Source organism: Triticum aestivum, chromosome 3A, assembly GCF_018294505.1.
Source record: "Triticum aestivum cultivar Chinese Spring chromosome 3A, IWGSC CS RefSeq v2.1, whole genome shotgun sequence".
Lineage (NCBI taxonomy): Eukaryota > Viridiplantae > Streptophyta > Magnoliopsida > Poales > Poaceae > Triticum > Triticum aestivum.
Genome location: NC_057800.1, coordinates 47,074,770 through 47,146,858, shown reverse-complemented (window position 1 = coordinate 47,146,858; position 72,089 = coordinate 47,074,770). Strand labels below are relative to the sequence as shown.

Here is a 72,089-nt window from a genome sequence, read left to right as displayed (position 1 = left end):
CGGCAAGCAAATTGAACAAATCATCGCCCACAACTACTTTGTGTTCTACTCGTGCATAGAATCTACGCATAGACCTAGCTCATGATCCCACAATGTAGCAATAATTCAAAATTTTCCTACGTGTCACCAAGATCAATCTAGGAGATACTAGCAACGAGAGAGAGGGATTACATCTTCATACCCTTGAAGATCGCTAAGCGGAATCGTTCAAGAGAATGGGGTTGATGGAGCCGTACTCGTCGTGATCCAAATCACCGATGATCCTAGCGCCGAACAGACGGCACCTCCGCGTTCAACACACGTACAGAACGGAGACGTCTCCCGCGCCTTGATCCAGCAAGGAGGAGGGAGAGGTTGAGGAAGAGAGTCCAACAACAGCAGGACGGCGTGGTGGTGATGGAGTGGCAGTTCTCCGGCAGGGCTTCGCCAAGCTCACATGGAGGAGGAGAGGTATTGGAGGGGAGGGGCTGTGCCAGGTGCAAGCGTATGGCCGCCCTCCCACCCCTCCACTATTTATAGGTGGGGAAAGAGGGGGTCGGCCCCCTAGATCCCATCTAGGGTTGGGGGTGGCGGCCAAGGGGGGGAGGAGTGCCTCCCAAGTCAAGTGGAGGCCCTCCCCCTCAGGGTTTCCCCTCTCCCATGCGCATGGGCCTTGGGGGGCTGGTGCCCCTGGCCCATTAAGGCTAGGGAGCCCCCTTATAGCCCATGCTGCTGTATTGGACGTGGTGGAACATTTTCCGGACCTCCGGACCCCTCCAGAATCCTCCAGAACCTTCCGGAAGCTTCCCGGTACAATACCGGAAAAAAAAACGAACTTTTCCTGGAACCCGAACAACAACTTTACATATATAAATCTTTACCTCTGGACCATTCAAGAACTCCTCGTGACGTCCGGGATCTCATCCGGGACTCCGAACAACATTCGGTAATCACATACAAGTCTTCCTAATAACCCTAGCGTCACCGAACCTTAAGTGTGTAGACCCTATGGGTTCGGGAACCATGCAGACATGACCGAGACAACTCTCCGGCCAATAACCAACAGCGGGATCTGGATACCCATGTTGGCTCCCACATGTTCCACGATGATCTCATCGGATGAACCACGATGTCGGGGATTCAATCTATCCCGTATACAATTCCCTTTGTCAATCGGTACGTTACTTGCCCGAGATTCGATCATCGGTATCCCCATGCCTCGTTCAATCTCGTTACTGGCAAGTCTCTTTACTCTTTCTGTAACGCATGATCCCGTGGCTAACTCATTAGTCACATTGAGCTCATTATGATGATGCATTACCGAGTGGGCCCAGAGATACCTCTCCGTCACACGGAGTGACAAATCCCAGTCTCGATTCGTGCCAACTCAATAGACACTTTTGGAGATACCCGTAGTGTGTCTTTATAGCCACCCAGTTACGTTGTGACGTTTGGTACACCCAAAGCATTCCTACGGTATCCGGGAGTTGCACAATCTCATGGTCTAAGGAAACGATACTTGACATTAGAAAAGCTCTAGCAAAATGAACTACACAATCTTGTGCTATGCTTATGATTGGGTCTTGTCCATCACATCATTCTCCTAATGATGTGATCCCGTTATCAATGACATCTAATGTCCATGGTCAGGAAACCATAACCATCTATTGATCAACGAGCTAGTCAACTAGAGGCTTACTAGGGACAAGTTGTGGTCTATGTATTCACACATGTATTACGGTTTCCAGTTAATACAATTATAGCATGAACAATAGACAATTATCATGAATCAGGAAATACAATGATAACCATTTTATTATTGCCTCTAGGGCATATTTCCAACACCCAGTCACCCCGTCGCAGATAAGTTGGATGACCCGCTCGACCAACGCCTTGACTTGCGCCTTCTCTTCTGGGATCACCCTCAAGGAGGAGGGCTTCTCCACTCGAGCCAGGGAAAAGGGGGAAGTCCAGTCGACTGGCCTGGGGTCGGCTGGTCCTTACAGTAAAACCAGGTCGACTGCCAGCCCCGGACCGAGTCAGGAAGGATCATCGCTGGGAAGGTACTCTTCTTCCTCATTTGGATTCCAAGGCCCCTGCACATCTGTATCACATGCGTTCTCTCATCACTCGGGTTGGCTTTCTTGACCGACTGGGAGCGGCAGGTGAATACGTGTTTGAAGAGACCCCAGTCCGGTCGACAACCCAAGAATTTTTTGCACATTGACACAAAGGCAGCTAGATACACTATGGTGTTTGGAGTAAAGTGGTGGAGTTAAGCCCCGAAGAAGTTCAAAAAGCCATGAAAGAAAGGGTGGGGAGGCAAAGAGAATCCACGGTCGACATGAGTGGCGAGGAGAACGCACTCACCCTCCAGAGGCCGCTACTCGGTCTCGTTCCCCGGGAGCCGCGCTGATTCGTGGGGGATCAGTCCCCCCTCCACCAAGTCGTCGAGGTCGTGCTAGCTGATCATTGAGCGGATCCAGTCGCCCTGGATCCAGCCGGCGGCAGGCCGGATCTCGACGAGGATCCACCCCGGCTGGTCCTCTTGCCTTTCGCCTTCGCAGTCGCCTTCTTCGCGCGCTCCAACGCCACCGTCTTCTCCTTTCCCATGGCGGCGGATCAAGTCCGAGCGAGGCTACAACGCCGAGAGCGGAAGCGGGCGCATCGGAGAAGTCTGAGGAAGAAGAAAGAGAATGAGGGCGCACTGTTCAAAAGCCCGGTCCGGTGCCTTTTATAAGGTCACTTCCGAGTGACTGACTAGTAGGCCCGGACGATCTAAACAGATCACGCAACAGTCGCGCGCGCGATACGTGGCAAAAAAGGTGGCACGGGAATCGAGGCGACCTGCCTAATCCGTCCCGATTACCACGACCTCGCCCGTCCAGCGCGCTTCCCGAAATTCGAATCCTGTGAAATCCACGGTTAGCAGAACAACTTGTCAGACGGAAAACATCCTCCGCATCGTCATTCGGAACTCTACCGTAAAAGTTCACTCGACAAAAACTAAGAATGGACCAAGGCGAGTGAAAAAGAAGTTGGTGTCATCCCCTCAGTTCATTGATCCAGAGCAAGATATACTCATAGCACAAAAAATGAGTCAGGAGTGTTCTCAACTCCTTCCTCACTCAAACCCTGATCCATCCGGGGGCTAATGATGAAGCTATGTACCTAGGGTAGGGTCATGGATCTGTTCAAGATACCCTCCCCAAGGACATCCCTAAAAGAACCAGAAGCAGTTGAAGAAAAATCATCATCCACTCGACCATGAAGCCGTGTTCCACTTGACAGTCTTGAAGACACTCGACCGTACGGACAACCACTCGACTACGAGAAGATCTAGAGCCACTCCACTCTGCAACGATCGGGAGATGATGGAGACGATGGCTCTCCACCCACCCACCCCTCCCACCTCCGGCCTAGGTTTTCCGGCGATCTCCTCTTCTAGCCAGTGAATTTTGCTTCTGATCCACCCATCTTCTCCAGTGGCATCTGATCTACACGTCTATACCCATTTCATATGGGTCCTTCTGGTGGATCGACGTTGGATCTGGCTTTCTCGGTGGGCGCCATCTTTGAGGACAAGGTTTTCAAGCATTGTGGGAGATCTATTCATTCCATGGATGGCACGGGCCATTTCATTATGGTCGTGTCTTTCAGCAGACATATATTCCATCTTAATGATGATTCTGTGGCGGCGGCTTTGGAATCAGCGATTGGGGGTTCGGCAATTGAATTTTCGGTACAACTCATCCGAGACAAGATAATGCTGCTGAATTTAATGATCTCATTGATGATATGGTTTTCAAGGTTTGGAAATGCCAGAATTGTTTATCTATGCTGCATTACTCCAATTCGTGCACCAGTCCAATTCGTTGCCGTAGATGCTTTCGGCTGGGACATCGAGCCAAGGGATGCTCCGACGCTGCGCATTCCCCGACCTACAAGTTGGTCCCGTGGGTCAATCCTACTTCCTCGGGCCGGTCAGCTGAGATTTTCTCGCCCGACGCCTCAGTTTCCCATGCAGCTAGCCAAGTTGGGGCTTTGCCCAGTCCCATCGCGCCTGCAACATCATCACTTCCGCCATTGCCTGCCGAGCCACCGCCCATCACACCATCGCCACCCACCTCGCCACCATCGCCCATCCTAGCCGCGCCATTATCCATCGTGCTGCCATCAGCTTCTCCTCTTTAGACAACAATGGCTAACTTCGCCCTTGACCCTGCGCCTTTCGTCCCGCCGGGCTTCGAGATCATCGACGGCGGACCACGGCGGCTTCTGCGAACCTTCTACTCTCCTGCAGTGGCTCCTGACCGTCAGCATGAGGAGTACGCCATTGCCATCGTCGAGCCCGCACCCCTGCCTGAAGAAGTTGCAATCTTCAGAAATATGGTCAGTGATTTCATTGTCAACGATCTTGGTCGTGTTGTTCTCGATGCCCAGCCTTGGATCCAAGGAGTTGGACTTTTCTGCTTTCGTAGTCCAGTTGCTAGGCAGGCGCTGGTAGATCATCCTCCGTTTCAGTTGGATATTGATTGATTTGTTAGATTCGTGCCACATGATGAGGGTATCAACTTCAGAGCTATTTAGGGTTTTCGCAGGGGTTGGGTTATGATAGTTGGCATAACCCTGGACTATAGGCGTACGCAGTACATTGGAGATGTAATCAGTACCTTTGGCTGCTTCCACCACCGGCACCAGGATGATCCGATGCTCGTGCGTACATTGGCGTATGTCTATTTCCCGGTAACCACTCTTGTGCCGCGTGATGTCGTTTATCGGGAGTTTGCGGACTTTGGAGGTTCACACATTTCTTGGTCTGCTCCCATCTACATTTTCTCTGCGGATTTTGCTGATATACTGCCACCTGATGAAGATCCGATGCCCTTCGACGGCAATCCTCACCCACTCCCCGGACATCTGCAGTTTAATAACCACAATTGGGTTATGCTTGAGTTCCCCGAAATTGGTTGGGATGAGCTGCCACCTCCAGCGCAGGAGAATGGTCCAAATTTCCAAGAGGCTCCTCAGGATGATCTGAATATTCAGCATGAGGTTGTGGAGAAAAACCAGGTTGATGTGAACCTCTCCCAGGAATCTATCATCTTGCAGGTTTTAGATGACTTTGTTAATGCTCAGCCAGTTGAAGACTTAGCGATCTTGCAACAACCAGCAGTTCAGTTACACCCTCCTCTTCATGTTGGTAGAGTTCTCACAGTTTTTGGCCCTATCTTGCCACTTGTGATGCAATGGCAGAGAGCATTCCAGAAGTTAATGCTGACTTTTTTCTCAGCTGACATCCCAAAGTGTGTGTTCAGGGTTGATTTTGGCAATCTGCTGCTGTCTAAGAGCTCTTAGGATATTTGTTTTCAGGGGGCAGATGGTCTCTCTTTACAGCCTCTGACAGAGCCCTCATCATGCATTCCTCACCAGGCTTCTCCAGCTAAGAGGCCAGTTGTAAGGGCACTCTGTTTTGATGATATCTTTGAACCTGTCAGTGAGTCATTTGAGTTCTCTGCTATACCTGAAGCTACTACCAAGCGTGGCCGCAAACCTAGAGCTGTTAAGGTTGTGGTTGATACAGAGGTGCGTCGCAGCGCACGCTTAAGTGCGCTACGTGATGGCTATCATAGATCTCCAAGCGGAGTTTCTCAGCAAGCTAAAACCCAGAGCTCCTTCAAGAGGCGTCGAACCATATCATCTCAGCCGGAGGAGAATCAGTCAGTGCCTCCGCCACTAGTAGAAAAAGGGTCAAATGTGAAGCACATTAGTGCCGGTTTGTATTTGAGCCGGCACTAATGTATACATTAGTGCCGGTTCCAATGGCTAGCCGGGCCGCTTTCATTAGTACCGGTTCGTGGCGAACCTTTAGCACCGGTTCGTGCCACGAACCAGTACTAATGAGAGTGGTGGCAGGATGTTGTCAGCCTGGGCCCCCTCCAGCACCTTTAGTACTGGTTCTTGGCACGAACCGGTACTAAAGGTCGTCCTACATAAACCCTTCGTCCACCCGAGCTCGCTCTGTTCTTCCCCTTTCCCCTCTCCTCTCTGTTCTTCCCCTCTTCCTCTCGAGCTCACCACACATTTTGCCCAAATTTTGTCAAGATTTGAAGGCCCCCATCCATTGAAATCATCACAAAGGTTAGCAACTTTGTCCTTTCATCTCTCATTGCTAGATTTACTCTTGCAATGCTTTATATAGTGATTAATTTGTGAGTTTAGTAATTTGGGAGGAAATATATATATGTGCTAGTATTTGATTTATATGCAATTTATATGCTAGTATTTGATTTACTCTTATTATGATTCGGATGTGGTATATATATTCTCTTTTAAAACTAGTTGCATTTCGTGTTTATGACAAATTATGCCCATCAAGTTGACATAGAAATTTTTTCTAGGAGGTATGTGAACTGGAAATTCCAACCGACCCTATTGTCGAGAGGTTAAATTTAGTTGAAAGAGAAAACGAGTACTTGAAAGAAAAATTGAAAAGAAGTGAGGGGGAGAAGATGGAATTGGAGTTGCATGTTGCCGATGTCGTCGATGATCACAAGATCAAGATGGAGAAAATGCACTTGAAGATTAGAAAGATTAGAAAATATGCCATCGATAGTGAGGCTTGGTATCATTATGCTGTTGGATCCATTGTTACCTTAGTTGCGATCTTGATCGCATTTGTTGTTGCATTTAAATGCTTTAGCTAGAGAGTTATTTGTTTGTTGCATTTAAGTGTTGTATGAACTTTATGTATGAACTTGTATTAATTTGGTCTATTCGGTGTTGTGTAATGAAGATGAGCCGGCAATGGATGTACGATGACCGATGCTCTCCCCAGTTCGTTGAGGGCGTGCATACTTTTCTGATTGCGGCTGAGGCAAACAAGCGGGCGGATGGTTTTATGCCTTGTCCATGTGCTGGCTGTAAGAATGGTCACAATTACTCTACGTCAAGAACCATTCACGTCCACCTGTTTGAGTCCGGTTTCATGCCCCACTATAATGTTTGGACCAAGCACGGAGAAAGAGGGGTTATGATGGAAGACAATGAAGAAGAAGAGGACGACGACAGCTATCCTGGCCATGGGTTCCCTGAATACGATGATACAACAATGGGGGAAGAAGCTGAGCCGGTAATGCGGGAAGAAGCTGAGCCGGCAATGCGGGAAGAAGCTGAAGAAGAGGCATCAGATGAGCCCGTTGATGATCTAGGTCGGGCCATTGCCGATGCAAAGAGAAACTGCGCAAGTGATTTGGAGAAGAAGAAGTTGCAGCGCATGTTAGAGGATCACAAAAAATTGTTGTACCCGAATTGCGTAGGTGACAAGAAAAAGCTGGGCACCACACTGGAATTGCTGCAATGGAAGGCAGAGAATGGTGTATCTGACAAGGGATTTGGAAAGTTGCTGGTAATGATAAAGGATATGCTTCCAAAGGACAACGAATTGCCCGAGAGTACGTACGAAGCAAAGAAGGTTGTCTGCCCTCTAGGGTTAGAGGTGCAGAAGATACATGCATGCCCTAATGATTGCATCCTCTACCGCGGTGAGTACGAGGATTTGAACGCTTGCCCGGTATGTGGTGCATTGCGCTATAAGATCAGCCGCGATGACCCTGGTGATGTCGAGGGCCGGCGCCCCAGGAAGAAGATTCCTGCCAAGGTGATGTGGTATGCTCCTATAATACCACGGTTGAAACGTTTGTTCCAAAACAAAGAGCATGCCAAGGCGATGCGATGGCACAGAGAAGACCGTAAGAAAGACGGAAAGTTGAGAGTACCCGCTGACGGGTCGCAGTGGAGAAAAATCGAAAGAAAGTACGGGAAGGAGTTTGCAGATGACGCAAGGAGCGTATGGTTTGGTCTAAGCGCAGATGGCATTAATCCTTTTGGGGAGCAGAGCAGCAACCATAGCACCTGGCCTGTGACTCTATGTTTGTATAACCTTCCTCCTTGGTTGTGCATGAAGCGGAAGTTCATTATGATGCCAGTGCTCATCCAAGGCCCTAAGCAACCCGGCAACGACATTGATGTGTACCTAAGGCCATTAGTTGAAGAACTCTTACAACTGTGGAATGGAACAGGTGTACGTGCGTGGGATGAGCACATGGGGGAAGAATTTGACCTAAAGGCGTTGCTGTTCGTGACCATCAATGATTGGCCTGCTCTCAGTAACCTTTCAGGACAGACAAACAAGGGATACCGCGCATGCACGCACTGTTTGGACGATACCGACAGTATATATTTGGCTAATAAGAATGTGTACCTGGGACATCGTCGATTTCTTCCGAGCAGGCATCCCGTAAGAAAGAAAGGCAAGCATTTCAAAGGTGAGGCGGATCACCGGACGAAGCCTCGCCACCGTACTGGTGCTGATGTACATGATATGGTCAAGGATTTGAAGGTGGTCTTTGGAAAGGGTCCTGGTGGACAACCTGTTCCGAATGACGCTGACGGACGCGCACCCATGTGGAAGAAGAAATCTATATTTTGGGACCTGCCCTATTGGAAAGACCTCGAGGTCCGCTCCGCAATCGACGTGATGCACGTGACGAAGAATCTTTGTGTGACCCTGCTTGGCTTCTTGGGCGTGTATGGGAAGACAAAAGATACACCTGAGGCACGGGAGGACCAGCAACGTATGCACGGAAAAGACGGCATACATCAGGGTCATGCAAGCTACGCTCTTACCAAAGAAGAGAAGGAAATCTTCTTTGAATGCCTGCTCAGTATTAAGGTACCGTCTGGCTTCTCGTCGAATATAAAGGGAATAATAAACATGGCAGAGAAAAAGTTCCAGAACCTAAAGTCTCATGACTGCCACGTGATTATGACGCAACTGCTTCCGGTTGCATTGAGGGGGCTTCTACCGGAAAACGTTCGATTAGCCATTGTGAAGCTATGTGCATTTCTCAATGCAATCTCTCAGAAGGTAATCGATCCAGAAATCATACCAAGGTTACAGAATGATTTGGTGCAATGTCTTGTCAGTTTCGAGTTGGTGTTCCCACCATCCTTCTTCAACATCATGACGCACGTCCTAGTTCACCTATGCGAAGAGATTAACGTTTTGGGTCCTGTATTTCTACACAATATGTTCCCCTTTGAGAGGTTCATGGGAGTCTTAAAGAAATATGTTCATAACCGTGCTAGGCCAGAAGGAAGCATCTCCAAGGGCCGTCAAAATGAGGAGGTCATTGAGTTTTGTATTGACTTTATTCCTGACCTTAAGCCGATTGGTGTTCCTGAATCGCGGCATAAGGGCAGACTGGATGGAAAAGGCACGCTAGGAGGGGAACAAATAATATGTATGGACGGACATTCTCTCACTGAAGCACACTACACAGTTCTACAGAATTCCGCCTTGGTGGCTCCGTATATGGATGAACACAAGAATTTGCTACGCTCCAAACACCCGGAGCGGTCTGATGACTGGATTACACGTGAACAAACCAGGAGTTTCGCCAGCTGGTTGCAAGCACGTACCATGCATGACACCTCTATTGAAGATGACCTGTACTTGTTGTCCCAGTTACCATCTTCGAATATAATGACTTTCAAAGGGTACGAGATAAATGGTAATACATTTTACACGATCGCCCAAGATAAGAAGAGCACCAACCAAAACAGTGGTGTCCGCTTTGATGCAGAAACCAAGACGGGAAAGGAAACATATTATGGTTATATACAGGACATATGGGAACTTGACTATCGACGTGGTTTGAAGGTCCCTTTGTTTCGGTGCAAATGGGTCAATATGACACGAGGCGGGGTAACGGAAGACCCGCAGTACGGAATGACAACAGTGGATCTCAACAATCTTGCGTATGCAGACGAACCATTCGTCCTAGCCAATGATGTGGCACAGGTTTTCTATGTGAAGGACATGTCTACCAAGCCAAGAAAAATAAAAGATAAGGAAGCGAATGCATCGTACGATGAGCCAAAGCGGCACATAGTTCTTTCTGGGAAGAGAAACATTGTGGGAGTGGATGACAAGACAGACAAGTCAGAAGATTATGAAAAGTTTGATGAAATTGCTCCATTCACAATGAATATTGACCCGAGCATCCCGTTAAATGATGAAGATTTTCCATGGCTACGACGCAAAGGGACACACGCAAAGAAAAAGTTTCACACCCAAAGATCTAGGATGTGATCGGCTTCACTATCATCACTTTCTTCTGTGTTTCACACCCAGGAGGGAATCTCTGTAATAGTTAGAGTAGCTAGTTATGTGTTTTGGCATTTGAAACGCGAAGAAATTTTATGTGCAAGCAAATTCTTTCATGCATTTACTGATTTTTTCAGCTAAATGACCCTGAAATTGAAAAGCATTTCAAATGAACTCAGAAAAGGTTGAAAGTTGGCATGGTATCATAATTTCACCCACATAGCATGTGCAAAAAAGTAGAGAGGGTTACCGCAAAAACTAGATGCACTTCGTGTACAAAATGGACAATCTGTTTCGAAGTATCAGGGTTTCGGACGAAAACTCATCCGTTACAAAGGCATTTCATTTTTTAAATAACCTAAGCATTACCAAATTGAATATAATGATAAAACACACTAATATTAAACATAAGAAAAAAGTATCATTGAAAAATCTATTTTCAAAGTTAAGTTATTCACAAAAATAAATAAAGCAAAAAAATAAGAAAAAAAAGCCCACCTACTGGGCCACAGCGGCCTGCATACGACTAGAAACCCAAATTCAAGTTGGGCCAGGATGCAGGCCCGCTAGCCCAGTAGGCCCAACAGGGCATCGCGGAAGAGGTAGGCCCAGAAGGCCTGCTTAAGAGAGGAGCTCGAGACAGCAGCGACGGGAGGGCTTATAAGCAGGTGCGAGTGCCCCTCGGCTAGCGAGGTGGGACTAAACTTTTGTGCCCCTCGCCTGGCAGCGCACACCCTTTAGTACCGGGTCGTGGCACCAACCGGTACTAAAGGGGGGGCCTTTAGTACCGGTTGGAGCCACCAACCGGTACTAAAGGGGGTCGCTTCCCGCCGCTTGGGCTAGCCAAAACAGACCTTTAGTACCGGTTGATGGCTCCAACCGGTACTAAAGGTGGGTTCTATATAAGAAAACACTTCAAAATTTCGTCAGTTTCTCATCTCTCCCTCTGCTTCTTCTCCTCTGCACCGTCGCCCGCCGCCCCCGCCGTCTCCATATCCCTCGTCGCCGTCCCGGCCCGTCTCCGCCCCCGTCGCCGCCCCGTCGCCGTCATCACCGCCCCGTCGTCCCGTCCCCGTCGTCCCCGTCGTCACTGCCGCCCCGTCCCGGTCGCGTCGTCACCGTCCCCGTCGTCGTCGTCGCCCCGGCCCGTACGTCCCCGTCCCCGTCGTCGCCGCCCCGTCGTCGCCGCGCCCGTCGCCGTTCCTGTCGCCACGCGCCCCCTGTCGCCGCCCCCCGTCGCCTCTCGCCTCGCCGGCCGGTGAGCGTGCACACACACACACATACATTTTTAGTTATAGATTTTTCTGTTTTTTAGAAATTGTTAGACATTTTTCTGTTTTTGAGAAATAGTTAGAAATGTTAGAATTGTTAGAAATGTTAGAATTGTTAGAAATTTTTCTGTTTTTTAGTTTTAGAAATAGTTATAAAAAAGTTAGAAATGTTAGAAATTTTTCTGTTTTTTAGTTATAGAAATAGTTATAAAAACTTAGAATTGTTAGAAATTTTTCTTTTTTTAGTTATAGAAATATTAGAAATGTTATAGGAATGTTAGTTATATATAGCATTGTAAGAAATGTTATAGAAATATTAGAAATTTTAGTTATCAAAATCCAATCATTAAAAAAATGTTACTTTTTGCGGGCATATAGCTAGTATTTGTTGTCGACGATGCCCGGCCCGCATCCTCGCCGTTGACACGTCCGCGACGACGTCCAGCTGACCCCTGTCCAGGACTGGGCTCCGCCGGGCTAGCACTAGGAGGTGCTGCTTGGAGGGGCGCGCCGCTTGATGAGGAACCCGGCCCCGGGTCCCGTCGTCGACCCTGATCTCGTTTGGTGGCGTTCGCGTGGGCCAGTTTCGATGCGGAGGGAGCCGGCCCCGCCGGAGGTGGTACGTCGTCGTGTCAGGGAGGAGGACAAGCACGTCCATCGCTACATGGTTGCGTTAGAGGGCGGCAGGTTCTTCAATACCTGGCAGTTTCTTCAGGGATCTCACTTCAGCTATGATCCTGTGAGGGTTCCTTCTCTTTGGGTGTCCACCACCCGCGCCGCATGATCCGACGATGTATTCGAGATTCTTCTGTAGTATTCGATCTTTAATTAGCTACCTAGCCAGTGATGTACTATTCAATATTATATATTATTCGAGACGATGTATTCGAGATTAAATCTATTATTCAAGACGATGTATTCGAGATTAAATCTATTATTCGAGACGATGTATTCGAGATTATATCTATTATTCGAGACGATGTATTCGAGATTATATCTATTATTCGAGATTATACTAAATTGTTTTATATTTCTTTTGGCATAGTTAAATAAAAGCTATGGAAGACAATACCGACAGAGAGAGAGAACAGACCATGTTCGATATGATACGCGGGCCAGATGATGATCAGAATGAAGAGGATTATGACGGCTCCGAATTTCTAAACAACACCGGAGAGGGTGATATGATATTCGATCGCGACGACCGAATTGATGAAGTCATGAACTACGATCCTGAAACAACAAACACCGGCGAGGTATATATATTTATATAAGCAGGAATCTAGTGATCATCGCATGTTTTAAATGAGTTGAAGATATATTAACGAATCGATCTTTCTTCTTTCAGCCATCCGGATCGAGCAAATCTTCAGGCAAAAGGACGAAACGAGGCTCGAACAAAAAGTTGAAGGAGGGCGTAAAGTACAATATCGAGGCATTCAAACCTAATGGCGAACCATTAGCGCCTAAGAAGATTGCGGACAAGTTCGTTCGTCAGTGTGGAGTTCTTGTGAAGGACCAACTCCCGATCTCCCTTCAAGAATGGAGAAAGCCAGCAAAGCCACGTCCAAATGTTACTTTTGTCGACGAGAATAAAAAAACTGCTTTGGGATACTCTCATGGAACATTTCACCCTACCAGATCATTTCACAGAAGCAGATGTGCATAAAGTCAAGGACGCTGCTTTTAGGAAGATGGCGGTTGCATTCAAGAACCACAAGAGATGTGAATGGGAGAAGTACGTCAAGGGAGGAAGGAAGACTCCAGTATTCGAGGGGATACTAGAGAATCAAAGTGCTCATTGGGACGATTTCGTGAAATTCAAGGATTCAGAATTAGCTAAGGAACGGTCGAGAATAAACAAGAAGAATGCCGAAAAAAGGATAAGTTCCATAAGCTGGGGCCAGGTGGCTACGCGGTGGCAATGCCTAAGTGGGATAAGTCTGAGAAAGAGATGGAGGATGCAGGTGTCACTCCGGTTACTAAGAGCTGCCCCCCCCAGGCGCAGGACTTGGTTCTATGCGCATGGAGGGAGTTGGACCCGAAGAGAGGCAATGTTTCGACGAAGGCATGTCTGAATGGAGCCGACGATGCGATACTTGTTGCAATAGAAGAGGCTCGATCGGGGGTGTTCCAGCCCAACAGAGAGAACGACGAGCTTACGCGTGCCCTGGGAAATCCTGAACACCCGGGAAGAACACGAGGCAAGGGCACTATTCCGTGGTATGAGGGGTTTTCGGACTGGAACGCCGACTACAGAACCCGTGCGAGAAAGAAGATTGCGGAGGAGAAGAAGAGGAAGATGGAGGAGGAGCAGAGGAAGCGGGACTATGAACGCCTTCAAGGCCTAGAAGCAAGTCAAGCGGAATTGGCAGTTAAATTCCAGCAGCAGCAGGAGCAGATCGACTCACTTAGCCAGCAAAGGGGGTCTCAGCAGCTGCAACAGCTAGCGGATGATCCAGCATTGGATAGCACCGCCCCATCCATGCCGAGAAGCAGTGTGGGTTCCGCCCCGGGCGACGCAGTGCTGGATAGATACCCCGTGGATGACATCACAGAGAACACTAACTGCGAGCTACACTTCAAAATGAAGAACATATCCATGAAGGTGGCGGACGTCGTTGCTTTTTCAAATTCCCCCGAGGCAACCTTCCATTGCAACCCGATTCCAGCGGGCTATGCTCGTGTCTTGGTTGATGAGGTGGTGGACCCATATTCGGAGCTACAGCTTGACATTCCTGGAGGTGACGATGAGCACACATTGGGAGAGGCCATACATCATGTCATCCTATGGAGAAAGGATTGCATCATCTTTCGAAGGCCACCGACACCGCGTCACCCGACTCCTCGTCGAAGTCCGCCACCGAGTCAGCAGACTCCCGCTCCAAGTCCACCAACGCATGAGGCCACTCCTCAGGCCACTCCTCCTCCAAGTCCGACACAGCGTCAGACGTCCACTCCTCCTCCAAGTTCGGCAAAGTGTCAGGCCACTCCTCCTCCAAGTCCGGCACAGCTTCAGGCCACTCCTCCTCGTCCAACTCAGCCCCGTCAGCCGTCTCCACCACCTCAGCAATCGCAGAAGAGACACCCTGCAGCTATGGTGCGTAGCGGTACCAGTCGAGGTCATAGTACCGGAAGTACAGGCGGAGGCAAGCGATATAAATATGGTCCAAACCTCAGTACTCCTCTTCCTGAGAGGGCTTACGACATGACCAAGGAGCAAACCAATGCCATAGTTCGGGCAGAAGTCGACGCCCATTTTGGATCGAAACCGCCACCGCCGCCAAGGGAGAAAGTGCCTGTGGAAGTTATTGACCACTTCATTCGTATGGCTGAACCACCAGCTCCTAAGCATGTTGACACAGACTATGAGCGCCACATCAAGAAGTTACATCGACAACGTCTACAGAAGGAGGCGAGCTCGAGCTCGAGCAAACAACAAGCAGCTGTCAAAAAATGTGGGAGAACCGTTGCCCAGCTGGGAGAACAGTGGGCGCAACCGATCCCCCCGCTTGTTGTGCTGCCAACAACACGTGACAGTACGCGCGGCCAATATTATTGTGGGCAAATAGTTTACGTTCCCCAGGTGGGCGATGTTGTAATAACGCAGCAGCATATAACGCAGGCTGAAGAACTCAATATCACTGTTGGACAACTCCTCGAGATCGAGGACATGCCTGTGCTTACAGAGGAGGAAATAAAATGGAAATATGTCCGGGGCCAACCTTTGGTCAAGCCAGAAGATGTCAAGAAGCTCCCAACGAGAATGTATGAATTGCATCAATGGTACATGGACATTACCAAGAGATCCAATCGACAGTCCCTCATGGTGCAAGTCAACAAGGATCATTACTAACATGAGAAACCTGGGACCGTTGAGTTTTCTGAACTGTTTCAGTTATACAATCAAGACGCACTCGACAAATCTATCGTCAGTTGCTATTGTCTGTAAGTGATTTATTTCTGTAATTTAAGTCTCAAGCTAGCTGTATTGATCCTTTTGATCAATCATTACCTGTAATTATCCTCACTATATTCTTTTCTGTGGTATTATGCAGGATGAAGATGTATGAAATGAAAAAAGGTGGACGCTATGGCATTGGGTTCATTGACCCAAACACCGTTAATGAATACACATGGAATATAAGCAACCATTATAAAAAGCAGGTAGAGGACAACATGTTCGAGTTCTTGAAGCGCCTCAAATACAATGAAGATATACTACTTCCTTACAACTTCCAGTGAGTCACACTTTCTTGTACTACAAATTCTCTGTTTTTGCCTACTAGCTAGCTAGCTACATGTTTTTGCTTACATATGCCCGCTTAATTAAGACATGCAAACGTGTGTGCATGCAGATTTCACTGGATCTTGTGTATCATTAAAGTTGACGAAGGAACAGTTGAAATACTAGACTCACTACTCAAAGAAAATAGTGACTATAACGTCTTGTTTGGGATAGTCAACAGGTAATTTCAATCATTATTAACTATATATCTCGGCCTATTTAGTTCATCATTTCATGATATGAACTATTTAATAACCCCTTTATTCATTTTCTTTGTCGGCGGGCAGGGCTTGGGCAAGGTTCATCAGCAAAATGGAAGGCGAATGGAAACGACAGCTGAGATGGTTTCGACCCAGGGTAAGTAATTAAGTAGTGGTAGCTAGCTGCCATCTTTTTAATATTATCATGCTTGATTAATTATTATCTGATCAAATTAAATTCCATTCTCGTAAAGGCCATAAAGCAGGCGCAGGGGACTGATCTGTGTGCATACTGCGTTTGCGAGAACATTCGCATGATAGCGTCCGAGAGGAGCAGATCTCAAAGACAGGAATGGGTATGCTTGTCAGAACACTATTCATAATTTGTGCACCATTATCGATATCTAGTCACACAACTAATACATATGCATATTGATCTCCTTCTTAACAGTTCACAGAGGTGCGGGACAAGCTCCTAGATACGGAGCGCGTACAAGCACTTCAAGAGGAAATAGCGGGATTTTTGCTCGACCAGGTCATAAATCCGAAGGGAGAATACTATTACCCGCTACCGCCCCCATCGACCAGGTCATGAACCACTTCCAATTTGTCATCGTGCTCCGAAGGCACCAATTAGGCTAATGCAACTGGCTCCGAAGGCAACATGCATATGTACGAGAAATTGTATATAGCTATACATGTGTGTATGTGTGAATTAATATGGTGGTTTGTGAGACATTGATGATCTATATATATGATTGGTTCTACTAGCTACCATATATATGCATAACGTGTACAATGTGTAGTATCGTAAAATACCAGCAAACGAAAAAGAATTAAAATGGAAAACACAAAATTAAATGAAAAGAAATCATAAAACCAAAAGCCCCCCAAATATTTTAGTACCGGTTGGTGTTACCAACCGGTACTAAAGGGCTCCCGGCCCCCGGAGCTGGCTCGTGCCACATGGTTGCCCTTTAGCACCGGTTCATGCTGGACCGGTACTAAAGGGGGGGGGGCTTTAGTGCCCACACCTTAGTGTCGGTTATGGAACCGGCACTAAAGGGCCTTACGAACCGGTGCTATTGCCCAGTTCTGCACTAGTGCGCCAACGCCTATTTCTGATCTTCAACGCATTGGGGCACGTTTGCGCATTGCTCCCGAGTTGATCTACAAGGAAAAGCTTGAGGCCGATCCTTCTACCTCCACCAGCAGCAAGGGTTCTGATGAATAGTTGCACCGGATGGCTTTATGGTCCATGGCGTACCATTTCAAACGCCATTTATCTGCTCTTATGTTTTCTGTTGGGGTCCTATCCAAACTGTTTAGTTCATCAGTGTAGGTCATTACATGATCTACTTTTGTTGCTTTCTATTATGGTTTGTAATGAATCAGTCCGGGTTTAGAGACTGGAAGGTATTATGTTGGAACGTGCGTGGCCTTAATTCTGAAGCACGGCAGTTAGCGGTAAAACAAAAGATTGATGAAAGTGGTTGTTCAGTCGTTTGTTTGCAAGAAACTAAGTGCATGAATATTGATCATAGGTTTATTAGGAAATTCTGTCCTCGGCGCTTTGATAATTTCTCCTATGTGCCTTCGGTAGGGGCCTCGGCTGGTATGATCATCATTTGGAATTCTTCTTTCTTTGAAGGAAAATTAATTAAGGCAAGACATTATGGTATTATTATGGAATTCCATTCTAAACATACTTCTGAAGTTTGGAACCTAGTGTCAGTATATGGTCCGTGCCAGGGACCAGCCAGGGATGATTTTGTCCAATGGTTATATAACCTAAATATCAACTCTGATGATAATTGGCTGCTTTTAGGGGACTTCAATTTTATGCGGTCGTTGGAAAATCGAAACCTGCTATGGGGTAATGTTAACGATATCTTTCTGTTTAAAGAAGACAATTCACTTGGTCGAATATGCAAATTGAGCCTCTACTTGAACAGATCGATTGGTTCTTTACTTCAGTTGCATGGACAGCGGACCATCCAAACACGCTGGTCTTGCCCCTTGCACGCACAACTTCCGATCATGTTTCGTGTGTGGTCTTGATTGCTACTGCTATCCCAAACGCTAGAATCTTCCGTTTTGAAAACTATTGGGTTGACTTGCCTGGCTTTTATGATTGTGTGGCACAGGTTTGGAACAAATCTATGGACAGACTATCGGCTGCCCTAACCATTTCCTCTAAATTCAAGGCATTACGTTATGCACTCAAGAAATGGCACATGAATTTGTCCACAATTAAAGCGCTCATTTCTGATTGCAACAAAGTAGTTCTCTTCTTCGATGGTCTAGGAGAGATTAGACCTTTGTCTAAGCCGGAATTTAATTTCAGGCGAATTGTGAAATTGCATCTGGAGGGTATTTTGCACTGGCAATTTGTATATTGGAAGCAGCGTTGTACTATATGCAGCATTAAAGTTGGTGAGGAAAATTCGAAGTTTTTCCATGCAATGGCCACGGAGAGGTATAGGAGAAACACAATTTCATCAATTAAAAATGCTGATGGTGAAGTTGTCTCGGATCACCAACAACTTGCGAGCATGTTTTGGTCTGATTTTAATCAATGAATGGGCAATGCAAAAGGAATTCGCATGGGTTTTGACTTGGACACATTAATTCCGAGAGTTGATGGCCTTGAGGAGTTGTCCCAACCTTTTACAGATTCCGAGGTTGATGCTGTCATTAAGCACATGCCGCCGGACCGGGCCCCTGGTCCCGATGGTTTCTCTGGTCTATTCTTAAAGAGGTGCTGGCCAATCCTAAAGCAGGATTTCATGCAACTGGTGAAGGAGTTTTATGAAGGAAGGTGCAGCCTGGAATGTCTTAATACTTCCTTAATTACCCTTATACCGAAAAAACCGAGCCCTGAAGTTGTTGGAGATTTTCGGCCAATCTCACTGACCAACACGTTCTTGAAATTTTTAACTAAGTTGCTCGCTGACCGTCTCGAGGACGTGATCCTAAGATGCATCCACCGCAATCAGTATGGTTTTCTTCGGTCTCGTTCGATCCAAGACTGTCTAGCGTGGTGTTTTGAGTATATACACCAATGCAAGGCCTCGAAGCGCTCCATTGTCCTCTTAAAGCTGGATTTCACTAAAGCCTTCGACACAATTGAACATGACCTCATCCTCAGAATTCTGCATTGTAAGGGTTTTGACTCCCGGTGGACTGGTTGGATCAAATCTATCTTGTCTACTGGATCTTCTTCTGTGCTTCTCAATGGTGTGCCAGGAAAACACTTTGTCTGCAAAACGGGTGTGCGTCAGGGGGATCCTCTCTCACCGTTGCTTTTTGTGATCGCGGTGGATTTATTACAATCTGTTGTCAATGAGATGTGCTCTAGGAATATTCTAACTCTGCCAATCCCAACCAACTCCAATGATTATCCGATAGTACAATATGCTGACGACACATTAATTGTTCTGCCTGCGATCGATGAACAACTCATTGCCTTCGAGGAAATGCTGGTCACTTTTGCTGAGTCCACTGGTTTGTGGGTCAACTTTAGTAAATCCTCTCTCATTTCTATAAACATGTCTCATGAGGAAGGTGCTAGAGTGGCCTCTCTGCTTGGATGCGACGTCGGGACGATGCCGTTCACGTACCTAGGTTTGCCAATGGGAACTTCTAGGCCTACAATCTATGATCTTCTGCCTCTGGTCGATCGAGTTGAGCGCCGTTTATCTGCTCATCATGCTTACTAAACCAAGGGAGCCGACTGCAGCTTCTATAGTCAGTGTTATGCTCCATGCCAATTTATTTTTTGTGCACATTATCTCTCCCGAAGGGCATTTTGCAACAGTTAGAACGAATCATGAGACAGTGTGTGTGGAGAGGCAACACAGATAATCCACGTCAATCATTGGCTGCTTGGGATTTAGTCTGTCGCCCTAAGAATTTTGGGGGTTTGGGCGTTCTTAACTTGGCCATCCAAAATGAGGCCCTACTACTAAAGCATCTATTCAAGTTCTTCAATAAAATGGATGTGCCTTGGGTATCTTTAATTTGGGACACTTATTACGCAGCATCACCGCCCCAAAGCACACAGTGTTGTGGTTCATTTTGGTGGCGTGATATCATGCGCTTATATCCCAAGTTCTGCAAGCTTGCTGTTCCGCAAGTTCTTGCTGGTGACACAGTGCTTTTTAGGCTTGACCGTTGGTAGCTGGGAAATCGTGTGTTTCTCTTGCAGGACTGTTTCCCGAGGCTACATTCATTTGTGGTGGATGATGCAATCACAGTCAAGGACTTTATGGCGCAGACCGATATCTTGGATCATTTCCATTTGCCTCTATCGCAGGAGGCCTTCTCTGAACTCACACAATTAGAGGCCCTCCTGCCTTTGATCAATATGGATGCTGAGCGCAAGGATATTTGGAAGTGGCCCTCAAAGTCTGGAGTCTTTATGTCAAAGATATATTATGACTCTTGCTTCACACACCTAGTGGTTGATCCAATACTACGCTGGATTTGGAAGTGTGCATGCACGCTAAAGCTCAAAGTTTTTGGTTGGCTCCTGTTAATGGATCACTTGAATACTAGGGATATGATGCAACATCGACATTGGATCATCCAGGATAACACATGCGTGCTATGCAACCTTGCACAACATGAGGATCGGGCTCATCTTTTCTTTGCTTGCAACTATAGCCAAAGGGTTTGGAACTATCTTGGGATTTCTTGGACAGTTCAACCGAACCAAACCACATATGAAATGGCACAAGCAGTTAGGAAGGATTTTGGTCTCCCTTTTTTCTCTGAGGTTGTATTCACTGCTACCTGGAATATTTGGATACAACGGAATGGGAAGATTTTCAGAAATGAACAACCATCATTTAGAGCTTGGAGAAGAAACTTTATTCATGACATCACCCTCCTATCTCATAGGATTAAATGTAAATATAGAGATAGTTTTTTGTCTTGGATAACTAACCTTTCTTAGCTTTTTCTTGTAAGTATCTTTCTCTCCTTTGTAAATTCTTAACTTGTAACCTATTCCCTTTTTATCTTTTAATAAAGGACTGTGAGGCTGTTGCCTTGCAGTAAATAGTCAAAAAAACGGTCGGGATTCCAGTCATAGCCTTAATGGTCATTATGTACTTTTATTACAGGCGTTACCAGTAATGTCTCCATCTTTATGTACCTTAAACCCTTTGTAACTGAGGGCGGGAGGGGTCTGGCGAACTCTATATAAGCCACCCCCTCCTCAGGGACAAGGGTTCACACTTTCTATAACACACACGCATACAATCCAGTCGACTGCCTCCAGGCTCCGAGACGTAGGGTTGTTACTTCCTCCGAGAAGGGCCTGAACTCGTAAAACTCCCGAGTACAACTCCTCCATAGCTAAGATCTCGCCTCTACATTCCTACCCCCCCATTCTACTGTCAGACTTAGAACCACGACAGGCCCAGCCAGACGAGCTCTTGCTGCCCGTAGCTTGGTGGTAGGGTAGGCATCGGGCCTGCGAGGTCCGGCTCTCCAGCGGGCAAGGAAGAGAGAGAGGAGATGGGTCTTGTGCTTAGACTGGATGACATGTGGGGCAAGGATGGGCTGGTCTGACGTGGAACGAGTGCCTGGACAGCCCACACATTCCCGCATCTTCCCCATATATGGGTTGGATATATTGAGATATGTGGACTGCTCGACACGCCCGGACAGAGTGGGGGTTATGGTTGGGTGGCATTTTCTCTCTCTCCTATCCGGACAGTGTTCGGGACGTTTGAGGGGTCCGGCTATAGATGCTCTTAGCGACTACGAGAGGAGTGCCCCCTTCTTCTTCTTGGTGACGTCTATAGTAAGAACACCTTCTTGAACAAGGGTTAGCGAGCGCATCCACATGTTTTCTGCTCAGTGCGAAGCCTTTGATTCCCATGTGATTCTTCTTCTTCGGCACCGCCCGATCTCGCCATCCATCATTTTCTCCCTCCCAACAACAGTAGCCATAGACGCACCTCCCTAATCCTTACGCTCTTTTCACCAACTTGGTGGTTGCTCCCCAAGTAAATGTGGGGGAGAGGAGTGCCTCCCCATGGCCGATGGCCGATGTTGCAAGGGGTGGTTTTTAGCCCGACGAGCCGGGTCGTAGGCGCTGCGAGTGGCCTACCACCACACCTTAAATAAGGAGCACAACATGAGCCATGTTGCAAATCGCAAACCTTGGAGCGCATTCAAGCAAGCGAAACATGGCTCGTGTTGCAAACCTTCAAACACAAGATGGCTTATATTGCAAAAACTTGCTAGTGATGCGGCCCAAATCGAACGACCGTCGCACGGTTCATCCAAGGGCTTTGGAGACGACCGATCCAATCTACTTGTCAACCGACCGACAAATAGCAGTCACGAGATCATTTTCGCCTATTTCGTACAAGCTTGGTTCCAGTAACGTAGAGGATCTGGGTGGGCGATGTGATAGATCTCAGCTTAGCTTACCCGGTCAAGCTCTCGGAGGACGGGGAGGCCGGCAACGACGAAGTATGCGAAAGTGAGGTGGTTTCCCTCCAGCGTGGTGTATCCTAGGGAACTCAAACGACATTAGCTCTAGGAACGCTGCATGGCGCGCGCACGCGAACCCGACCGGCTCCTCCTGGCCCTCATCTTCGGCGGTCGACACCGTGAAGTGTGATGGCTTGCTCTGTCGATTCATCTTCCCTGTGTGGGACCAGGAATGATACGCTCGGAGGGAGATGACGGTCCACTGTTGCCCGGTTTTTGACCAAGGTTTTCGACCAAGACGTACTATGTTATGCTTTTGTTTTCCGAGTGGTTATCGTATTCTTTGTTATCACTTCTCCATAGCCAACTTTAGGACAATGATGTGGTAGAAGGTTTCCATAAGGGAATTAGCAGTGAAGAAAGAAATCCTCTAAGATAGTGTGAACACGATAAATAATTTACAAGAGTATTATGGAAAATGCTCTTCCTCACTGCCAGTGTCTAAGAACCGGACATTGTGTTGTTAGCTACAACACTTTGAAAGTTCGGTCATGGATTAAACACGTCTAGTTTCATAAGTCATGACCGAGTGAAGGAGGAAGAACACACGGGGGAAGTACCCAGGTTCAGGCCACCGTGTTGGTGTAACACCCTACTCCTGCATTTGCTCTTTTATTTCATATGATAGTTGGCTACAATGTGTGAGTTGTGTTGTCCAGGAATCCCCCCCCCCTCCTCGGAGGTCACAACCTTTGCCTATTTATACCGCCTTGCCGGGCCCCTCACAGAGGTCCTCATTGGCTCAATATATTACATTGAATAGGCCAGCTCTAGCTTGTACCGAAGAGGTAAGGTCGATTGTGTCATGCGCGTACGTGCTTGTGATAATGGATGCCGGGGTAGCGCATTGCATCGTGGATATTTGCCCGCTTCTTTCCCCGCACAATGTGGTAGTGCCATAGTACCGGCCCTGTAGCAACGTACAAGGGCAAGGAACCGTCGTGGCCATTGTGGATGACCGCGGGCGGGGGAAGGCTTTGCTTGCGCCCATCCCAGAGCGATTCCCGCTGTATTGTCCTCTGATTGTCATTGCATGTAGCAGAAGGAAGAGGAGGGACTACGAGCGACGCCCCCGGGACTCACGATTCTCGAGTGGTCCTTCTCGACATAGTGGAGAGGCTTCCCAGGACCTCATGGGCAAGTGTTTTTTAGACCATCCTGGGTGGGTCAACCCCGGGGGCCGCTACGCCACAGGGGGCACAGTCAAGCCCAAGGACGCAGGCCCGTGGTACCCTAGTTTCCATGGGGCCAACACTCACCCCATTGATCTTTCATCCTACTCGACCGCCTCCCGCTTTTGCCGTGTGTCCTCGTGGGCCTATTCATCACTTTCCCTTTCTCCTCATGCGACGAGCGCACCACATGCTATCTTCTTAGTGTGAGCCCTTCAATTCCTTGTGATTCTTCTCCTTCGACACCTTCTGATCTCGTTGGTGTTCGTTTATCCATTTCCCTCAACATCCGCCATGGATGTGCCTCCCTAAGCTTTGTTGAGCCACTCGGTCTCTCCCTCCCCCCCTCCCCACCGCGCCCAAGCGAACGTGAGGAAGAGAAGTGCCTCCCCATGGCCGATGGTTGTTGTTGTAAGGGATGGTGGCCGGTCTATACGCACTGCGAGCAAACAATGCTATGGCCAATCACCACGCTTAAATCGGGAGCACAACATGAGTCACGTTGCAAAGACCTGTCTTGCAAACCTTCGAGCGAGCACAACATTGATCATGTTGCAAATAGTCGCCGGTTGCCGACGCGGTCCATATCGAATGGCATTTTTCAAAACTACGATTTCTTCGGGAATGCACACAAACTTTCCACCACATTCAATCGTCACGTCTATAACGATACATACGTGCAGGTGGGCGGCTGTGCGTTGGTCGTCGGTGTTGGTAAACGTGGTACAGCGGGGCATGTGACGGACGGCGTGCAAGTGCATCATGCGATGCGATGCGATGCGATGGAATGGGAGCACGGGAAGATGGTGTGCGAGGAATTACGGCCGGCCGCCGCGTTCAGTCGTTCGGGGCCGTTGGGCCGCCCGGCCTACTCCCCACCCAACCAACTGAGACCCTCTCTCTAATCCCGTCGTGCTGAACCCGGTCCATACACCATCTCTGTTGTCTGTAGTCGGCTGAAACTCTCTACACAACACAATGGTGTTCTTGTGTGTGCACGAAGGATCACATCCGCGGATACAAAGTTTGCACGTTATTCTGAAAGTGATAAACACGTTTTTTTTTGCGGAGCTTACGCATGCAAGATCATCATACTAGAAGTTCCTTTTTTGTACAGGAAGATCACACTGCAAGTGAGTACTCCATCAGTTAATAAATATAAGATGTTTTAACTTATCTCTAGATCAAATGTATATGTTCACGTTTTAGTATGAATGTTCACTCAGTTCGGCCCTGTTTGTTTCAGCTTTGCTTGGATTTTATTCACATGTGGATATTCGCTTCAGTGGCGAAGCTGATTCGCGCTGATTCTGTGAATCAGTTTCGCCACCCAAATACACTTTAAGGTGCTTCAGAAAATTGCACTAAAAATGGCCCAATCCAGATTTAGGTTCACTAACAAAGCTGATTCTAAATAGCCGTTCGTTTAAGATTCTAGGTTCGGGCCTGATCAGTCTGTAAGTACGTAGTCCACATTAAAATAGCTGAAACATTTTATATTTATGAACGGTGGGAGCACCAATAGTTTTTTAGAAGAGTGCAAGCGTATAGATAGACTAAAAAAAGAGTACAAGCGTATTTCATTAGAAAAAAAATAGTGCGGGACTAATTTCGTTCAACATCATATGGCTTCATCTTTGGTGAGCCATCTTGGAGGTCCGCAAAACTGCATATCAGTGATGGAACGGCGTCGAGCTCGGGGTGAGAAGGTGATCCGTCATTTTTTTTTCCTTCGGTGGCTGTTGTGGGCGACGGGCACTGGTGTCAAGCTCGGGGTGAGAAGGTGATCCGTCATTTTTTTTTCCTTCGGTGGCTGTTGTGGGCGACGGGCACTGGTGTCAAGCTCGGAGACATCATGTTGTCTTTTCAGTTTTGTCATGTCGATCTTTACGTTACTCGTATTTCGATATTTATGATATGAATTGACACGTATTACCATGCAAAAAAGAACAGTTATTTTTTTAACACCTGGGTTGTGTAAGTTTTACTAGTTTTTCGTGTAGGCAGTTTATAGTCGTAGGTCGCGAATCAACCTACGGTTGAGTTGGTTAGGTGGACAGTGGTATCCCCAACCCACCAGGGTTCAAATCCTGCTGCTCGCATTATTTCTGGATTTATTTCAGAATTTTCGGCGATGCGCTTTCAGTGGAAGGAGACGTTCCCGTCGACGACGAGACGCTTACGGTGACTTCGTAAATCTCAAGATGATATGCCGGCTCAGTCTCTCGGAGGTGCTCATAGGGGTAGGGTGTGCGTGTGTGTTTTCATAGGAATGAGTGTATACGCGTGTATATGAGCGCTCGTGTCTGTACTGATGCTTAAAAAAAAAGTTTGTAGTCGTAGGTAGCACCGGTTAACGACTCGGCTGGTACACAAGGAGTCCTGGGCCGTGACCACGGAGACCCGGTCCGCGTCAAGACGCTGCATCCTCCTCCTTAACGCCCGCATAACTCCGGTGGGCCCCTCCCGTCCGCCCAACGCCCCACCGGCCCGCACCCGCCCGTCCCCTTCCCACCGCCGCGGGATCTCACTCAAATACGCCTCCCCCTCCGACCCCTTCTCCCCCACCCAGCCTTCCTCCTCTCCACACCGCAGGCTCCAGGGAAAGGGAAGACCTCGCCTCGCCTTGCTGCCGCCGAAGCCACCAGCGGAGGGAGCATGAAGGTCTCCGTCGTGTCCCGGAGCGGCCGCGAGGTCGTCAAGGGCGGCATCGAGCTCAAGGACTCGGTACGCGCCTCTCTGCCAGCTCCGTCCCTCGACAATTCTGGCCCTCGTTTTGAGGGTTTATTATAAGATCTCGTGGACACCGCTGGAGCGGCTCGAGCTTGGACTGACTCGTGGGCGCGATTTCGCAGGCCAAGGTCGCGGATCTGCAGGAGGCCATCCACGCCAAGAGTACGTCTAATCACCTCTTTCCTCTCACCAATGCCTTCTAACTTCTAGATTTGGGTTCAAATCTGAAAAAAATACTAGCACCGTCAACCGCAATTCAGTCTGTGTGGTGACCAGATGAGTTCACTGGGGATGCTGCTTTGGTTGAACCAAGTACCAAATTCGTCAGTGAACAAGTAGATGAGCTGAATTTTTGTACTGTGTTTGGGTCATATCTAGTACTGCTTGACAATCACATCAGTGCAGTGAATGTGCTGTAGCCAGTGTTTTGCCCTCCTCGCTTGCTTTTGCTTGCCCTCATCTGGTACTGGTAGGGTCCTTTCGGTCGCTACAGGTTGTTGGGATCTTGTCTCGGCAGGAGGGAGTTAGCCGTCCACATCTATGCACTCACAAGCTTCGTCAGAGCTTTTTATTTAATTTAAGCACAAAATTACACTTTCATATGAGTGTTTCAGTTAATTACAGTCATATGCTTTGTGGTTCTGGAGAGGGAGAATTGTAAAAGGATAATTGAATTCACAGCATGGCCGGTAGGCGTCCTTTGGAGATTGGTTTGGGTTTGTGTTTCACAATTTCAACTGTGTGTTACAGAAAAAGCACTCATCACCCACAGTGAAAAACATTCTGTGGCTCCCTTCGAAAAGAAATTAAGTTGCTGCGGCAAGCTAGTAATGTTTATCGATGTTCTATTGGAAGCTACTTAGTCTGAAACTGCAACCATGGTTACTTTTCATATGAAAAGTACATAATATTCAGCAACTCTCTCTGTTTGTAGGTGTTTATGACGCTTGTTGTTGGGTGAAACAGCAAGTTTTTTTTTAATGTTGTGCATTTATTTTCTATGTGATCTCCACCTTTTCCTTTGGTCAAGCTTGTTCGAGATGGTCTCATGATTTTTATTGTACCTTAGCTTGTTTGACCTGAGCAAGTTATTTTTCTTTAGGTGTTTCCCCATGATAACTGCATTTTTCTTTTGCCCTTTTTCGTGTGATGTTCCTCTTTGAGCATCTAATTTTTTTTAACTTTCTATAAACTAGTCGAGAGTGCCAGTGAGCAAAATTTTGGCTGCTTTGATGATCAAGAATCCTATATTACTGATGGTATTTATTGCCAAGTTTGTAGGCATCACTTTATCCTTTATAACCTTTTGCAGACCAACAGAGCTGCCATGTTAGCTTATTAACTTGCCATCCTGTAATCTTAAAGTGACGCTCACACACAGTTATTACTCATGTTGGACATTAAAGCAGATCTGGTGCCATGTGGTTGAGTCAGGAGACAGATCACCATATATGGTGATGCATTGTACTGTTTAATGTATGAAATGCCACCAGTCTGAACTTTTGAGCTGCATAATAGAATATTATACTCAATTAAGAAACAATTCTGCTGAAACATAGTGATAATTCACGTCCTGATCTTGATCAAATATGTTAGAAACTTGAAAATAGCCACATCCCAATTCTGCATCCTTTCGCCTTGTAGTAGGTCAACTTGTTTATTGCCATAAGTAGCTCCATATTTCGACTTTGTCTAAAAGTAGCACTTGCACTTCTAATTCTGATCATACAAGACTTAACATAGTTATTTACTGCAGAACTAAGTGTAGCATGCCCTGCTAGATTCATATCATTGGCGTTCTGTTTTCGAGCCTGTACCATTAGTTGCTAATATTGAGAGCAATGCTATCATTATATCTACCCAATGAATGAAACTCACTTCTCTGGTGGATTTCTGTGGTTGAATTATGAAAGGCTTAGATTGATGTAACTGATCATATTTTCTTTATGCTTTCTCTACGAAGAGCACATGTTTTTCCTTATGATGTATGGGGTGCTAATCAGTTGTGTTTACACCATGCAGCTAAGAAGTATTATCCTGCCAGGCAACGGCTCACCCTCCCTGCACAACCTGGAAAATCTGGAAAGCCAGTTGTCCTCAATCAAAAGGCCAGCCTATCGGAATACTGCGAGAAAGGTTCCGGTTCCCTGACAGTGGTCTTCAAAGATTTGGGCCCACAGGTCTACTACAGCACGCTCTTCTTCTGGGAATACGTCGGCCCTCTTATCATGTACCCCATCTTCTATTACCTGCCTGTCTACAAATACTTTGGATATGAGGGAGAGCGGGTCATCCACCCTGTCCAGACCTATGCCATGTACTACTTCTGCTTCCACTACTTCAAGAGGATCATGGAGACCTTCTTCGTCCACCGCTTCAGCCACGCAACTTCCCCCGTGTCAAACGTCTTCAGGAACTGCGCCTACTACTGGACCTTTGGAGCCTACATTGCCTACTACTGCAACCACCCGCTTTACACCCCCGTGAGTGACCTGCAGATGAAGATTGGGTTCGGCATCGGGGTCGTGTGCCAGATCGCAAACTTCTACTGCCACATCCTGCTGAGGAACCTCAGGAGCCCGACCGGCAGCGGCGGCTACCAGATCCCACGGGGTTTCCTGTTCAACATTGTGACATGCGCAAACTACACCACCGAGATCTACCAATGGCTGGGGTTCAACATCGCCACACAGACCGTGGCGGGCTACGTCTTCCTCGCTGTGGCCGCTGCTATCATGACCAACTGGGCGCTCGGAAAGCACAGCCGCCTGAGGAAGGCAAGTGTACCTCTTCTCTGCAGACTGAATTACTGAACACTGAACAAAACCTGTGAAAACTGCTTGGATTTACTGACAATTGCTTCTTTCTTGTGCAGCTCTTCGACGGTAAGGACGGGCGGCCCAAGTACCCCCGCCGATGGGTGATTCTTCCTCCATTCCTGTGAAGAAGTCACGGTGCTCGCAAGGCCTGCATCTGGAGATTCAACATTTATTCTGTTCCAGCGTTCCAAAGTTAAAAGCCATCAGTCGATTTCACTCAAACATTCCTACTAATCGTGCCTTGTACCAGCTGTCAAACCTCAATTATGTAGTCCAAATGTTCTTATCCAAAGGATGTATTTTCTTACTCCATATTGTTGAAAAACTTTCTCTGGGGTTTATTTACGCCACACCGCGACGTGTTGTCATAGTCAAGTCCAACACTAAGATGATTCATCAGATATGTGTCGGCCCGTGTTCCGTTCTTCTGAGAAGTCGATGATGCAACCATTTGCCGTTCTGATGCTTTATCATATCATTCCTTCCTAAGTCATCTTACTTGAAGTTTGACAATGTTCGCATGCTTGCTTGACGTTGCTGTGCGTGCTCATCCACAAAGTCGTTGGAAGAGGTCAATTAGGGCATATGGTACAGAGATGATCTGTTGGTTAATTTATTTATGGTTGGTGATGGCCACTCTGCATTCTCTGCCAGTCAGCTTCCCGGTGACTTGTCAGCTTATCACCATCAGTCAATGTTTTCTCTCTCGGAAATAAGTAAATAAATACTAGTCACACAAAACCAATGCTATTTTTTTCTCCTCTTCTGTATGTACATGCATGTGGAAATTCACATAAAAGACCTTGATGGGCGGTAGCCAGTCAGACTGGAAGAGTTCTTGCTGACCATCATTTTCACGTGCTGCCTCGCTGTCGCCGGTCGTCTGCGACTGCCGGGCGACCTGCACCGCGGTAGCACTTGTCGCCGGTCAGCTGGAACGGAATGTTTCTACCAGAATCCAACGAGGCCCTAGGCAGATTTCCTTGCACCATTTGAGTTGACAGAAAAAAGAAACACTTGACTTCATCAAAATTATTGTCTTTGCACACATAGTCATGTGTGGATATAGTGTCATGTGGGGCTGAATTTTCGCAGCAATTCCAAGGCCATCATCTTCAAGTAGTACTAGGACCTAGAGTCTTAGACTGATAGTTTATGATTTATTTATAACTCATAGCCCAAAGAGTAGTACTGGTATGGACAAGTGCTTGGAAGATGCCGCGGCTCTGGACGCAGGATCACAAGCTTAGTTTGTCACTCGTCCTGCGACAGTGAGAGGAAGGGATACTCCACTTTGTGGCATGTGGGTACGTACTACGGGGCTGACATTCGAATGATTAGATTATCATCACATCGCGATCCTACTGGTTTTTGCTGCGTGCCATTTGTCCTCCCTACATCACACTACACTTCAGTTGGATGGAACTGGATTTCCTTGTCAATTACTCCCTCCGTTCCATAATATAAGACTATTTCTGACACTACAAAAAATTTCTTACTCCCTTTGTTCACTTTTGTAAGTCGTTTAGGACAGCTAAAATTGAACTGTTTTAGGTGCTGTCTTAAATGTCTAAAAGGTCTTACAAAAATGAACGAAGGGAGTATATTATGGGACGAAGGGAGTATGTTGGAATGTCTTATGGGCTTTCATGCTATTTTCTGTAGACAAAATAAAAGAAATTTACTACTTAATGCCTGGGTGTTGCTGAGTAAAAGTTCGTTTACCACCTCCACTTTTCATATTTGGAACTACTTTCTAAATAGTCTTTTTTTTGCGGAAAAACTTCCAATCTATTCATCTTCAATCATGACAGTACAACGAACATCAGAAATAAAAATTACATCCAGATCCGTAGACTACCTAGCAACAACTACAAGCACCGAAGCAAGCCGAAGGCGCGCCGCCGTCATCGCACCTCCATCGCGGAGCCGGGCACAACTTGTTGTAGTAGACTAAATAGTCTATATATTCTAGACACCAAGAAAACAATAACACAATTATTATGCTAAGCAAGAAAATTATATTGCTAGATATCCTTGTCACGTATGCGTAATTAAGTTTCGTGTGATGTATGGCTTTGTGACAAAGAACAAGTCAATACAAGTTCGCCATGTATGGGTTTACACTTTCGTTTTCACTTCTCTTCTGCCATTGGCCAGTTGGATCGCTAGAAAGAAAAAGATTAATATCTAGATGTGCAAAAGAACGAGCGAGGATGACACTTGACTCAAGGGAATCATTTTGATCTCCGTGAGAAACGGAGACAATCGAGTTTAAGGAGGTCCAATGCATAATCATCAAGTGAGAAATGATAATAGCTCAGGGGTTTTGACGCAATTGTCTCTGGTCATATTTTAAGAAGCAAATGGCAGTGCTTGGATGCTCCTCCTGAGTGAAAGTTCATTGACCACCTCCAATTTTCGTAATTGACACCATGGTCCATATTGTGCATTGCTCTTATGAAAAATTTGAACTGCCTAAATTGGCAACATATATCTCGCCCCATCCCTAGAAAAGAATATTGATGCAATTTCCAATTCTAAAAAAAAGAATATTAATGAAATTTAGCATGTGAATAAAGAAAATGACATTTATTGATATCTTTATATGACGTATGGGTTATAAATTCCCGCAAAAATTATTTTTGCATGGCATACAACTCTCGATCAAGAACAAGCCAATATACACAGGATGTTTTTCTTGCTTCCCATTTTCTCGCCTTTGGTGCCGGTGTGAGGCTTGTGATAAGTTTTAGAGGTCTGGAGCTTGAATCAGCGGCTCTCCTGACGGTGATTTCTTCTTTTTCAGGTCACCGGTTAAGTGGGATTGTGGCCTTGGTGACTTTTGGTCCTAAATCAACAATGATAAGCTGGCTCCGACGGTGTGCCATCGGCCATTCAGGTAGAAGATGGCGAGCCTTCTAGGGACCTTGTTGTAATTTCTTATTTTTTTAGAGATGTTCGTACTATTGGTTTGGTTAACATATCTCAAGTTTTTTTTAAATAAATCTGAATAGAATTGTGATATGGAGACGTGTTTCTTTCCTTCTTTTGTGATCTTTAGTTTAATGGGCGGAATTGTATATCCTTCTTAAAAAGCTCAAATAGAAAAGGAGGTGTTAAATTGCAAGACTCATAGAGCAACTTATTTGGATACAAATAAATTTGAGCAAAATAATAAAGTTTTCTTTGGCCATGTAACCAAGCTTTTTTTAGAAAGAAAGAAACATGTTTAATTGCATGATAACACTTTGGTTGGACACTAATAATTTTGTGCCAAATTATGTTTTCTTTAGCTAAATAACTATTTACCTCATTTATTGGACCCCAATTAACTTGCTCAAATCTTGGATATATTCTTGGTATTGAGTGACAAACATATCTTTAGCTCATTTATTGGACCCAAATTAACTTGCTCAAATCTTGGATATATATTCTTTGTTACCGATTAAAAACTAAACATACCCCTTTCACTCAATATTTTTCAAGGCTGCCACTTTACTGCTGAGAATTAACGCACATGTCATCGAATCTTCGGAAAAGAAACAAAGGTGGCGGGACGGGAGAAGAGACGAGGTGTTGACTTCTCTTTCCTCCCTAACAAGAAAAGTCTTTCCTCCTTCTCCTGTCGGCGCCACCGCCGGTATGTCTCATCTTCGATGTCCTTTGGGCCATGGAGGTGCAGAGGACCTCGGCCCCCCGCCGGTGGGAGGGACCCCGTTCTCGTTCTTGTTAGTTTCAGCGTCTTGGTTGGGGTTGTGTGGTGACGGTGATGTCCCTTAGTAGGAATAATGTCTCCCATGTTTTATCCCCGTCCTGATGGTGCGTCTAGTTTCATTGGAGGGTGTGTGGAGGTGTGTGATAACCCACGAGTATAGGGGATCGCAACAATTTTCAAGGATAGAGTATTCGACCCAAATTTATTGATTCGACACAAGGGGAGCCAAAGAATATTTGCAAGTATTAGCAGCTGAGTTGTCAATTCAACCACACCTGAAGATTAATTATCTGCAACAACGTGATCAGTAGCAAAGTAGTATGATAACTTTAATAGTAGTAGCAACAACAATAGTAACGGTAACAGTGATAGCAATGATTTTGTAGCAAGTGCAATAGTAACAATGGCAGTAGTAACTTAGCAAGAACAATATGAGAGAAATCTGTAGGCATTTGATTAGTGAATTCTTTGGATGATATTAATCATATAACAGTCATAACCTAGGGCTATACGACACTGGCTCCAGTTCATAAATATAATGTAGGCATGTATTCCGTAAATAGTCATACGTGCTTGTGGAAAGAACTTGCATGACATCTTTTGTATCCTACCCTCCTGTGGTAGCGGGGTCCTTTTGGAAACTAAGGGATATTAAGACCTCCTTTTAATAGAGAACCGAAACAAACCATTAACACATAGTGAATACATGAACTCTTCAAACTACGATCATCACCGGGAAGTGTCCCGACTATTGTCACTTTGAGGTTGCCGAATCATAACATGTAGTAGGTGACTATAACTTGCAACATCGGATCTAGGGCATGGATATAATGGTGATAACATAAACGGTTCAGATCTGGAATCATGGCACTCGGGCCCAAAGTGATAAACATTGAGCATGGCAAAGTCATAACAACATCAATCTCATAGCATAATGGATACTAGGGATCAAGCCCTAACAAAACTAACTCAATTACATGATAAATCTCATCCAACTCCTCATCGAGCAGTGAGACTACGAAGGAATTACTCACTCCTGGTGGGGAGGATCATGGAATTGGCGACGGAGAAGGGTTGGTGATGACGAAGATCGAAGATCCCCCTCTCTGGAGCCCCAAACGGACTCCAGATCTGGCCTCCCGATGAAGAACAGGAGGTGGCGGCGGCTCCGTCTCGTGAAACGCGATAATTCTTCCCTCCTGATTTTTTTCTCAAAATATGTGAATTTATAGTATTAGAGTTGAGGTCTGCGGGGCCGCCGGGTGGGAACAACCCACTTGGGCGCGCCTGGAGGGGGGGGCGCCCTGGTGAGTTGTGCCCCCTCGAGTGGTTCTTAGCTCCAGAAATTCTTATTTATTGAATAAAAAATCCTCGCAAAGTTTTGTTTCAATACGAGAACTTTTATTTCTGCACAAAAACAACACCATGATAGTTCTGGTGAAAACAACGTCAGTCCGGGTTAGTTTCATTTAAATCAAGTAAATTAGAGTCCAAAACAAGAGGAAAAGCGTTAGGAAAAGTAGATACGACGGAGACATATCAATGTGTCTCCGTCGGATCTCATGGAATTCGGTCGATGTTGGTCTTCGATGGATCTATGTGGATCCGTCCTTCGTTCGTATTCGTTTGAGTGTTTACAGGTTTGATCCTTCCAATTTACGTCTTTCTTCATCAGTGATGATTTCTGCTCTGGTGCGCTAGTTTTGTGGGGCCTTAGCACGACAACTTCCCGACTGTCTACTACAACAAGGTTTGCTCAGCTCCGGCGAGGGAGGGGCGATGACGGCGGCACGCCTTCCGCTAGCTCTAGTGTTTTTAGTCGTCGCTAGGTGGTCCACGGACCTGGTTGTAATTTTTATTATCTTTGTTGTTCTAGTATGCACTACCGTGATCGAGAATGAATAGATTATCAAAAATAGAGGTGATCGTCTTTATCATGCATTTAGGCAGCAAATTAATTAAGGGCACACTACCACATTTAATATTAAATCATCAAAGCAAAGTATGGGTGAGAGTAGTCCAATTGTATGTGAGCCGTGTTTTCTTTAGGCTCTTCTTTAAACCACCATTTGCTTTATTTTCTTCTGAAAGCCTACTATTCCTAGTGTCCTACTCCTTTTTGTCACCGTTTGTACTTGTTTTCACCGTGATGTTGAGTTATATGAAAGTCAAATTTTTAATTTGATTTGCCCCCTCTGTCCCTCGGACTAAGCCCGATGATATTTTCTTTCTCACTAGGCATCTACTCGCTCTGTAAACAAATATAAGAGCATTTAGATCACTAAAGTAGTGATCTAAATGCTCTTATAAAAGTTTACAGAGGGAGTATTAATTTGCGTTGTATCTGATCACGATGTGTAAAGATCTTGTCGAGTTAGAACAATATGTTTCATAGCTCAGCTTTGGTACTCAATTAATTTGCAAAATAATAAGGTGGTACTTAATTAATTGTACAAGATATAACTTTGATACTCAACTAATCATGCAAGAATAATAAGTTTGGTACTAAATTAATTGCACAAAATATAAAAACTTTGGTACTTAATTAATGCAATAAGATATAAAAAGTTTGGTATCCAATTAATTGTTCAAAAACAAGAACTTTTGATACTCAATTGTAATTGTACACGATATACAAGATATAAATGGACGGAGTACATGATTTTCTTATTCAAATGGTTGAGTGTAGTGCATGCAGCAGCTACGATCCGATCAAACTTGGCGTGTTTTTTGAGACCACTAGCGTATCAAACTGGTCCACCGCATTCACTCATCGAAACGCAGAAGTGAAAATGGGAAGCAAAAAAAATCTTGTGTATATTGACTTGTTCTTGGTCAAGAGGTACTATATGCCACTAGGAAATAAATTAAAAGGGAACCAACAAGAGATACCATATACTCAGCAGTGCCCGGACATTAATTTTTACTTATTTGGCTTGCAAAATTGCACGAAACCCCCTAAGCTATTATCAGTTTCCACTTGCCTCCATTAGTTTTGGATCCGCTGTGTTCCTCCCAAATCTCGTATCCGCTTCTCACAAAGATTAAATGATTCAGAAAAATTCATATGTGATTTTGATACGGTAGTGGTCTCAAAATACATGCCATGTTTTATCGGATCGTATATGCTGCATGCACTACACTCAACCATTTGAATAAACAAATCTTGTACAGTTAATCCGTCCATATATATCTCATATCTTGTACAGTTAATCCGTCCATATATATCTCATATCTTGTACAATTAATAATTGAGTATCAAAAGTTCTTGTTTTTGCACAATTAATTGGGCACCAGACTTTTTATATCTTCGTTTCATTAATGAAGTACTGAAGTTTCTATATTTTGTGCAATTAATGAGTACCAAACTTATTATTTCTGCACGATTAATTGATTACTACCAAAGTTATATATCTTGTATAATTTACCAACCATATTATTTTTGCATATTAATTGAGTACCAAAGCTGATGTATGCACATTACAGTGTTGAGACCCTAAGTAAAAAAAAAATTGGGGGGGTGGGGGGGGGGGGGGCAGCATATTGTTCTAACTCGGTGAGATCTTTGCACATTGCGATCGGCTGCAACAGAAATTAATATATGTCCAGTGAAAAAGAAAATATCGCCGGTCTTCGTCCGAGGGACGGAGGGGTCAAATCAAATTCACACCAACTTTGATTTTCATATGACCCACCACCCCGGTGCAAACAAGTACACACGGTGACAAAAAGGAGTAGGAAACTAGGAATGGTAGGCTTTGGAAAGAAAAGGAAAAGCAAACGGTTTAAAGAAGAGAGCTGGACGAAAACGCGGCTCGCATATTGTACTACGCCCACCCATACTTTGCTTTGATGATTTGGTATTAAATGTGGTGGTGTGCCCTTAATTAATCTGCTGCCTCAATGCATGATAAGGACGGCCACCTCGTCTCTTGTCCCGTCACCTTTTGTTCCTTTTTGAAGATTCGACGATATGAGTGTTAATTCTCAGCAGTAAATTGGCAGCCTCGAAAAATATTGAGTGAAAGGGCTATGTTTGGTTTTTACTACTCAGTATCAAAGAATATATATCCAGGATTTGAGCAAGTTAATTGGGGTCCAATAAATGAGCTAAAGATATGTTTCGTATTTACTCAATACCACTGAGAATATATTCAGGATTTGAGCAAGTTAATTAGGGTCTAATAAATGAGCTAAAGATATATTTAGCATTTACTCAGTATCAAAGAGAATATACTATTCATGATTTGAGAAATTTATTGGGATCCAATAAATAAACTAAAGATATGTTTCATTTTTACTCATTATACCAAAGAATATATTCAATAATTTAGTAAATTTAATTGGGGTCCATTAAATGAGCTAAAGATATATTTGGTATTTACTCAGTACCAACAATATATCCAGGATTTGAGCAAGTTAATTCGGATCCAATAAATGAGCTAAAGATATGTTTGTTTTTTACTCAGTACTAAAGAATATATGCGGGATTTGAGCAAATTAATTGGCGTCGAATAAATGGCTAAAGATATGTTTAGTATTTACGCAGCACCAAAGAATATATCAAAGATTTGGGCAAGTTAAATGGGATCCAATAAATGAGCTAAAGATATGTTTAGCTAAAGAAAACATAATTTGACACGAAATTACTAGTGTCCAACCAAAGGATTATCATGCAATTAAACATGTTTCTTTCTTTCGAAAAAACTGGGCAAAAACATTATTGTCTTGCTCAAATTTTATTTGTATCCAAATAAGTTGCTATGTGAGTCTTGCAATTTAACACCTCCTTTTCTATTTGAGCTTGTTAAGAAGGATATACAATTCCGCCCATTAAACTAAAGATCACAAAAGAAACAAAGAAACACACCTCCATACCATAATTCTATCCGGATTTTTAAAGTACCTTGAGATATGTGAACCAAACCAATAGTACGCACATCTCTAATAAAATTAAGAAATTACAACGAGGTTCCTAGAAGGCTGAACGTCTTCCTCGAGTGGGCCGATGGTGCACTACCGGTGCCATCATCGTTGTTGATCGAGGACGGAAAGACACCAAGGCCACAATCCTACCTGAACCAGTTCCCTGAAAAAGAAGACATCACCATCAGAAGAGTCGCGTATCCAAGAGCTAGACCTCTAAAATTTCTCACAAGCCTCACGCGTGGCACCGGAGGCTGAAGTGGCACTACGAAGGACCAAACCGCAAAGGGGAGTTGCAATCGCCTCATCACAAATCTTGCAAAGCCTATCCTCACCGACCAGAAGGGCCAATTGGAATCTACACCGGCGCAGACGACATTGTCGGGAAACCAAGATGGGGAGGCTAAGGAAATCTTATTCACAAAGTCAGCGCCACCGTCACGAAATCCTAACCCTAACCTATCTATGGGGCAACATCAAGCCACTGGGGTTCTCCACCCGCCAGGAAGGTGGGCGGAGGGGGGGGGGACCTTTAGGCTCGACGTCGATGATAGACGATGGGGAACATTGGATCTCTCTTATCGCCTCGTAGGGAAGGGAGGAGGAATCATGGAGTTTGTGTGTGTGTGTGTTGTGTGGTGGGGGGGGAGGGGGGGGGGGAGGGGTGAGGCGGCGATATTTCATCAATTTATAGAAAGTTTTAGCTCAGACACAACTTAACACGTGTATGCGCTCGCCAAGTATAGCTCACTACTTTCTTATAGTGAACTTCATAAGGCCTTGGTGGTTTTGTCCAACTCACTCCCTCCAAACCACTATACTCCGCTCACAAAGAAGAAAGAAGCACACTTTCATCGATATCTATGGTAATTATAACTCGGTCATGACTTTGTGTGTGTACCTGCCAGCTGTATAACTCCCTATTCCCGGACAACTGGATTTTGAAAAGTCGTTGCGGTCCGAACGCCTCACTCCCCCACTCCACTCATGCTAGCGCCTATTTCCTCCGCGAGCTCCCTCCCCTCCAACCCCAACTCTACCCGCCTGCCAAGTAGACCCCCCCCCTTCCCGGCAACCAGATTTAAAAAGCTGTTGCAGTCCGAACGCCTCATCCCCACTCCACTCACTCTAGCGCCTATTCCTCCGCGAGTCCCTCCCTCCTACCCCAACTCGACCGCCCGCAAGTACAACCCCCACCTTCCCGGCAACCGGATTTTGAAAAGTTGTTGCGGTCCGAACGCCTCACTCTCCCACTCCACTAACGCCTGTGCCCCCCCCCCCTTCCGCGGGCTCTTCCCCCCACTCTCCCCTCTTCCGCGAAAACAAAACTCCGCCCTCCCCGCCACCGCGTGGGCCACCCTCCCTACCCCCATCGTCGCTAACTCCATCCCGACAAATCCGCACCCTCCCCCGCGCCGCCGTGGACTTCGCGTCGGCCGAGCTCCATCACCGCAAGCTTTTCCTGCCCGATTTTCATTGCAAAAAAATTCTATATACGCTCAAAAATAAAAGAGGAGAGACCTTGCACTGAGCACATCAACATGGACAAGCAACAAAGGGCAACTAACAAAACAGCCTAAACCGAAGTGAAGTGATATCCCATCACTGTTCGGTGGCGGTCCAAGAGGGAGAAGCATTCAACAGCAGGTGAGGTCAGCACTCGAGGCGAGGACCGGGCCGGAGCGAGGGATTTAACCCCAAACCCCCCGCAGCTTTTTCCACCCTCCCCCTCCCGGATCCGTTCCTTCCGTCCTCCTCCCTCCTCCCACCAACTCTTCCTCCCTCCCTCCCTCCCTCCTCCTCCCGGAGGAGGAGCGCCACCCTCGCCTCCCTCCCCGCCTCGTCGTCGCCGGCGCGCGTCGCCCGCGCCCGTCCACCGAGGTTCGTCGCCGGTCCCCGCCCGCACCGAGCACGCCTCGACGAATTTCTCCTCTGCTTGTTTTGGTTTGGGTTTTACGGGTGCGTGCGTGCGTGCGTGCGTTTCTCCGGCCTGCGCGCGCGCGCGTTGCGTCCTCTCTCGATCGGCGCCACGGTTCGCGGCCGGCCGGCGCCGCCGCTGCCGCGTTCCCGTGCGGCTCATCTGTTCGCCGAAAGGCGCCTCTGCGCTGCGCGCGTGCGTTCCTCCTCGCTCGCTCGTTCGTCCGTCAGGCAAACCGTTCGTCAGGACAGAGCATCTATTCTCTCGTTGTTTCGGTTATTTCTGTTTGTTTTCTTCACTGCGAGAGCATGTTCGCCGAAGTCCGCGTTGATGATTGGGATTTGCTACCTGTTGTTGTTGATTTGTCTCTACTCTGTCTGTGGTCTGTACCGCATGCCTTCCGATTTCTGCATGGGCAGGCAGATATGGCCAAACGGACCTCTGTTTTTCGATAGGAAATGGTTTGTTCTAGCGTTTTTTTTTCTCTTTTGCCTTTCATGGATCGGGAGTTACCAAGTGGGAAACCTCGAGCTGTTCATCGTGAATTCGTGATATGTTTTCCATGCCTCAAGTTGCGCATGGACCGAGTCACTGCACTATGTGGACTCCATTCCAGAGCAGATGGGTTGCTGAATCTGATTCTGATGGACGGATTTTTCTCCAGCAATTCAATGGACGGGTTGTCCAGATGGAGTGGATTGGTTTTTGCATGCAGCAGGCCACGATCTGGTTGATGGTAGAAGTACTGATTGTTTATTTCTGACTTTGTTGATGGTTGCTGTTGCTGTTGTTTGTATTGGATGGATGGGTTTTTCCTCCAGCAATTGAATGGATGGGTTGTTGAACGGAGTGGATTGATTTTGCAGCAGTCATGATCTGATTGGTGGTACAAGTACTAAGTACTGTACTAGTAACTACTTATTTTTGACTCTTGATTGATTGAGTAATGACTAATGAGAGTAGCCCTTTTGGTTGGGGTACAGAATTTTTGTCCAAGGAGTCGAGGACAGTATCTGTCACACTGCCTCCACAGTTTTTCTTGTTTAGATTTGTAAGCTGGAGATCTCCTCTCAAGTGAATGAGCCTAGTGATGATATTGAGTAGCACAGCGGATTCCGCCCTCCCTACGCTGTTGATTTCAGAGTCTCCATTGATTAGCACTTCTTTTTGCCTAACCAAGGGCATTGTTTAGTAATTTTTCATATACATGATTTGTTTTCTGAGTCATGAGGAATGGATGTGCAGCCTAGTATTGTTTTTCTTAATCCTCCTGGGGTCAGTCTCTTTCTGTGTCAAGTTACTGAAAAGAGCGCAGAAGAATTACTTGCTTAACATGTGACCAGATTTTCGGCGACAGTTCTCCGGTTCTTCCTTGGAAGCTTTCTCAGCCTTCTTGATTTGCAATCCCTGTTGGTTGGCTGTGGATGTGCTTTCACGGTTCAAGTATGCTGTCCCAGGATGAAAGAAGGAAATCGCAATATTCTTCTTCACTAAAGTGGCTCTTCCTAACTACTATAGTTTTATTTCGTGGTCGTCTAATGATTGATTAGTGGTTCAGACACTAACTAACAAGGATACAGACAGGCATTGTTTATCTGGCGTGTCTTCAGAAATGGTTCGGTTGCAGTTTGGTGGGTGTCTGTGTGCATGTTTTAGGAAAGATGGGTGTTTACATCACCATCATTGACCCCCCTTTTTAATCTAGAAAAGGCGCAAACGACCCTCTTAAGTTACTTCTTATTCGCTTGTTCGTCAGTACTCTGTTACTTTATGCCTTTCCTCATGATTAAGACCTTCATTTGCCCTGCGGATCTTTGTGGATACTTGGCTAGGCACCATCTTTATGTGTACTAAATCTGTTCGGCCATACTCTTTTCCATTATGGTCTGGAGGCAATGATCTGTTTGGAGTTGGAAAAGTCATTAGGTATGTGCTTTGATAGGTTGTTAATCACTGTCCATTATGTTCATGACAGGTCACAGACCTAACTGAAGTCGAGGCACTGTTCCATAATCGGCGCGGGTGGTGCTCTGCTCATAAGGAATCATTCATTCTTCTTTTATGCTGCCGGGCCCAGGACAAATGGCCCAGCTGTTGCACCCTCAGGACTCTGGGTTTTATGGAAGGAAGGAAATGGGGGGCCGATGGAGCTTTCTTGAGTTGTTTGGCCTTCGCCGGCGCCTACGGTCCACGAAGAAGATGATCTCTGACAAGAAACATGGTAAGGAAAAAAGCACTGGTGGTAAGTTGGGGTTGTTCTTTAACCGCAACTGAGCATCCTTGAGTAAATTGATTTGATTCACCGAAAAAACAATAGGAGTACAGTTGTGGTTGTCATTCATGTATTCAAATACTTTGATTTTTCCATTTGACCTTCTATAAGTAATGATAAAATATAAACTCATAAGCAGGAAAGTTTTTAAACAATGATAAAATATAAACTCGTACGTTGGGAAGTTACTGTTTAGCACTTAGTGTACTGAACCTGAAGAATTAGAACTCTACACCTTGACCTGAAATATCTACAAGTATGACAGCTTATGCGCCTAAACAATATGTTGTAATTTTATTGACCGTGAAATTGACTGCAGGAAGTAGGCTTCGAGGTTGCTATGTTCCATTCAAAGACGAAGACAGTGGTGTCACGGATGAGCAGAGAGCTGTCATAGATGAGTACAAAAACACTAAAGTATATACCAATTACCCACCTTGATTATCAACTTCCAGAGTTCTCTTGATACTTGAATACTAGTACTGATGTCTCTGTTAATTTTTTCATTTGTATCCAGTAGTCCATTTTCGTCCTCTGGTTACAGTTTAAGAGAAATGAACTAAAATCATATGCATCATTGGTCCTTCTCTTTATGTATATCAGTATATAAATTATTGTATATTTGTGTCAGCATCTAGTGTGTACATAAACTTAAATCACCTCTACTCATTGTACTAATACATCTGATGGATTGTTTAGGCAAGTGCATGAATTATTTTATAAGCATAAATATATGATGATCTGCGTGCTGCTACTGCATTACATATAAGCAGTTTTTACAAGTACTTCTGTCCTCCAGATTACTTGCACACAGACAACTAGTTTTCCTTTGGATTTGGAGATGTGAACTGATCATATTCCATCAATTTTCTTGTATTTCAGGTTAAAAATAAACACAAGGGTTCAAAAAAGAGTTCTGGTAAGTCGGGTCTGAAGTCATTATTTTCAAGAAAATTGTACGGAAAGGAAGATCAGAAAGAGAAGATGCTTCCTGTTGGACCAAAGCTGCTGCGCACCCTTTCGATACATTACTTGGAAAACAATGACTATGTTCTGAATGGTCAGTCAGCTGCCAATGGTGACAGTTCTTCACACGACGCTAAACTGTCACTACCAAATGACACCAGTACAAACTTGCAACAGGATACGTTAAGCAACCTGGATGGTTCTGGTACTGACCATGTGAAACGGAAGAGCCACCGTAGCATCTCCATGGATGGGATTCTTCACAAGGTACCCTATGGGCAGAGGCTTTCTGGAGATAACATTAGACAAGAACTTCCTCGATCAGCCTCTGCCACATATGACAGGGATGGTCTGAAACCTTGCATTGGTACTGCTGCAAAGAGACATGGGAACAGCGGTTTTCGGCGTTCGCGTTCCCTATCTGAATCACTGGAGAGCTACTCTCACTTGCTTGATTCCATTTCAAGCAGTGAATCCAAAAGGCTGCTGACAAGCTCGAAGTCCACTAGGGATCACTCTTTGGATGGCCTTGGTGCAGCAACTGCACTGCAGAGAACTTCCATTTCTCAGCTCAGATCAAAAAGTGTGGTTAGACTTGCTGAATTTCTTGTGATTCCAGAAGACACATTGGCACCAGAAGTTCCAGAGGAAATAGTTGGAGATGTGAAACTTGCTGTGGATGAGGGTTCTTGTAATGAGGTTGCTGGTGGCTCTGAGGATCCTGTGTCACTTGAAGAGTTGTTGAGCGAGTGCGACGTCGTGGAATCATCGACTGAAGACAATTTATGTATTGCTCCTTTAGCTTCAGAGGTGGTTGATGTTTCAGAAGAACAAGCTCCTTTAGCTTCTTCAGAGATGGTTGATGTTTCAGAAGAAGCTGCAACTTATGATGATGATCTGGAGGTTCTCTCATCGACCCAAGCCAAGCTGTGTACCGACCCTTCAGCATCTGAAGTTGACATCCCAGAAGAACATGCAACAACCTGTAATGATGATGATCTTATTCACTCGTCAACTGGAGCTGATCCTTGCACTCTTCTTAGTCTTCTGCTATCAGCAGACGTCGACATTGCAGAACAGCAAGTGCCACCTTCTGATGATCAAATTCGGTCATGCATCACCCAACCTTCAGAAGACATCGACATTGCAGAAGAACTGGCAACAATCTCTGAAGACAATCAGATCCATTCATTCGATTCTTTGAAATCAGTCAAAGGTACTAGCTGTGTCCCTGACCCCAATAGAGATACTGAAGATGAGTTAAATTTATGCTGTGAACAAGAAACTGAAAGTCCAACCTCTGTTCTGGATGTGGCCTTCTCAGACCATCCTGCTGCTAGTTCAGAGAACCAAACAATGCTGAATGGTGAGATTTTCATCTAGTACATATGCAGAACCTGCATTAGCCTTCTATATTTTATTTTATTTTGAATTTTAGCCTTATATACTTAAAAACAGAACTTCAGAATGGCATTCCAAACAAGCAGCAATTGAAATTTACTTATAAAATACGATGAAGTTATTACCGAGTCATCAATGAAATTAACGATCGGAATTCTTGAATTTACTATGGAATTCGCGTAACTTCTTATTTTAATCTCTTTTTCCTGTTCGTCTGTTTCGCAGATTCGTCGCTGGTGGAAAAAACTGTCCATTCAAATGAAGCACATGACCATTCAGTTGGCACTGATGATGATCTTGATTCTAGCACTTCTGTCAAACCACCAACTAGCTCATCGACTGAGGAGAACATACTTCTTCAGGAGAACAACCTCACCGACCTCAACGCTCTCCAAGAAGCAGCAGATGATCCAAAGAACGAGGCCGAGCTGGCGTACGTCAACGACATATTCAACAAGTCGAGCTTCCGCGACGAGGCGCTGTTCGAAGCTTGGCGCTCGCAGAACCGCGCCGCGCTCCAGGAGGACGACTGCCAGCACTACGACGCCGCGGCGGCGGCCATCGACTTCACCGACATGTCGGCCGACGAGCTGCTCCTCTTCGACCTGACAAACGAGGCGCTGCTCGAGGTCTACAAGGACTACGCCGCCGGCGAGTCCAGGCAGCCCCGCTTCTCCTCCTTCCAGCGGCCCAAGCCCGTCGGCGACCGCGCCCTCAGGGAGCTGCGGTCCAGGGTGGGCCGCCAGCTAGACGAGCGGCCGCAGTCCGGCGTGGAGGTCGACGTCGACGCCGTGCTGTCGAGCGACCTGGGCAAGGCGGAGCGCTGGAGCAACTTCCGGCGAGAGGCCGACCAGGTGGCGAGCCTGGTGGCCAACTCCGTGCTCGACAGGCTCGTCACCGAGCTCGCGCTCCAGCTCGCAAAGTTTTGAGTCTTGATGATAGATAGTTAGCCATTCATTTATTCTGCCTGCCCCATTTTTTATTGGTTAGTTAATTAATTTAGCTGCTTGATGATGATGATATATACACCATGGAAGTGTGAGGGGATGTTACATTACATTACATTACAATATCATGTAGATATCAGAAACCATTTTTGGTTCTTTCCTCCTGGGAGAGGAGAGGAGAATACATAGGAACATGAGTCAGGAGAATGTTGTTAGGTCATCTTAGTGTGATGAGTCATCTAGACTAGTTGCTGAGAATTGAGTGGACATGGGAGGCACTTGTTTTGTACTAGTGTCTGTTTTGAATGTATCTTGCTTCAGGTAAGAAAAATCTTGGAACAACAATTTGTCGGTTCGTGCCTTCTGGTCTTGCTCAAATTTACATGAGGAGAATGCAAGCGATAATTCTTCTGGGTTGATTGGCTTCTTGGTCTTTAGTCTTTACTTCTTTCTAGATCTTTATTTGGCTCCTCTTGTTTTTTTAGGGGTGAAATCAAACTTTGATTTATCAAAAGCCACAGTTCGTGGGATACAAGTTTGTCCATGGGGTTGAATCAGCCACACATGGCGCTTCTGATCTAAAGAAGAGAAATTTTAGCTAAACTATGAGTTCCACCATTTGCCGAACTGGTAGTGATCACCGAGAGAGGCTCATGCTAGAAATGGGTTCATCGTGGCCTGAAAAGGGCCTTGAACCCGTCACCAGGTCCATGATGTCCAGCCCAAACCATCTATCATCAGGCTTTGGGAGTAAGGGGGGCGAAGCCACACCAAGATATGGGTGTACAAATGTACACCCGTTAATTGTGGCTCTCACCGTAAGAATGTGTACCTGCAAGCTTAATGAAAACATTTAATATATATAAGTAGTTAATTTTAGTTAACCAAAGATAACACTAATATTTATTTAGGGCATCTCCAGCCGTTGGCCCCCCAGGGGGCGTCTAAAAGCGCCGCCTGGGGGTGAGCCGGCGCAAAAAATGGCCCTGGGGGCGAGTCGGTCCCCAGCCGTCGGCCCCCAGGCGCGTATTAAAGAAAACAAAGGACCGTTCGGCGAAGTTATGATAAAAACTAGTTAAATTTCGGTCAAACATGGCAAATTTCGGTGAAATTCGCGCATTTTCATTACATTAACCTAATCTAAAAAAGAAAAGGGCTGAAGTCGTCGCCGCCGTCGCCGCCATCGTCGTCGTCGGCCTTCTCCTCCTTGACGCGGGCGCCCCTGCTGGACCCCTGCCCGGCGTCACCATGGCGGACTGGCGGCGGCGCGTCATCGTCGTCGTCGCTGTCGCATAAGACGACGACCCCGTCTTCAACGCGGCCGCGTCGGCGCTCCTCGAAGCGGCGCAGGGCGGCGCGCTGGCGCTCCTTCTCCTTCTCCCGGCGCGCCTTCTCCATCGCAATGGAGTCCTGGCGCGCCCATTCTAGGGCCGCGTCATCGTCGTCGAACTCCGCCTCCACCGGTGCCAGCCCCGGCTCCGTCTTCACCGGCGCCAGCCCCGGCTCCATCTTCAGCTTGACGAAGCGCGGAGGAGCCGGCGAGGAGGGGGCGCGCCGGCCGCCCTCATTGATGACGATGCCGACGCTGCGACTGCGCCGGCCGATTGGCGTCTCCGCCATGGGCTCGGCCTTGACGCCGAGAAGCGCCGGAGAACCGGAGGAGTGGGAAGATGAGCGAGAGGAGGAAGACGAGGAGGAGGCGAACCTCCTTGGCGCCCATGCGCGTCGGTGTTGCGACGGGGCGGCCCCCATCGCAGGATAGGTCAACGGCGGGTTGTTGCCGCCGTCGAGGTGCGTCAGCACGTCCTCCAGTGTGCGGCCCGGGACGCCCCACCACAGGTGGCGCCCCACGCGGTTCTTCACGCCGCCGACCACCGGCGCGTCGTTGGTGGAGGCCAGGCGCTGCTGCTGGCGACGCTGGAAGTACGCCGCCCATGTCGCGTGATTGCCGGCGGCGTAATGGGGGAGGGAGCGCTCGTCGTCGGTCAGGGAGGTGCGCGCGACCTCGACCTCCTCGGCGAAGTACGTGGGCTTCGCCACGGCGTCGGGTAACAGGGGAACAGGCACTCCCCTGTCGCTGAGCCGCCACCCCGTCGGCCCGGCGCGCATGTCCGGCGGCGCCGGGATGTTCGCCTGGAACAGGAGCCAGGACTCCTGTTCGCGGAGCGAACGCCGGCCGAAGCCGTTCGCCGCCGCTTCGTCTCCGGGGAAGCGCTCTGCCATGGCGACGGGCTCGGCGGTGGTAGAGAGGGAGAGAGAGAGGGGCTGTCGGTGACGCTCGGGAGAGGAAGACGGAGACGGGGAGAGAGGGGCTGGGCGGCGACGAGGGGCGAGTCTGGTGTGGGCACCGGCGAGAACCGCCGGCTTTTATAGCCGCTCCGCGCCGTGTGTATGCGCGCGAGGGAGGGGAGGCGTCGGCGCGCCATTCCGAGACGCGTCGCCCGTGAGGAATCAATGGTAAGGCTGACCAGCGGCAGCCTTGCCATTGATTCCCCATGGGAACCGAGGCCGTTGGGGGAAGACGAGGCGCCGTGTCGCTGACGCGGCTGGCCCACGGCTTTTCGCGCCAAAACAGCTCGCCCCGGCGCCCCCGGGCACCCCCCAGCGCACCGGGTTCGGCCTGGGTCCGCCGGCGCTGTTTTCGGCCCAGGCCGGCGAAAATCGGACTCCTGGGGCACGACTGGGCCGTTTTTTGGCGCCGGCGCGAAAAAATCGCCTGGGAAGGCCTTCCTGGGTGTGCGGCTGGAGATGCCCTTATGTACACCCATTCCTCTAAAACTGGCTCGGCCACTGCGCCTGCCTCAGAGCCAGCCTGGAGTCGCCAGGGCCGGGGGCATCTCCTATTTGGCGCCACAGGCGCCAGTTAACGTGCGTTTTTGTTAACTAGCGCCTGCAGCGTCCGTAAATGGGCCGGCCCATCTAGGCGCCGGTTGACATTTTCGTTTGTGAAAATTCTATGAAATTTTTGAATATCGATGAACTTTTTAAAAATTTCAACAGTTTTTTTTCAGATTGGCGAACTTTTTTGAATATCAATGAACTTTTTTGAAATTTGATGAACATATTTTTTTGAAAATGTATGAACTTTATTTAGATTTATGAACTTATTTTCAGTTCAATGAATTTTTTCTAAAAATACATGAACTTTTTTTGAATTTATATGAAATTTTGCAAATATAATGAACTTTTTTTAAAATTAATGAACTTTTGCTAAATTTGATGAACTTTTTCAAATTGATGAACTTTTTTCAAAATTGATGAACCTTTTTTAAAGATATGAACTTTTTTTCAAATGGGTGAACCTTTTTTCTTTAAATTTGTAAACCTTTTTTATTTCATAATTTTATTTTTGTAAAAAACAAAAAACAAACTAGGGCAACACGCTAGTGGGCAGGCCCATGCTAGCAGCGCTGCAGGCGCCGGATCGTTAACGGGCGCCTGCAGCGCTACATAGGAGCTCCCAGGGCCGGGCGTGGTCGAGCTCCAACCTCAGGCCGCATGTTTGTGGTCGAAGGGGTAAGAAAAGAAGAAGAACAAGCCAAAGAGGAACTTTCTTTTGGGTAGTGCTAGGCGCTAGCCGGCCGTCCCAATTTTCGACCTTCGCCACATCTTTCCTTCCTCTCGCACGGGATCAACTCTACGCCCCTCCCCGCACTGAGCTCCTCCCGCGGACCCTGCGTCGAGCTCGCCGATCTCGAAGTACCGTCGGTGGCTGTCCTCATGACGCCAGTCCCTCGCACCCCCGCTCTCTATGGTCCCAGCAAAAACAGATGATGGTCGTAGCATTTTGCACCATGGATGCAGCTCAACTCGTCGCAGGTTCCAGCATCGCATGTAGCCGGTTATAGCAAAAAACGGACAGCCGTTGTAGGGGCACCGTCTTCCTCTCGCAACACCGTTGTAGCAAAATAGCTTGCCGGTGGAAGCTTTGCGGGTTGCCGGTTACAACAAATCAAGACTTCCCCGTCGCCGCCGCAAAATCACACCTTTGGTTCCAGCTGTTGGGGAACGTAGCAGAATTTTAAAATTTTCTACGCATCACCAAGATCAATCTATGGAGTCATCTAGCAACGAGGGAGAGAGGAGTGCATCTACATACCCTTGTAGATCGCGCGCGGAAGCGTTCAAGAGAACGGGGTTGATGGAGTCGTACTCATCGTGATCCAAATCACCAATGACCAAGTGTCGAACGGACGACACCTCCGCGTTCAACACACGTACGGTTGGGAAGACGTCTCCTCCAACTTGATCCAGCAAGGGGGAAGGAGAGGTTGATGAAGATCCAGCAGCACGACGGCGTGGTGGTGGAAGCAACGGTGATCTCAGCAGGGCTTCACCAAGCGCAGGGAGACATAGGAGTGTCACGGGAGGGAGAGGGAGAGGCCAGGGGCTTGGGGTGCGGCTGCCCTCCCTTCCCCCACTATATATAGGGTCCCTAGGGGGGGGGGCCCTAGGAGATCCAATCTCCTAGGGGGGCGGCGACCAAGGGGGTAGCTTGCCCCCCAAGGCAAGGGTGGTGCCCCCCACCCCTAGGGTTTCCAACCCTAGGCGCAGGGGGAGGCCCAAGGTGAAGGAAATATTCCCTAGAGGCAATAATAAAGTTATTATTTATTTCCTTATATCATGATAAAAGTTTATTATTCATGCTAGAATTGTATTAACCGGAAACATAATACATGTGTGAATACATAGACAAACAGAGTGTCACTAGTATGCCTCTACTTGACTAGCTCGTTAATCAAAGATGGTTATGTTTCCTAACCATGGACAAAGAGTTGTTATTTGATTAACGGGATCACATCATTAGTTGAATGATCTGATTGACATGACCCATTCCATTAGCTTAGCACCCGATCGTTTAGTATGTTGCTATTGCTTTCTTCATGACTTATACATGTTCCTATGACTATGAGATTATGCAACTCCCGTTTGCCAGAGGAACACTTTGTGTGCTACCAAACGTCACAACGTAACTGGGTGATTATAAAGGAGCTCTACAGGTGTCTCCAAAGGTACATGTTGGGTTGGCGTATTTCGAGATTAGGATTTGTCACTCCGATTGTCGGAGAGGTATCTCTGGGCCCTCTCGGTAATGCACATCACTTAAGCCTTGCAAGCATTGCAACTAATGAGTTAGTTGCGGGATGATGTATTACAGAACGAGTAAAGAGACTTGCCGGTAACGAGATTGAACTAGGTATAGGATACCGACGATCGAATCTCGGGCAAGTAACATACCGATGACAAAGGGAACAACGTATGTTGTTATGCGGTCTGACCGATAAAAGATCTTCGTAGAATATGTAGGAGCCAATATGAGCATCCAGGTTCCGCTATTGGTTATTGACCGGAGACGTGTCTCGGTCATGTCTACATTGTTCTCGAACCCGTAGGGTCCGCACGCTTAAGGTTACGATGACAGTTATATTATGAGTTTATGCATTTTGATGTACCGAAGGTTGTTCGGAGTCCCGGATGTGATCACGGACATGACGAGGAGTCTCGAAATGGTCGAGACATAAAGATTGATATATTGGAAGCCTATGTTTGGATATCGGAAGTGTTCCGGGTGAAATCGGGATTTTACCGGAGTACCGGGAGGTTACCGGAACCCCCCGGGAGGTATATGGGTCTTAGTGGGCCTTAGTGGAAGAGAGGAGAGGTGGCCAGAGATGGGCCGCGCGCCCCTCCCCCCTTGGTCCGAATTGGACAAGGAGAGGGGGCCGGCCCCCCTTCCTCCTCTCTCTCCTCTTTTCCCCCCTCCGCGAATCCTATTCCAACTAGGAAAGGGGGGGGGAGTCCTACTCCCAGAGGGAGTAGGACTCCTCCTGGCGTGCCTCTCCTGGCCGGCCGCCCCCCCTCCCTTGAGCCTTTATATACGGAGGCAGGGGCACCCCCTAGAGACACAAGTTGATCCACGTGATCATATTCTTAGCCGTGTGCGGTGCCCCCTTCCACCATAGTCCTCGATAATATTGTAGCGGTGCTTAGGCGAAGCCCTGCGACAGTAGTACATCAAGATCGTCACCACGCCGTCGTGCTGACCGAACTCTTCCCCGACACTTTGCTGGATCAAAGTCCGGGGATCGTCATCGAGCTGAACGTGTGCTAGAACTCGGAGGTGTCGTAGTTTCGGTGCTTGATCGGTCGGGCTGTGAAGACGTACGACTACATCAACCAAGTTAACGCTTGCGTTGTCGATCTACAAGGGTACGTAGATCACACTCTCCCCCTCTCGTTGCTATGCATCATCATGATCTTGCGTGTGCGTAGGAATTTTTTTTGAAATTACTACGTTCCCCAACAGTGGTATCAGAGCCTAGGTTTTATATGTTGATGTTATATGCACGAGTAGAACACAAGTGAGTTGTGGGCGATATAAGTCATACTGCTTACCAGCATGTCATACTTTGGTTCGGCGGTATTGTTGGACGAAGCGGCCCGGACCGACATTACGCGTACGCTTACGCGAGACCGGTTCTCCCGACGTACTTTGCACATAGGTGGCTTGCGGGTGACAGTTTCTCCAACTTTAGTTGAACCGAGTGTGGCTACGCTCGGTCCTTGTGAAGGTTAAAACAGCACCAACTTGACAAACTATCGTTGTGGTTTTGATGCGTAGGTAAGATTGGTTCTTGCTTAAGCCCGTAGCAGCCACGTAAAACATGCAACAACAAAGTAGAGGACGTCTAACTTGTTTTTGCAGGGCATGTTGTGATGTGATATGGTCAAGACATGATGCTAAATTTTATTGTATGAGATGATCATGTTTTGTAACCGAGTTATCGGCAACTGGCAGGAGCCATATGGTTGTCGCTTTATTGTATGCAATGCAATCGCGCTGTAATGCTTTACTTTATCACTAAGCGGTAGCGATAGTCGTGGAAGCATAAGATTGGCGAGACGACAACGATGCTACGATGGAGATCAAGGTGTCGCGCCGGTGACGATGGTGATCATGACGGTGCTTCGGAGATGGAGATCACAAGCACAAGATGATGATGGCCATATCATATCACTTATATTGATTGCATGTGATGTTTATCTTTTATGCATCTTATCTTGCTTTGATTGACGGTAGCATTATAAGATGATCTCTCACTAAATTATCAAGAAGTGTTCTCCCTGAGTATGCACCGTTGCGAAAGTTCTTCGTGCTGAGACACCACGTGATGATCGGGTGTGATAGGCTCTACGTTCAAATACAACGGGTGCAAAACAGTTGCACACGCGGAATACTCAGGTTATACTTGACGAGCCAAGCATATACAGATATGGCCTCGGAACACGGAGACCGAAAGGTCGAGCGTGAATCATATAGTAGATATGATCAACATAGTGATGTTCACCAATGAAACTACTCCATCTCACGTGATGATCGGACATGGTTTAGTTGATTTGGATCACGTAATCACTTAGAGGATTAGAGGGATGTCTATCTAAGTGGGAGTTCTTTAAGTAATATGATTAATTGAACCTAAATTTATCATGAACTTAGTACCTGATAGTATCTTGCTTGTTTATGTATGATTGTAGATAAATGGCCCGTGCTGTTGTTCCGTTGAATTTTAATGCGTTCCTTGAGAAAGCAAAGTTGAAAGATGATGGTAGCAATTACACGGACTGGGTCCGTAACTTGAGGATTATCCTCATTGCTGCACAGAAGAATTACGTCCTGGAAGCACCGCTGGGTGCCAGGCCTGCTGCTGGAGCAACACCAGATGTTGTGAACGTCTGGCAGAGCAAAGCTGATGACTACTCGATAGTTCAGTGTGCCATGCTTTACGGCTTAGAACCGGGACTTCAACGACGTTTTGAACGTCATGGAGCATATGAGATGTTCCAGGAGTTGAAGTTAATATTTCAAGCAAATGCCCGGATTGAGAGATATGAAGTCTCCAATAAGTTCTATAGCTGCAAGATGGAGGAGAACAGTTCTGTCAGTGAGCATATACTAAAAATGTCTGGGTATAATAATCACTTGATTCAAATGGGAGTTAATCTTCCAGATGATTGCGTCATTGACAGAATTCTCCAATCACTGCCACCAAGCTACAAGAGCTTCGTGATGAACTATAATATGCAAGGGATGAATAAGACTATTCCCGAGCTCTTCGCAATGCTGAAAGCTGCGGAGGTAGAAATCAAAAAGGAGCATCAAGTGTTGATGGTCAACAAGACCACTAGTTTCAAGAAAAGGGCAAAGGGAAGAAGAAGGGGAACTTCAAGAAGAACATCAAGCAAGATGCTGCTCAAGAGAAGAAACCCAAGTCTGGACCTAAGCCTGAAACTGAGTGCTTCTACTGCAAGCAGACTGGTCACTGGAAGCGGAACTGCCCCAAGTATTTGGCGGATAAGAAGGATGGCAAGGTGAACAAAGGTATATGTGATATACATGTTATTGATGTGTACCTTACTAATGCTCGCAGTAGCACCTGGGTATTTGATACTGGTTCTGTTGCTAATATTTGCAACTCGAAACAGGGACTACGAATTAAGCGAAGATTGGCTAAGGACGAGGTGACGATGCGCGTGGGAAACGGTTCCAAAGTCGATGTGATCGCGGTCGGCACGCTACCTCTACATCTACCTTCGGGATTAATATTAGACCTAAATAATTGTTATTTGGTGCCAGCGTTAAGCATGAACATTATATCTGGATCTTGTTTGATGCGAGACGGTTATTCATTTAAATCAGAGAATAATGGTTGTTCTATTTATATGAGTAATATCTTTTATGGTCATGCACCCTTGAAGAGTGGTCTATTCTTATTGAATCTCGATAGTAGTAACACACATATTCATAATGTTGAAGCCAAAAGATGCAGAGTTGATAATGATAGTGCAACTTATTTGTGGCACTGCCGTTTAGGTCATATCGGTGTAAAGCGCATGAAGAAACTCCATACTGATGGACTTTTGGAACCACTTGATTATGAATCACTTGGTACTTGCGAACCGTGCCTCATGGGCAAGATGACTAAAACGCCGTTCTCCGGTACTATGGAGAGAGCAACAGATTTGTTGGAAATCATACATACAGATGTATGTGGTCCGATGAATATTGAGGCTCGTGGCGGATATCGTTATTTTCTCACCTTCACAGATGACTTAAGCAGATATGGGTATATCTACTTAATGAAACATAAGTCTGAAACGTTTGAAAAGTTCAAAGAATTTCAGAGTGAAGTTGAAAATCATCGTAACAAGAAAATAAAGTTTCTACGATCTGATCGTGGAGGAGAATATTTGAGTTACGAGTTTGGTGTACATTTGAAACAATGCGGAATAGTTTCGCAACTCACGCCACCCGGAACACCACAGCGTAATGGTGTGTCCGAACGTCGTAATCGTACTTTACTAGATATGGTGCGATCTATGATGTCTCTTACTGATTTACCGCTGTCGTTTTGGGGTTATGCTTTGGAGACGGCCGCATTCACGTTAAATAGGGCACCATCAAAATCCGTTGAGACGACGCCTTATGAACTATGGTTTGGCAAGAAACCAAAGTTGTCGTTTCTGAAAGTTTGGGGCTGCGATGCTTATGTGAAAAAGCTTCAACCTGATAAGCTCGAACCCAAATCGGAGAAATGTGTCTTCATAGGATATCCAAAGGAGACTATTGGATACACCTTCTATCACAGATCCGAAGGCAAGACTTTTGTTGCTAAGTTCGGAAACTTTCTAGAGAAGGAGTTTCTCTCGAAAGAAGTGAGTGGGAGGAAAGTAGAACTTGACGAGGTAACTGTACCTGCTCCCTTATTGGAAAGTAGTGCATCACAAAAAACTGTTTCTGTGACACCTACACCAATTAGTGAGGAAGCCAATGATAATGATCATGAAACTTCAGAACAAGATACTACTGAACCTCGTAGATCAACCAGAGTGAGATCCGCGCCAGAGTGGTACGGTAATCCAGTTCTGGAAGTCATGCTACTAGATCATGATGAACCTACGAACTATGAAGAAGCGATGGTGAGCCCAGATTCCGCAAAATGGCTTGAAGCCATGAAATCTGAGATGGGATCCATGTATGAGAACAAAGTGTGGACTTTGGTTGACTTGCCCAATGATCGGCAAGCAATTGAGAATAAATGGATCTTCAAGAAGAAGACTGACGCCGACGGTAATATTACTGTCTACAAAGCTCGACTTGTCGCAAAAGGGTTTCGGCAAGTTCAAGGGGTTGACTACGATGAGACCTTCTCACCCGTAGCGATGCTTAAGTCTGTCCGAATCATGTTAGCAATTGCCGCATTTTATGATTATGAAATTTGGCAGATGGATGTCAAAACTGCATTCCTGAATGGATTTCTGGAAGAAGAGTTGTATATGATGCAACCGAAGGTTTTGTCGATCCAAAGGGAGCTAACAAAGTGTGCAAGCTCCAGCGATCCATTTATGGACTGGTGCAAGCCTCTCGGAGTTGGAATAAACGCTTTGATAGTGTGATCAAAGCATTTGGTTTTATACAGACTTTTGGAGAAGCCTGTATTTACAAGAAAGTGAGTGGGAGCTCTGTAGCATTTCTGATATTATATGTGGATGACATATTACTGATCGGAAATGATATAGAATTTCTGGATAGCATAAAGGGATACTTGAATAAGAGTTTTTCAATGAAAGACCTCGGTGAAGCTGCTTACATATTAGGCATAAAGATCTATAGAGATAGATCAAGACGTTTAATTGGACTTTCACAAAGCACATACCTTGACAAGATTTTGAAGAAGTTCAAAATGGATCAAGCAAAGAAAGGGTTCTTGCCTGTGTTACAAGGTGTGAAGTTGAGTCAGACTCAATGCCCGACCACTGCAGAAGATAGAGAGAAAATGAAAGATGTTCCCTATGCTTCAGCCATAGGCTCTATCATGTATGCAATGCTGTGTACCAGACCTGATGTGTGCCTTGCTATAAGTCTAGCAGGGAGGTACCAAAGTAATCCAGGAGTGGATCACTGGACAGCGGTCAAGAACATCCTGAAGTACCTGAAAAGGACTAAGGATATGTTTCTCATATATGGAGGTGACAAAGAGCTCATCGTAAACGGTTACGTTGATGCAAGCTTTGACACTGATCCGGACGATTCTAAATCGCAAACCGGATACGTGTTTACATTAAACGGTGGAGCTGTCAGTTGGTGCAGTTCTAAACAAAGCGTCGTGGCGGGATCTACGTGTGAAGCGGAATACATAGCTGCTTCGGAAGCAGCAAATGAAGGAGTCTGGATGAAGGAGTTCATATCCGATCTAGGTGTCATACCTAGTGCATCGGGTCCAATGAAAATCTTTTGTGACAATACTGGTGCAATTGCCTTGGCGAAGGAATCCAGATTTCACAAGAGAACCAAGCACATCAAGAGACGCTTCAATTCCATCCGGGATCTAGTCCAGGTGGGAGACATAGAGATTTGCAAGATACATAAGGATCTGAATGTTGCAGACCCGTTGACTAAGCCTCTTCCACGAGCAAAACATGATCAGCACCAAGGCTCCATGGGTGTTAGAATCATTACTGTGTAATCTAGATTATTGACTCTAGTGCAAGTGGGAGACTGAAGGAAATATGCCCTAGAGGCAATAATAAAGTTATTATTTATTTCCTTATATCATGATAAAAGTTTATTATTCATGCTAGAATTGTATTAACCGGAAACATAATACATGTGTGAATACATAGACAAACAGAGTGTCACTAGTATGCCTCTACTTGACTAGCTCGTTAATCAAAGATGGTTATGTTTCCTAACCATGGACAAAGAGTTGTTATTTGATTAATGGGATCACATCATTAGTTGAATGATCTGATTGACATGACCCATTCCATTAGCTTAGCACCCGATCGTTTAGTATGTTGCTATTGCTTTCTTCATGACTTATACATGTTCCTATGACTATGAGATTATGCAACTCCCGTTTGCCAGAGGAACACTTTGTGTGCTACCAAACGTCACAACGTAACTGGGTGATTATAAAGGATCTCTACAGGTGTCTCCAAAGGTACATGTTGGGTTGGTGTATTTCGAGATATTGGTTATTGACCGGAGACGTGTCTCGGTCATGTCTACATTGTTCTCGAACCCGTAGGGTCCGCACGCTTAAGGTTACGATGACAGTTATATTATGAGTTTATGCATTTTGATGTACCGAAGGTTGTTCGGAGTCCCGGATGTGATCACAGACATGACGAGGAGTCTCGAAATGGTCGAGACATAAAGATTGATATATTGGAAGCCTATGTTTGGATATCGGAAGTGTTCCGGGTGAAATCGGGATTTTACCGGAGTACCGGGAGGTTACCGGAACCCCCCCCCGGGAGGTATATGGGCCTTAGTGGGCCTTAGTGGAAGAGAGGAGAGGTGGCCAGAGATGGGCCGCACGCCCCTCCCCCCTTGGTCCGAATTGGACAAGGAGAGGGGGCCGGCCCCCCTTCCTCCTCTCTCTCCTCTTTTCCCCCCTCCGTGAATCCTATTCCAACTTGGAAAGGGGGGAGTCCTACTCCCAGAGGGAGTAGGACTCCTCCTGGCGCGCCTCTCCTGGCTGGCCTGCCCCCCTCCCATGAGCCTTTATATACGGAGGCAGGGGCACCCCCTAGAGACACAAGTTGATCCACGTGATCATATTCTTAGCCGTGTGCGGTGCCCCCTTCCACCATAGTCCTCGATAATATTGTAGCGGTGCTTAGGCGAAGCCCTGTGACAGTAGTACATCAAGATCGTCACCACGCCGTCGTGCTGACCGAACTCTTCCCCGACACTTTGCTGGATCAGAGTCCGGGGATCGTCATCGAGCTGAACGTGTGCTAGAACTCGGAGGTGCTGTAGTTTCGGTGCTTGATCGGTCGGGCCGTGAAGACGTACGACTACATCAACCAAGTTAACGCTTGCGTTGTCGATCTACAAGGGTACGTAGATCACACTCTCCCCCTCTCGTTGCTATGCATCATCATGATCTTGCGTGTGCGTAGGAATTTTTTTGAAATTACTACGTTCCCCAACACAAGGGGGCACACCAGCGCACTAGGGGCTGGTTCCCAACCCACTTCATCCCATGGGGCCCTCCGGGATAGGTGGACCCCCGGGACCCTTCCGGTGGTCCCGGTACAATACCGATTACCCCCGAAACTTTCCCGATGGCCGAAACTTGACTTCCTATATATAAATCTTCACCTCCGGACCATTCCGGAACTCCTCGTGACGTCCGGGATCTCATCCTGGACTCCGAACAACTTTCGCGTTACCGTATATTAATATCTCAACAACCCTAGCGTCACCGAACCTTAAGTGTGTAGACCCTACGGGTTCGGGAGACATGCAGACATGACCGAGACGACTCTCCGGTCAATAACCAACAGCGGGACCTGGATACCCATGTTGGCTCCCACATGCTCCTCGATGATCTCATCGGATGAACCACGATGTCGAGGATTCAATCAATCCGTATACAATTCCCTTTGTCAATCGGTACGTTACTTACCCGAGACTCGATCGTCGGTATCCCAATACCTCGTTCAATCTCATTACCAGCAAGTCACTTTACTCGTACCGTAATGCATGATCCCGTGATCAACCACTTGATCACATTGAGCTCATTATGATGATGCATTACTGAGTGGGCCCAGAGATACCTCTCCGTCATGCGGAGTGACAAATCCCAGTATCGATTCGAGCCAACCCAACAGACACTTTCGGAGATACCTGTAGTGTACCTTTATAGTCACCCAGTTACGTTGTGACGTTTGGCACACCCAAAGCACTCCTACGGTATCCGGGAGTTGCACAATCTCATGGTCTAAGGAATGATACTTGACATTCAGACAAGCTACAGCAAACGAACTACACGATCTTTTGAGCTATGCTTAGGATTGGGTCTTGTCCATCACATCATTCTCCTAATGATGTGATCCCGTTATCAATGACATCCAATGTCCATAGTCAGGAAACCAAGACTATCTTTTCATCAACGAGCTAATCAACTAGAGGCTCACTAGGGACGTGTTGTGGTCTATGTATTCACACATGTATTGCGATTTCCGGATAACACAATTATAGCATGAATAATAGACAATTATCATGAACAAAGAAATATAATAATAACCATTTTATTATTGCCTCTAGGGCATATTTCCAACAGTCTCCCACTTGCACTAGAGTCAATAGTCTAGTTACATTGTGATGAATCGAACACCCATGCAGTTCTGGTGTTGATCATGTTTTGCTCTAGGGAGAGGTTTAGTCAACAGATCTGCCACATTCAGATCTGTATGTACTTTACAAATCTCTATGTCTCCATTTTGAACACTTTCACGAATGGAGTTGAAGCAACGCTTGATATGCCTGGTCTTCCTGTGAAACCTGGGCTCATTGGCAAGGGCAATAGCTCCAGTGTTGTCACAGAAGAGAGCCATCGGGCCCGACGCATTGGGTATGACTCCTAGGTCGGTAATGAACTCCTTCACCCAGACTGCTTCTTGTGCTGCCTCCGAGGCTGCCATGTACTCCGCTTCACATGTAGATCCCGCACAACGCTTTGCTTGCAACTTCACCAGCTTACTGCCCCACCATTCAAAATATACACGTATCCGGTTTGTGACTTAGAGTCTAGCATCGATGTAACCCTTTACGACGAGCTCTTCGACACCTCCATAAACGAGAAACATATCCTTAGTCCTTTTCAGGTATTTCAGGATATTCTTGACCGCTGTCCAGTGTTCCATGCCGGGATTACTTTGGTACCTTCCTACCAAACTTACGACAAGGTTTACATCAGGTTTGGTACATAGCATAGCATACATGATAGACCCTATGACTGAGGCATAGGGGACGACACTCATCTTTTCTCTATCTTCTGACGTGGTCGGGCATTGAGCCGTGCTCAATCTCGTACCTTGCAATACAGGCAAGAACCCCTTCTTTGACTGATCCATTTTGAACTTCTTCAATATCTTGTCAAGGTACGTACTCTGTGAAAGACCAATGAGGCGTCTCGATCTATCTCTATAGATCTTGATGCCTAATATATAAGCAGCTTCTCCAAGATTCTTCATTGAAAAACACTTGTTCAAGTAGGCCTTTATACTTTCCAAGAATTCTATATCATTTCCCATCAACAGTATGTCATCCACATACAATATGAGAAATGCTACAGAGCTCCCACTCACTTTCTTGTAAATGCAGGCTTCTCCATAAGTCTGCGTAAACCCAAATACTTTGATCATCTCATCAAAATGAATGTTCCAACTCCGAGATGCTTGCACCAGCCCATAAATCGAGCGTTGGAGCTTGCACACCTTGTCAACATTCTTAGGATCGACAAAACCTTCCGGCTGCATCATATACAATTCTTCCTTAAGGAAACCATTAAGGAATGCCGTTTTGACGTCCATTTGCCATATCTCATAATCATAGAATGCGACAATTGCTAACATGATTCGGACGGGCTTCAGCTTCGCTACGGGTGAGAAAGTCTCATCGTAGTCAAGCCCTTGAACTTGTCGATAACCCTTAGCGACAAGCCGAGCTTTATAGATGGTCACATTACCATCCGCGTCTGTCTTCTTCTTAAAGATCCATTTATTTTCTATGGCTCGCCGATCAATCGGGCAAGTCAGTCAAAGTCCATACTTCGTTTTCATACATGGATCCTATCTCGGATTTCATGGCTTCCAGCCATTTGTCAGAATCCGGGCCCGCCATCGCTTCTTCATAGTTCGAAGGTTCACCGTTGTCTAACAACATGATTTCCAAGACAGGGTTGCCGTACCACTCTGGTGCGGAACGTGTCCTCGTGGACCTATGAAGTTCAGTAGCAACTTGATCTGAAGTTTCATGATCATCATCATCAACTTCCTCTCTAGTCGGTGCAGGCACCTCAGGAACATTTTCTTGAGCTGCGCCACTTACCGGTTCAAGAGGTAATACTTCATCAAGTTCTACTTTCCTCCCACTTATTTCTTTCGAGAGAAACTCTTTCTCTAGAAAGGACCCATTCTTGGCAACAAAGATCTTGCCTTCGGATCTGAGGTAGAAGGTATACCCAATAGTTTCTTTAGGGTATCCTATGAAGACGCATTTTTCCGATTTGGGTTCGAGCTTTTCAGGTTGAAGTTTCTTGACATAAGCATCGCATCCCCAAACTTTTAGAAACGATAGCTTAGGTTTCTTCCCAAACCATAATTCATACGGTGTCGTCTCAACGGATTTCGACGGAGCCCTATTTAAAGTGAATGCGGCAGTCTCTAAAGCATAGCCCCAAAATGACAGCGGTAGATCGGTAAGAGACATCATAGATCGCACCATATCCAATAGAGTGCGATTACGACGTTCGGACACACCATTACGCTGAGGTGTTCCAGGCGGCGTGAGTTGTGAAACTATTCCACATTTTCTTAAGTGTGTGCCAAATTCGTGACTCAAGTATTCTCCCCCACGATCTGATCGCAAGAACTTGATTTTCCTGTCACGTTGATTCTCAACCTCACTCTGAAATTCCTTGAACTTTTCAAAGGTCTCAGACTTGTGTTTCATTAAGTAGACATACCCATATCTACTCAAGTCATCAGTGAGGGTGAGAACATAACGATAGCCACCGCGAGCCTCAACACTCATTGGACCGCACACATCAGTATGTATGATTTCCAATAAGTTGGTTGCTCGCTCCATTGTTCCTGAGAACGGAGTCTTGGTCATTTTACCCATGAGGCATGGTTCGCACGTGTCAAATGATTCGTAATCAAGAGACTCCAAAAGTCCATCTGCATGGAGCTTCTTCATGCGTTTGACACCTATGTGACCAAGGCGGCAGTGCCACAAGTATGTGGGACTATCATTATCAACCTTACATCTTTTGGTATTCACACTATGAATATGTGTAACATTACGCTCGAGATTCATTAAGAATAAACCATTCACCATCGGAGCATGACCATAAAACATATCTCTCATATAAATAGAACAACCATTATTCTCGGATTTAAATGAGTAGCCATCTCGAATTAAACGAGATCCTGATACAATGTTCATGCTCAAAGCTGGCACTAAATAACAATTATTGAGGTTTAAAACTAATCCCGTAGGTAAATGTAGAGGTAGCGTGCCGACGGCGATCACATCGACCTTGGAACCATTCCCGACGCGCATCGTCACCTCGTCCTTCGCCAGTCTCCGCTTATTCCGCAGCTCCTGCTTTGAGTTACAAATGTGAGCAACCGCACCGGTATCAAATACCCAGGAGCTACTACGAGTACTGGTAAGGTACACATCAATTACATGTATATCACATATACCTTTAGTGTTGCCGGCCTTCTTGTCCGCTAAGTATTTGGGGCAGTTCCGCTTCCAGTGACCACTTCCCTTGCAATAAAAACACTCAGTCTCGGGCTTGGGTCCATTCTTTGGCTTCTTCCCGGCAGCTTGCTTACCGGGCGCGGCAACTCCCTTGCCGTCCTTCTTGAAGTTCTTCTTACCCTTGCCTTTCTTGAACTTAGTGGTTTTATTCACCATCAACACTTGATGTTCCTTTTTGATTTCCACCTCTGCTGATTTCAGCATTGAATATACCTCAGGAATGGTCTTTTCCATCCCCTGCATATTGAAGTTCATCACAAAGCTCTTGTAGCTCGGTGGAAGCGACTGAAGGATTCTGTCAATGACCGCGTCATCCGGGAGATTAACTCCCAGCTGAGTCAAGCGGTTATGCAACCCAGACATTTTGAGTATGTGCTCACTGACAGAACTATTTTCCTCCATCTTACAGCTGAAGAACTTGTCGGAGACTTCATATCTCTCGACCCGGGCATGAGCTTGGAAAACCATTTTCAGCTCTTCGAACATCTCATATGCTCCGTGTCTCTCAAAACGCTTTTGGAGCCCCGGTTCTAAGCTGTAAAGCATGCCGCACTGAACGAGGGAGTAATCATCAGCACGTGACTGCCAAGCGTTCATAACGTCTTGGTTCTCTGGGATGGGTGCGTCACCTAGCGGTGCTTCTAGGACATAATCTTTCTTGGCAGCTATGAGGATGATCCTCAGGTTCCGGACCCAGTCCGTATAGTTGCTGCCATCATCTTTCAGCTTGGTTTTCTCTAGGAACGCGTTGAAGTTGAGGACAACATGGGCCATTTGATCTACAAGACATATTGTAAAGATTTTAGACTAAGTTCATGATAATTAAGTTCATCTAATCAAATTACTCAATGAACTCCCACTCAGATAGACATCCCTCCAGTCATCTAAGTGAAACATGATCCGAGTTAACTAGGCCGTGTCCGATCATCACGTGAGACGGACTAGCCAACATCGGTGAACATCTTCATGTTGATTGTATCTTCTATACGACTCATGCTCGACCTTTCGGTCTTCCGTGTTCCGAGGCCATGTCTGTACATGCTAGGCTCGTCAAGTCAACCTAAGTGTATTGCGTGTGTAAATCTGGCTTACACCCGTTGTATACGAACGTTGGAATCTATCACACCCGATCATCACGTGGTGCTTCGAAACAACGAGCCTTCGCAATGGTGCACAGTTAGGGGGAACACTTTCTTGAAATTATTACGAGGGATCATCTTATTTAAGCTACCGTCGTTCTAAGCAAATAAGATGTAAAACATGATAAACATCACATGCAATCAAATAGTGACATGATATAGCCAATATCATTTGCTCCTTTTGATCTCCATCTTCGGGGCTTCATGATCATCATTGTCACCGGCATGACACCATGATCTCCATCATCATGATCTCCATCATCGTGTCTTCTTGAAGTTTTCTCGTCATCTATTACTTCTACTACTATGGCTAACGCTTTAGCAATAAAGTAAAGTAATTACATGACGTTTATGTTGACACGCAGGTCATAAATAAATAAAGACAACTCCTATGGCTCCCGCCGGTTGTCATACTCATCGACATGCAAGTCGTGATTCCTATTACAAGAACATGATCATCTCATACATCACATATATCATTCATCACATCCTTTGGCCATATCGCATCACAAAACACTTGCTGCAAAAACAAGTTAGACGTCTTCTAATTGTTGTTGCAAGTTTTTACGTGGCTGCTATAGGTTTCTAGCAAGAACGTTTCTTACCTACGCCAAAACCACAACGTGAATTGCCAATTTCTATTTACCCTTCATAAGGACCCTGTTCATCGAATCCGATCCGACTAAAGTGGGAGAGACAGACACCCGCCAGCCACCTTATGCAACTAGTGCATGTCAGTCGATGGAACCAGTCTCACGTAAGCATACGTGTAAGGTCGGTCCGGGCCGCTTCATCCCACAAAGCCGCCGAATCAAGATAAGACTAGTAACAGCAAGATAATTGACAATATCGACGCTCACAACTGCTTTGTGTTCTACTCGTGCATAGAAACTACGCATAGACCTAGCTCATGATGCCACTGTTGGGGAACGTAGCAGAATTTTAAAATTTTCTACGCATCACCAAGATCAATCTATGGAATCATCTAGCAACAAGGGAGAGAGGAGTGCATCTACATACCCTTGTAGATCGCGCCCGGAAGCGTTCAACAGAACGGGGTTGATGGAGTCGTACTCGTCGTGATCCAAATCACCGATGACCAAGTGCCGAACGGACGGCACCTCCGCGTTCAACACACGTACGGTTGGGAAGACGTCTCCTCCAACTTGATCCAGCAAGGGGGAGGGAGAGGTTGATGAAGATCCAGCAGCACGACGGCGTGGTGGTGGAAGCAACGCTGATCTCGGCAGGGCTTCGCCAAGCGCAGGGAGACATAGGAGTGTCACGGGAGGGAGAGGGAGAGGCCAGGGGCTTGGGGTGTGGCCGCCCTCCCTTCCCCCCACTATATATAGTGTCCCTAGGGGGGGCGCCGGCCCTAGGAGATCCAATCTCCTAGGGGGGCGGCGGCCAAGGGGGTGGCTTGCCCCCCAAGGCAAGGGTGGCGCCCCCCACCCCTAGGGTTTCCAACCCTAGGTGCAGGGGGAGGCCCAAGGGGGGCGCACCAGCCCACTAGGGGCTGGTTCCCAACCCACTTCAGCCCATGGGGCCCTCCGGGATAGGTGGCCCCACCCGGTGGACCCCCGGGACCCTTCCGGTGGTCACGGTACAATACCGATTACCCCCGAAACTTCCCCGATGACCGAAACTTGACTTCCTATATATAAATCTTCACCTCCGGACCATTCCGAAACTCCTCATGACGTACGGGATCTCATCCGGGACTCCTAACAACTTTCGGGTTACCGTATACTAATATCTCAACAACCCTAGCGTCACCGAACCTTAAGTGTGTAGACCCTACGGGTTCGGGAGACATGCATACATGACCGAGATGACTCTCCGGTCAATAACCAACAGCGGGATCTAGATACCCATGTTGGCTCCCACATGCTCCTCGATGATCTCATCGGATGAACCACGATGTCGAGGATTCAATCAATCCGTATACAATTCCCTTTGTCAATCGGTACGTTACTTGCCTGAGACTCGATCGTCGGTATCCCAATACCTCGTTCAATCTCGTTACCGGCAAGTCACTTTACTCGTACCGTAATGCATGATCCCATGATCAACCACTTGATCACATTGAGCTCATTATGATGATGCATTACTGAGTGGGCCTAGAGATACCTTTCCGTCATGCGGAGTGACAAATCCCAGTCTCGATTCGAGCCAACCCAACAGACACTTTCGGAGATACCCATAGTGTACCTTATAGTCACCCAGTTACGTTGTGACGTTTGGCACACCCAAAGCACTCCTACGGTATCCGGGAGTTGCACAATCTCATGGTCTAAGGAATGATACTTGACATTCGGAAAAGCTACAGCAAATGAACTACACGATCTTTTGAGCTATGCTTAGGATTGGGTCTTGTCCATCACATCATTCTCCTAATGATGTGATCCCGTTATCAATGACATCCAATGTCCATAGTCAGGAAACCAAGACTATCTTTTGATCAACTAGAGGCTCACTAGGGACGTGTTGTGGTCTATGTATTCACACATGTATTACGATTTCCGGATAACACAATTATAGCATGAATAATAGACAATTATCATGAACAAAGAAATATAATAATAACCATTTTATTATTGCCTCTAGGGCATATTTCCAACACCAGCAAAAGCAACTATTGGTTCCAGCTCCGGTGTGGGCAAGTTGCAACAACAAAATTGCTGGTTCCAGCTCCCTCTCCGGTTGGTTCCAACAAAAAAAGTTGATGGTTCCAGCTCCTACGTTAGCCGGTTGTAGCAAAAAAAGGTCGCTGGTTCCAGCTTCCGCCCCGGTTGATTCCAACAAAAATCAGCTAGTGGTTTCGAATCACCGCCGCGCCCCTGGTTGTAAACAACAAGGCACCACCATCACTGCCCCCAAGCATTATGCTCGCCGGTTGCAAGGCATCTGACCTCGTCGGTTCCAGCACCTCGTCTCCAGTGGGTTTGCCCTCCCATGATGTGGGGGTCACTGAAGCAATATGAGCGAGCAGCGGGATTACGTGCCCATGGTGAGGAGGGGTATGGAGGAGAAACAATAGAGGAGATGAGGATGTGCGACCGTGGATCTCGTCGGAATTTTTTGAATGAAGCGGCGCGGGCTCGCCGGTTTGTTGCTCCATGGTGGCGAAGTCGCCGGAGCACATGTGGGGAATGATGTGTGATACGTCTCCGTCGTATCTATAATTTTTGATTGTTCCATGCCAATATTATTCAACTTTCATATACTTTTGGCAACTTTTTATACTATTTTTGGGACTAACATATTGATTCAGTGCCCAGTGCCAGTTCCTGTTTGTTGCATGTTTTTTGTTTCGCAGAATATCCATATCAAACGGAGTCCAAACGGGATAAAAACTTACGGAGATTTTTTTTGGAATATATATGATTTTTGGGAAGAAAAATCCACGCGAGACGGTGCCTGAGGTGGCCACGAGGTAGGGGGGCGCGCCCCTGACCCTCATGGACCACCCGTAAGGCGGTTGATGCCCTTCTTTCGTCGCAAGAAAGCTAATATCCGGATAGAGATCGTGTTAAAATTTCAGCCCAATCGGAGTTACGGATCTCTAGGAATATAAGAAATGGTGAAAGGTAAGAATCTGAGAACGCAGAAACAGAAAGAGACAGAGAGACAGATCCAATCTCGGAGGGGCTCTCGCCCCTCCCATGCCATGGAGGCCATGGACCAGAGGGGAAACCCTTCTCCCATATAGGGAGAAGGTCAAGGAAGAAGAAGAATAAGGAGGGGGGCTCTCCCCCCTCGCTTCCGGTGGCGCCGGAACGCCACCGGGGGCCATCATCATCACCGCGATCTACACCAACACCTCTGCCATATTCACCAACATCTCCATAACCTTCCCCCCTCTATCTACAGCGGTCCACTCTACCGCAACCCGCTGTACCCTCTCTATTTGAACATGGTACTTTATGCTTCATATTATTATCCAATGATGTGTTGTCATCCTATGATGTCTGAGTAGATTTTTGTTGTCCTATCGGTGGTTGATGAGTTGCTATGATTGATTTAATTTGCGTGTGGTTATGTTGCTGTCCTTTGGTGCCCATCATATGCTTGCGCGCGTGGATCACACCCTAGGGTTAGTTGTATGTTGTTAGGACTATGTATTGGAGGGCAAGAGTGACAGAAGCTTCAACCTAGCATAGAAATTGATGCATACGGGATTGAAGGGGGACCAATATATCTTAATTCTATGGTTGGGTTTATCTTAATGAACATTAGTAGTTGCAGATGCTTGCTAATAGTTCCAATCATAAGTGCATAGAATTCCAAGTCAGGGATGACATGCTAGCAGTGGCCTCTCCCACATAATACTTGTTATCGGTCTAGTAAAGTAGTCAATTGCTTAGGGACAATTTCGCAACTCCTACCACCACTTTTCCACACTCGCTATATTTACTTTATTGTTTCTTAATCTAAACAGCCCCTACCTTTTATTTACTTGCTCTTTATTATCTTGCAAACCTATCCAACAACACCTACAAAGTACTTCTAGTTCCATACTTGTTCTAGGTAAAGCGAACATCAAGTGTGCGTAGAGTTGTATCGGTGGTTGATAGAACTTGAGGGAATATTTGTTCTACCTTTAGCTCCTCGTTGGGTTCGACACTCTTACTTATCGAAAACTGTTGCGATCCCCTATACTTGTGGGTTATCAAGACCTTTTTCTGGCGCCGTTGCCGGGGAGCAATAGCGTGGGGTGAATATTCTCGTGTGTGCTTGTTTGTTTTATCACTAAGTAATTTTTATTTGCTGTTCTTAGTTGTTCTTTATCTTTAGTTATGGATATGGAACACAAAATACCAAAAAAATTAGGTGTACTTTCTGCTCATGGAGATGGGGAACCTCCTAAAACCCTCGATGCTGGTTATGTGAAAAATATTATGTACTACTTTAATAATCCTGAGAAAACCCCATTCAATTATGTAATGGGAGTAACGTTGGATCAACGTGAATACTTTAGGGATTACCGCTTGACACAAAAAGGGAAACTATTATGGGATCAAATTCATATATTGAATTGGTATGCTAGGCAACTATGCTTGAGATATGATTATACTTGTTGCTCTAGGATGAAGGCTCCACACCTTCCCTTTTTATGCGAATTTAATGATAATAAAACCTTAGCTTCTTATGCTAATGGTATATATGATTACTATGATGTGAAACAAATAGAAGAATTTGTTGCTTTTATGGGTGCTTATGAAATTGAATCTATGTTTAAAGAGTTTGAAGATTTTGATGATTCGGTTTATAGACCTGAAAATTTAGCTATCCTTAAATATTGCTATGAGAATTATGAATACAATTCCGACATTAATGCACTTATTAAGAAAGTCTCCGCTGTCCAAGAAGAGACTAATATTTTGCAGGAGTCTATGGAAGAAGAAATTTATGAAACTGTGAGCTCATTGGATGAAAAAGATGAGGAGGAGAGCGAAGAACAAAAGGAGGAAGAGCGGATTAGCTACCCATGCCCACCTTCTAATGAGAGTAACTCATACATTGTTTAATTTCCCTTCGTGCTTACCGGAGGATGATTGGTATGATGATTGTTATGATCCCGTTGATTCTTTTGAAATATCCCTTTTTGATGATGCTTGCTATGCTTGTGGCCAAGATGCCAATATGAATTATGCTTATGAAGATGAACTTGCTATAGTTCCTTATGTTAAACATGAAATTGTTGCTATTACACCCACACATGATAGTCCCATTATCTTTTTGAATTCTCCAAACTACACTATATCGGAGAAGTTTGCTCTTATTAAGGAATATATTGATGGGTTGCCTTTTACCGTTGCACATGATGATTTTGATGAATATAATATGCATGTGCTTGCTGCTCCTACTTGCAATTATTATGAGAGAGGAACTATATCTCCACTTCTCTATGTTTCCAACATGGTAAAATTGCAAGAAACTGTTTATACTATGCATTGGCCTGTACTTTGTGTGCATGAATTGTTCTTTTATGACATGCCAATGCATAGGAAGAGAGTTAGACTTCGTTGTTGCATGATATATGTTACTTTGTGCTCACTAATAAATTACAAATCATTGTTAATTAAAATTGACTTTGATATACCTTGGGATCCGGGTGGATCCATTACTTGAGCATTATATGCCTAGCTTAATGGCTTTAAAGAAAGCGCTGCCAGAGAGACAACCCGGAAGTTTTAGAGAGTCATTTATTTCTGTTAAATTGTGATCCAAATTATACAGTGTTGGACTAGACGTAGTACAACTGGTGTGGGCCTTTGCGTTGACGTCGACGCATACGAGTACAACTCGTTTACTTGTCCTCCAAGGACTCTCATGTATTGCCCTCTTATATACCCCATGTAGTCGCACCTCAGATGGCTGTCGTCTCGTGTTTGTAATACTCCTCCTCATAGTGATTGCGCCTTCGTGCGTCCGTGGTTTTCTCCCGCAAGGGTTTCCACGTAAAAATCCGTGTCTCTTTGTCTCGTTTATTTCTTGTTATTATCTAACAAGTGGTATACAGAGCCAAGTTGCAGATACGAGTTTTTTGAGATGAGTGAATTAGGGTTTCTGTTCGAGACGCTTGCACGCGTCTCTCGGCGATCCGTCGAAATCCGACTTTCCGCTGCTGCGTCGTCGAGTTCGACCAAGTTCTCCACTGCCAGGTCGTGTCCGAGATTGACTGGAAGTCGATCTGCTATGAATTTATTCCTGAATCCCAAGCTGCGGTTCACAAGCGGAAGTCCCAAGGAGCCGATCGCTTCCCTCGTGTATCGTACGATGCGCCGGTGTGCTGTTCTGTCGCTGCTACTCCATCCATCAAGGATCACGCGGCAGCTTCTGCTGGTAGTCCATCGTGAGTACCAAAAAACAAATCAAGTGCTGCCGTGAAGGCTACTCACGTGCCAGTACTAGTTTGAGTACTACTAGTACTTTAGATTTCTGTTTTCAATTACTATGACCACCAGCGACTACCAGGTGCTATCTATCCTATTTTCGTTTATTCCGCATATTAATTCCGTTAAGAATTATTCTACTCCGACTTGTACTACTTTGTGTACACAGATTTATCTACTCATGGCATCCATGAAGTACGACTTTCCGCTGCTGGATCGTGACACAAGGTTTACCCTATGGCAAGTCAAGATGCGGGCGTTGTTGGCACATGCCGACTATGATGTAGCACCGGATAGTTTTGGGAAGAACCGAACTGAGGACTGGACTGCTGAGGAGAAAAGAATTGATTGTAAGGCTTTGTCACAAATTCAACTCCATTTGCATAATAATATTTTGCAGAAAGTTTTGAGCGAGAAAACTGCCGCCGCTCTATGGTTAAAGCTGGAAGGGATTTGCATGACTAAAGATCTCACCAGCAAGATGCATCTGAAGCAAAAATTATTCCTGCAGAGGTTACCCGAGGGAGGTAATGTTTTGAATCATATTTCAGAATTTAAGGAGATTATATCTGATCTAGCTGCAATGGAGGTTAAGTATGAAGAGGAAGATACTGCTCTAATGTTACTTTGTTCACTGCCAAGTTCTTATACCAATTTTCGAGACACCATATTATACAGTCGTGATACTCTCACACTTAATGAAGTTTATGAAGCTTTGAACTCTAAGGAGAAGATGAAATTAATGGTGCCTCATGATGGTTCGAGTTCATCCCAAGCCGAGGGATTATCTATTCGTTGCAGGACAAAGGAAAAGAACTCCAATAATGGAAACAGAGGCAAAAGTAAGAACGGCTACAGGGACCGGTCGCAATCCAGAGACAAGAAATATTGCAGGTATTGCAAGAGAGACGGGCATGACATCTCATAGTGTTTCAAGTTGCAGAATAAAGAAAAGAGGAAAGGTAACAAACCAGGTGAAAATTCTGCTAACGTTGCTCGTGATGATAGTTTCGATGATGCTCTTGTCGTTATTGCTGGATGTGCTGAGACCAATGATGAGTGGGTACTTGATACTGCATGTACTTTTCATATGTGCCCACATAGAGATTGGTTTAATACTTTTGATTCCACTACTTCTACTGGTTCCGTTTTGGGTTTTGATAATTCACCATGCAAGATTGAAGGCATAGGTTCTATTCGAATCAAGATGTTTGATGGCATAATCAGAACTTAGACAGATGTTCGGTATATTCCGAAGATGAAGAGAAATCTTATCTCTGTTAGTGCCCTTGATGCAAAGGGGTACAAGTATTCAGGTGGAGATAGTGTTTTGAAGGTCACCAAAGGCTCCCTTATTGTGATGAAAGGTGATTTAAGTTCGACCAATGGTCTTTATTACCTTCGAGGTTC

General features: G+C 46.1%; 2 protein-coding genes across 4 annotated transcripts; both read left to right on the top strand.

Moving 5' to 3' along the window:
* The first annotated feature begins 26,069 nt into the window (after positions 1-26,069).
* Positions 26,070-29,545, top strand: LOC123060149 (very-long-chain enoyl-CoA reductase). Its single transcript, XM_044482723.1, has 4 exons — positions 26,070-26,321; positions 26,450-26,489; positions 28,350-29,104; positions 29,203-29,545. The coding sequence occupies exons 1-4, from the start codon at positions 26,253-26,255 to the stop codon at positions 29,269-29,271; spliced, it is 933 nt and encodes a 310-aa protein (XP_044338658.1). The 5' UTR covers positions 26,070-26,252; the 3' UTR covers positions 29,272-29,545.
* Positions 29,546-39,534: 9,989 nt separating this feature from the next.
* LOC123060148 (uncharacterized) lies at positions 39,535-45,649 on the top strand. 3 transcript variants are annotated; one of them, XM_044482722.1, is made up of 6 exons: positions 39,535-39,671; positions 41,684-41,929; positions 42,300-42,397; positions 42,863-44,162; positions 44,271-44,312; positions 44,573-45,649. In XM_044482722.1, exons 2-6 carry the CDS (start codon positions 41,770-41,772, stop codon positions 45,274-45,276), a joined length of 2,304 nt encoding a protein of 767 aa, XP_044338657.1. In that variant the 5' UTR covers positions 39,535-39,671; positions 41,684-41,769; the 3' UTR covers positions 45,277-45,649. The 3 variants fall into 3 exon arrangements, with proteins under 3 accessions (XP_044338657.1, XP_044338655.1, XP_044338656.1); XM_044482720.1 differs by having other exon boundaries at positions 42,863-44,312; XM_044482721.1 differs by lacking the exon at positions 39,535-39,671 and having other exon boundaries at positions 39,752-41,929; positions 42,863-44,312.
* The last annotated feature ends 26,440 nt before the right edge of the window (positions 45,650-72,089 follow it).

What these genes read in the sequence shown, in the direction of transcription:
- LOC123060149 (XM_044482723.1), top strand. Translation starts at nt 26,253, where the DNA reads ATGAAGGTCTCCGTCGTGTCCCGGAGCGGCCGCGAGGTCGTCAAGGGC. An exon ending in GCATCGAGCTCAAGGACTCG is followed by an intron (nt 26,322 to 26,449) that starts GTACGCGCCTCT and finishes GCGATTTCGCAG; the next exon opens with GCCAAGGTCGCGGATCTGCA. An exon ending in AGCACAGCCGCCTGAGGAAG is followed by an intron (nt 29,105 to 29,202) that starts GCAAGTGTACCT and finishes TTTCTTGTGCAG; the next exon opens with CTCTTCGACGGTAAGGACGG.
- LOC123060148 (XM_044482720.1), top strand. Translation starts at nt 41,770, where the DNA reads ATGCTGCCGGGCCCAGGACAAATGGCCCAGCTGTTGCACCCTCAGGAC. An exon ending in GATCTCTGACAAGAAACATG is followed by an intron (nt 41,930 to 42,299) that starts GTAAGGAAAAAA and finishes AATTGACTGCAG; the next exon opens with GAAGTAGGCTTCGAGGTTGC. An exon ending in GAACCAAACAATGCTGAATG is followed by an intron (nt 44,313 to 44,572) that starts GTGAGATTTTCA and finishes TCTGTTTCGCAG; the next exon opens with ATTCGTCGCTGGTGGAAAAA.